This window comes from Barbus barbus (assembly GCF_936440315.1).
Source record: "Barbus barbus genome assembly, chromosome: 37".
In the NCBI taxonomy this organism is placed as follows: domain Eukaryota; kingdom Metazoa; phylum Chordata; class Actinopteri; order Cypriniformes; family Cyprinidae; genus Barbus; species Barbus barbus.
This window is the reverse complement of record NC_136715.1, coordinates 5,233,692-5,305,433: the sequence shown is the minus strand read 5'-3', so window position 1 is coordinate 5,305,433 and position 71,742 is coordinate 5,233,692. Positions and strand designations below refer to the sequence as shown.

The 71,742-nt window shown below is 36.7% G+C and overlaps 5 protein-coding genes across 9 annotated transcripts; 2 read left to right on the top strand and 3 right to left on the bottom strand.

The window, feature by feature from the left end:
- Positions 1–12,308: 12,308 nt before the first annotated feature.
- Positions 12,309–22,622, bottom strand: LOC306856458 (claudin-19-like). The gene is made up of 5 exons (XM_079395756.1): positions 21,893–22,622; positions 17,762–17,926; positions 17,170–17,254; positions 16,083–16,229; positions 12,309–13,194 (listed from the first exon to the last, which is right to left on the bottom strand). The coding sequence occupies exons 1-5, from the start codon at positions 22,113–22,115 to the stop codon at positions 13,146–13,148; spliced, it is 669 nt and encodes a 222-aa protein (XP_079251882.1). The 5' UTR covers positions 22,116–22,622; the 3' UTR covers positions 12,309–13,145.
- Positions 22,623–34,671: 12,049 nt separating this feature from the next.
- On the bottom strand, positions 34,672–44,969 carry LOC306856649 (prolyl 3-hydroxylase 1-like). The gene is made up of 15 exons (XM_079396010.1): positions 44,466–44,969; positions 43,408–43,560; positions 43,058–43,247; positions 42,730–42,861; positions 41,458–41,597; positions 41,256–41,345; positions 41,120–41,172; positions 40,911–41,026; positions 40,672–40,829; positions 40,484–40,576; positions 39,362–39,500; positions 39,171–39,261; positions 39,012–39,087; positions 38,471–38,611; positions 34,672–36,638 (listed from the first exon to the last, which is right to left on the bottom strand). Exons 1-15 carry the CDS (start codon positions 44,919–44,921, stop codon positions 36,156–36,158), a joined length of 2,511 nt encoding a protein of 836 aa, XP_079252136.1. The 5' UTR covers positions 44,922–44,969; the 3' UTR covers positions 34,672–36,155.
- Positions 44,970–45,999: 1,030 nt separating this feature from the next.
- Positions 46,000–48,839, top strand: LOC306856493 (uncharacterized protein C1orf50 homolog). The gene is made up of 5 exons (XM_079395825.1): positions 46,000–46,158; positions 47,159–47,274; positions 47,366–47,452; positions 47,790–47,921; positions 48,153–48,839. The coding sequence occupies exons 1-5, from the start codon at positions 46,110–46,112 to the stop codon at positions 48,330–48,332; spliced, it is 564 nt and encodes a 187-aa protein (XP_079251951.1). The 5' UTR covers positions 46,000–46,109; the 3' UTR covers positions 48,333–48,839.
- Positions 48,648–52,485, bottom strand: LOC306856492 (AP-5 complex subunit beta-1-like). 2 transcript variants are annotated; one of them, XM_079395823.1, is made up of 3 exons: positions 52,379–52,471; positions 52,122–52,277; positions 48,648–51,517 (listed from the first exon to the last, which is right to left on the bottom strand). In XM_079395823.1, exons 2-3 carry the CDS (start codon positions 52,263–52,265, stop codon positions 48,854–48,856), a joined length of 2,808 nt encoding a protein of 935 aa, XP_079251949.1. In that variant the 5' UTR covers positions 52,266–52,277; positions 52,379–52,471; the 3' UTR covers positions 48,648–48,853. The 2 variants fall into 2 exon arrangements, with proteins under 2 accessions (XP_079251949.1, XP_079251950.1); XM_079395824.1 differs by having other exon boundaries at positions 48,664–51,517; positions 52,122–52,266; positions 52,379–52,485.
- Positions 52,486–53,836: 1,351 nt separating this feature from the next.
- On the top strand, positions 53,837–66,912 carry LOC306856464 (cell division control protein 42 homolog). Of its 4 annotated transcripts, none has more exons than XR_013783018.1 (7): positions 53,837–53,911; positions 59,103–59,245; positions 59,440–59,512; positions 59,913–60,022; positions 62,234–62,431; positions 65,562–66,114; positions 66,759–66,912. XR_013783018.1 is itself a non-coding variant. In XM_079395765.1 (6 exons), the coding sequence occupies exons 2-6, from the start codon at positions 59,141–59,143 to the stop codon at positions 65,649–65,651; spliced, it is 576 nt and encodes a 191-aa protein (XP_079251891.1). In that variant the 5' UTR covers positions 53,837–53,911; positions 59,103–59,140; the 3' UTR covers positions 65,652–66,912. The 4 variants fall into 4 exon arrangements, 2 of the variants coding, with proteins under 2 accessions (XP_079251891.1, XP_079251892.1); XR_013783019.1 differs by having other exon boundaries at positions 65,562–66,624; positions 66,750–66,912; XM_079395765.1 differs by having other exon boundaries at positions 65,562–66,912.
- Positions 66,913–71,742: the final 4,830 nt, after the last annotated feature.

Here is a 71,742-nt window from a genome sequence, read left to right as displayed (position 1 = left end):
TGGAGAAATTTTACACTTTTATCCACTAAATGAACTCATCTCAAATTTGAAGCCTGCTACAGGTCTCAAAAAAGTTGGCACGGGGGAAACAAAGGCCTGAAAAAGCAAGACATTTTGAAAAGATTCAGCTGGGAGAACATCTAGCAACTAATTAAGTTAAATGACATCAGATCTGTAACATGATTAGCTATAAAAGGGATGTCTTAGAGAGGCAGAGTCTCTCAGAAGTAAAGATGGGCAGAGGCTCTCCAATCTGTGGAAGAGTGCGGAAAAAGATTGCGGAATACTTTAAAAACAACGTTCCGCAAATGAGCTCATTTTGTGCATAAAATTGTAAAATTTCTCAGTTTAAACATTTGTTATGTTATCTATGTTCTATTGTGAATACAATATTGGCTAATGTGATTTGAAATTCTTTTAGTTTTCATTCTATTCAAATTTTTTAAAAGTCGGGTTTTGTGTGTGTGTGTGTGTGTGTGTGTGTGTGTGTGTGTGTGTATATATATATATATCATTTTTTTTTTATTCAATTTATTTTTTAAATGGAATATATATATGCATCTGTCTACTAGAGCGTTTCAAATTTTACATTTATGAGGTTCCATTTCAGTTAGGATGTAGACAAGGGCAGCTCACTATGTTTTGGTACTAATTCACATCTAAGCACTTGCAGAATATGACACTGGCAATAATTCAATGCCTTAACATGTCACTATGGCCATTTGTTTAACAACAGCAGTGGATTCTGGGTGCATCGTGTCAAAACAATACACAAATGCAAACATAAGAAATCTTAAGTGAGCAATGAAGGCCTTTAGCGATTAATCTCTGCGACAGACACTCGGTGACCCATTTCTGCCTCAGCTGTGTGGCACGCTGCATCTCTTGACTGGCAGCGACTCAAAAGTCTTCCTACCCACTCATGACTCATAAAGGATGAGAGGAAGAGGAGGCAGAAGTCTGACAGCCTCATTTTCAACCTCACCTGCTTTAAAGAGTTAGTACGCTCCCTTTACACTGATGCGAAACCAAGTTCATGACTCCGTCTGTAGTGCCTCAGGTTGCGATTCGCACAGGGGAGGCTCACTCCAGATCAGTGTTAAAGACGCTCTTCACCTGGAGCTTGCTTTTGAAGGAGAAAGTGTGACGAAACGAGCCCCGTGGGCTTTAAACTCCGGGTATCGGGATGTTTGTGGACGCCGTGGGGTCTCATTTTTTAGCGGTTCACACATACAGTTGTCCAAACACAATGTTAATGATGCAAAGTCGGGGTCATGTGGGTGTCACAGACACGCCATCAGCGCTGATCCAAGGACGGCAGCGCTAATAGGATTTCCAGTGCCTTCCGTTTAGCGTATAGATTTTCTGTTTTGAGTGGGTGAGTGTGTGAGGCCAGACACACAGCACTGATTGTTAAAGGATTTTCTGTTGGTTCTGCTGACTTTGAGCCACATTCAAATCAAATTTATGAAAAATACACTCCGTTTCAAAACCTAGTCAGCTGTCTTTCTGTCTACTGCCTACATAGACAGGTATATCTGTCTGTCTGTCTGTCTGTCTGTCTATCTGTCTGTCTAACTGTCTGTCGTTCGTTCTGTCTGTCTGTTGATCTATATCTTTCTATCTGTCTGTCTGTCTGTCGTTCGTTCTGTCTGTCTGTTGATCTATATCTATCTATCTATCTGTCTGTCTGTCTGTCTGTCTGTCTGTCTATCGTTCGTTCGTTCTGTCTGTCTGTCTATATCTATCTATCTATCTATCTATCTATCTATCTATCTATCTATCTATCTATCTATCTATCTATCTATCTATCTATCTATCTGTCTGTCTGTCTGTCTGTCTGTCTGTCTGTCTGTCTGTCTGTCTGTCTGTCTGTCTGTCTGTCTGTCTGTCTGACTGTCTGTCTGTCTATCTGTCTGTCTAACTGTCTGTCTAACTGTCTGTCGTTCATTATGTCTGTCTGTTGATCTATATCTATCTATCTATCTTGTTAATATAGCAAAATATAGCAATGTATTTATTCATTAATATAGCAAAAATGATGGATTAATATTGCATTTATATATTATGCTATATAAATTAATATAGCAAAATAAAGTAACTCACAAACATTTTGAATAGAGCAATATTTAGAACTAAATAAAATTTATTTAGAACTAAATAAAATGTTTACATTTTCTGAAGAGTTACTTTACCACGGGAGTTTGCTACTCAGTTACTATGCAGTTACTAAGGTGCTCTTAGTTGATTTCAAGTTGTGATGAGTTTGCTAGGATGTTTGGGAGGTTGCTAGCCTTGTGATTTGAGGAATAGTTCATGTCTGTAGCACTAACAATGTAAAGTTTACTATTTGGGGTTAGGAATTTGCTCAGATAACCATAAATATAAGGGGAAACAGCCTGATAGAGTCCACCTTACTAAAAGGTTTAATCAGTAATGTGTTCTGAGATATACACATTAGATCATTATGAGCTTGGAATACATCATTTTAAAGAACCATCAGATAGTAATGAATAACTTTCTTCCATCTATTCCTTGTTCTTTCATCTTTTTGATAGCAGACAGCGATTATTGAAACGTCTCTGCATCATCTATAGCCCATATTTCATGAGCATTGTCTGCTTTATGAGAGCAGAGTAATGAAATGCTTAATTAAACACTCGTCTCAAGTCATTTGTCAAAATGAGCATCTGCAGTCTGTCAGACTGACTCCCGCAGTAAAATGGCTGTGACCTGCAGCGTGCTCCTTGTGTTCTCAGCTTTGGGAAATGGGGCATTTTAAAGGTTCACCTCTGCAGACTGTGCAAACTTTCTCAAGTCAACACAAAAATTACTACTGTCATTTTCCAGAGGCAGACTTGAAGTGTTTCTTTCTGTCAGTCTGTAATCAGCTGGTTGTGGTGAAGGATGGTGTAGATGTAGGAAAATGCTGCCCCTCAGAGGCCAGTTCTAGAGACTTGAATTACTTATCTGAGAAACTGCAACCAATCAACCTTTTAATATGTTTTATCAGTAAGTTTTCCCTAGTAAAAAGTAATATATTTAATATTAGAGCTGTCAAACAATTAATCGTGAGTAATCGCATCCAAAATAAAACTTTTTGTTTACATAACATATATGTGTACTGTGTTTGTTTATTATGTATATATATATATACACATATATATATATATATATATATAAATACATACACATTCAGTATATATTTTGAAAATATTTACATGTATATATTTATATATTTATATTATTTATACAAACATACCATATTTTTCTTAAGTATATACATGCATGTGTTTGTATTTATATATACATAATAAATATACACAGTACACACTCATATATTATGTAAACAAAGCTTTTATTTTGGATGCGATTAATCGTTTGACAGCGCTATTTAATATACATTTATTTCATACTAAGTATAGTTCAAATCTATTAACATATTTAATCTATTAACATGTTTCTGACCTATCGCTCGAGACTTATTGATATAAAAATTATAATTAAACTTTATTTGGAGTACTACTTGTGCAAAATCCCCATTTCTTAATATTAAGCCTAAAATGTGTTTTAATGTCACTATTGATGAGGATTGTATGATCTTTGAATAATATCAGTCTTTAAAAGCAAGATATTTAAAGTGTACCTAAAGTATAGTTCCATTTTAGAACAATCAAATATACTTCAATTTATATTTAGTTGGACTTCAGCACTACTGACGCACAATTAAAATGCATTAAGTACACAATTAGTTCCAGTTTAGCAGACTTTAAAGTATACCTGTTTAGTACACCAAAAGTACAGTTGCAGGGTATTTTTATTAAGTACATAAATAAGTAAATATATTTGTAGTATATGTAGCATGAAATAAACGGATTTCAAATACATTTCAGTATTTTTATTTTTCACTAGGGTTATCAAAATATAATGTAATTACTCCAATAACACACATTTATAAATTAAAATCAGTAATGATTTAATGACCTTTTTTGAGTCTGCCATCTTCACAGTCATCAAACATGCACCTGAACGCCTCCTTCAAGGGACTTTGTGAAACTTGAAGGACTCGGGATGTCATTACAGAGAGCTGTGTGAGAATTTGTTGGTCCACATCAACATTGGCGTGGTCTCACAGATCCAGAAGGAGCTTATGTTAAGAGGAAGGCAAAGGAGGAAAGACATGCATTAAAATATAGTCATACAATTAAATAAGGAGGCAATTAACACACTGCTGTACTGAACATGTTGGCCAGTTTGAAACACAAGAACTCGGAGAGAGTCTCCTCTGTGCTATATTTGGACACAAAATTTGTCCGATAGCATTTTATCAGTGCCATCCTTTCTTTGAGGATCTCTACGTTTGGTCTAAACTTCTCTGTTTCTTCCTTCATTACACGCAGATGTTCCCTGATGCTTTGTTAATTTTCTCCAGCATCAACCTATTGGGGTAGTTAAATTGTTAAAAATGGGGGCTGTCAATAAAAAATAAAAATAAACAGTCTTTAGAAAATCTTTAGTCGAGGGCAGCCCTACTAGAAAGAGTCCAGACTTCTAATTATAATTAGGCAAATACAAAAATATGAATGATCAAAAAGTTATGCATGACAATCAATAATCTTAAATATGGAAATGTGGCTTACCCATGTCTGTTACGTGTCCTAAAAATGTTAACAAAGAGCTCTTTTCATCCAACTTTACAATGTACTGATGACTTTATACTCAAACACATTTCTTTATGATTTTTCAGTTATTCCAGCATGAACCATCTGTAACAACATTAGAGGAATTATTTAATCAAAAATGTAATTCCAAACCCCTATAACTCGCTTTTGATGAACACAAAACACATTCTTGTGAGGTGACAAAATCACTTGAATTTTTGTATTTATTTAACTCACTCAATACATAAAGTTTGCGTATACTGAAAAGAGTTATTTCAAATGAATATTCTAAAATAGCACTCAAACCCAGTAAATCGACACATCAAAATAACTCAATGTACAAGCTTCATGATATGATATTTGTTCACGAGACATGCACGAACCAATGACTTATATTACCATTTTAAATTTGGGGAGTTTACAATGGTTTGATTTGCCAATATGATGTTACAAAAAGCATTATAAATGAGGTATAACACTTACTTTAGGTGTCTTGTTGATAATTGTAACCTCTTTGCCTGCTACGCATCGTGAATCAACGCAAATGTCTCTCTGAGAAAAGGAGCGCATATCACATAAATGTAGTTGTAAAACAATATGATGTTATAAATACATATTGTGAATGAGGTAAATCACTCACAAGGTGATTTACACATAATAGGGTCTGAAATTTGAGGAAAAAACAAAAACAAAAAAACGAAAACGTGTGGATAATTCAACACCAGAGCTTTAATTCTAACACAGTCTCATCCCAACTCATCACATATTGACGCTTGGTTTTTGCAAATCACACCTCTACATATAGGCAATAATGGCAACCTTATTATGAAGATAAAATTCCCAATAGCGCGTTAGCATATCGACGCCGAAAAGTGACGCTAAAGGGGTACCTTGAGCGTCAAAAAGCGACGCCAAAACCAAAGCGTCAATATGTGACGACTTGGGATGAGACCGAGTTGTTAATTCTACTGATTTTACTTTTATATGGTATGTGTAAATGAGTTACAGAGACATTTTATTGTGTGTGTGTTCATTAAATTGATCATTCAATTAAAAAAAGATTGTGTGTGTGTGTTAAACGCCTCTAATTAATGTTACTAATGTCACTAATGTGGCTAATGTCATCTATTATTCACATAATGGAATGCTAGCAGGAATTCATTCATTCATTGGGTGGAAATCTTTCTCCTGGAAGTTGACGCTGGAAGTTGGGCCCCACAGCACACTGGCGTAATGAAGCTGCGTTACGCTGCTGACTGGCTGTAGGCGACAGAAAAGCCAAACACTCATTCAGTCATTACTTTTAACAGGAGGGGGTATTCTCTCTGATGGATTGGCAACAACACAAACCAAAGGAAAAGTGGGAAAAAACGGGCAGAGTTCAAGCATGGTTAATGTCTTTGCAGCAAACACTATACTTTCAAGTCAGACTCCCCACTGCTGCCGTAATTTTGAGATCCATTTTCAAGAAACAAGAAAACACTTGAATGTCAAACATACAAAATGGATTATGGACCACTGGTTATCATTTGATTTTGATAAGGCTTTTTGTTTACTGATGGAATAAGTGAAGTGAATTCACATCACCTTGATTTACTGATCTTAAATGGTCTGTTTAAAATCTGTTGACTGACACATTTCAGAGTAAATGGACTGCTTTCATCCAATTCATTGCTTATGGGCGTCTGCTCACAGTGACACTCTTATTATTACACAAGGGCTTTTGGTCAACATACATTTAGGCAGAGCATTTTCAGCTCTGAACTAGTAAGTTGTGACTTAAAATGTGCTGATAGGGTTCACAGTTAACTAAAACTGAAACTAAAATCATTAAAAAAAAAAATGTTTTAGCTACTTGAAATAAAGTCTCAATGTACTAATATACTGAAATATAAATAAAAACTAACAGGATCTCGGTGGCATTAAACTAATGCTGACAGGGTTACAGTCTGCAAAGAAAAAAAATGCTGCATGTAATAAAAAAAATATATATATAATCAAGCATATTTAGAGGGACAGCAAAATTAATGAACTTATCAACTTTAAAAAAGAGGAGAAAATCCAATATATATATTTTTATAGAAATCAAAGGTTTTGCATGCATTAAAGTTTAGTAAATTGGTGCAAATCTATTTATCTAAAAAATGTGTCTACAACTTAAAACCAGTCAAATTAGATCCAAAGCAACTTACAAATGAAAAATAAAATGCAAAATAAAAATGGTTCAGCGAGAAAAGATTCATTGTTAATTTTCCTGTTTAGTCTGTGTCTATATCTAATGCAAATTGCATCTAATGCTATATCTAACCAGATGAGAGCCACTGTCTGAACTTAAATTAGGATGATTAACCTTAGTCAAAAAGTTAAAGAAATTAGTTTAAAAAGTCAAATTTAAAATCCAAATTCATTAGATGCATAATTCATACTTTATTTATAAAACAAAAATTCTAAACTGCAAAATCTAACATGCAACTATGCATTTTTCACCTTCAAAAATAATTCACAATAAACTATGTAATGTGTTAATGACCACTAGGGTGCAGCGCTGCATTTATTAACATAAGTGTTTTCTATATCCTGTCTTAGCAGAGAAAGTTTACTGAAATGACATTACTGAACTGTTCAGAGGAGGTGACCCATATATATATAGGTATAAGATGCTTTGACAACATGCTACATACACATATTACAGGAACAAACCCAAAGACCATGTATACCTACTTGTGTTTCACATGTTGATCAGACACCCCTTATATTTCAGCTAGATTTTCCTAATATCAAGAAATTATTAATAGATGAAACATGAATGGTCTAGTTTAATAGTCTATTTTTTTTATAATCTGGACAGTTAAAATAATATTCACTGGAGCAAAGCAATTAGGTTGAAGTAAAAAATATCTTGATGCATTTGTTTCTAACAAAAATGCAGCTTTTCGCTTCACAAGACATTAATTGATGGATTACTTGTGAATTATCGTGATGTTTTTATTAGCTGTTTGGGCTCTCATTCTGACGGCACCCATTCACTGCAGAGGATCCATTGGTGAGCAAATGATGTAATGCTACATTTCTCCAAATCTGTTCTGATGAAGAAACAAACTCAACAAAATACATCTTGGATTTCCTGCATGTGGGTGAGTACATTTACAGCAAATTTTCATATTTGGGTGAACTGTTCCTGGCAATCGAAACTTTGCAAAGTCAAAAACAAACACATAACTCTTTGGTGCACTCTAGATGTATTTAACCAAAAATTACTCTTAGTTCTTGGCTGTGATTAAATATTAAACACCATCCTTTTGTTTTGACATTTCGTGTTCTGCAATTATTTTTTTTAAATAGAAGAGGATTTTAAGTGCCTGGAGTGTGTAATCTTTCATTCATTTATTTTAATTATTTAATTTGTTTTCAACATTAGTTGTTTCTTTTTATCGTGTGATCATGAAACCAGAATGGTAAACTTTAAATGGTATTTCGGGTTTGAAAATGGAAAATACTTGCTGGAAAACTGTTAGAGAACATTTTGGAATAGCTGAGGTTTCACTGATTTTCTCTTTCGACATCCATCATCATCATGTGCTGAAATTTCCCCCTCCGTACACTGTGCATGTTGACAAATACTCTCAAAATCATCGGATGTAATTAAACGTGATAACAAGTCAGCAATCCACCAAATGCCTCTCAAAACCGTAGGCTGCAATGTGAGTGTTGAATACATAAGAACTAAAAGCTGCTGTTTATGATTCTGGCAGCTTTACAGGCACTTGGGATTCATGCTGCCTTCAGGTTTCAATGAGTTAGGCAAAATTATGATGTAACGTAATTCATTTTGGTCAAAATGAAGTGGTCAGTTTTTTTTTTTTTACACTCTTTTAGCACTAATGCAACAAAACACAGAATAGGTGTGTAATGGATTTTTGCCACTATATAGAAATACCTCAATGTAGCTTTATCACTACTCTTCGTCAGCATACGAAATAAAAAGTCTACATTCACCATTATAACAACAATTAACTTGCATTGTGTTCATTCGTGCTTCATCTCATTAATAAAATGATTGCCATAACTTGAAGGCAGAATCAGACTGTATGTAATGCTGCTTCACTGATAAACAACTGCATGACTCTAACATGACACTATCATAAATGAGACTGGCAAAAGCATAGACCTGTTTCACCCCTCATCCAAAACCAGTCAGAAAGATTACATTAATGACTTTGAAACCAGGCCAAGTCAGTCCAAACAAAACAGACAGTCTATCTTTTGCTCAAATTGAGTGCCATCAGGGGTCCAGACGCTCGGTCAAGCACAGCATTCACGAGGACAAGATCATCCAGGTGTAAAAAACAGGTCTGAATCGTGGTGAGGTACTGAGATGGGGGTGAGATGTACACAGACATTCATTCTCGGGTCTGATTTATCATCTGACTAGACTCCATTAGAGCTAGTCTAATTGTTATCCTGGTTTTACATGCCCCATTTAATTGATGAGGTGAAGTCAGCGAGTCTGACTCTTTTTTTGGGCCTTTTATTAATATGATAATAGAGAATGTACAAGAACTTTTAAGGACAATATTGGAAAATGATGCAAGAACCACTCAAGACATGTATAAAATGTTCAATATGAAACATGCATAAAAATGTAAATGAGTGTTTGTAATAACTAATTTTAAATCCTTCGGAGAGATCAGACTTACAATTTTTGCAGGTTAAAAAATATCCAACAGACTTATATTTGATGGATGGACTCTAAAGTCTATTGATAATAATGAATTAATATATATATATATATATATATATATATATATATATATATATATATAGTGCTGCTTGAAAATTTGTTAACCCTTTAGAATTTTCTATATTTCTGCATTAATATGACCCAAAACATCATCAGATTTTCATATAAGTACTGAAAGTAGACAAAGAGAACCAAATCAAACAAGTGAGAGAACAATATTTTCTTTGTTATTTATTCACTGAGAAAACTGATCCAGTGTTACATATCTGTACAAATCTTTACTTTCAGTATCTGGTGTGACCCCCTTTTGCTGCAGTAACTGAAGGTAAAGTTTCTTGTAAATGCTGATCAGTCCTGCACAATAACATGTAGAAGGAGTTTTAGCCCATTCCTTAGTGCAGAACCACTTATACTCTGTGATGTTGGTGGGTTTCCTCATATGAACTGCTTGCTTAGGTCCTTCCACAACATTTTAATTGGATTAAGGTCTGGACTTTGTCTCAGCCGTTCCAAAACATTAACTTTGTTAACCATTCTTTGGTATAATGACTTGTGTGCTTGGGGCTGTTGTCTTGCTGCATGACCCATGTTCTCTTGAGACTCTGTTCTTAAACAGTTGTCCAGACGTTTTCCTTTAGAATTTGCTGGAATAATTCAGAATTCATTTTTCCACCAATGATGGCAGGCTGTCCTGGCCAAAATGCAACGAAACAGGCCCAAGCCATGATACTACCACCACCATGTTTCACAGATGGGATAAGATTCTTAAGCTGGAATGCAGTGTGTTCTTTTCTCCGAACATAATAGCTTCTCATTTAAACCAATAAGTTCTGTTTTGGTTTCATCCATCCATTAAACCTTTCTCCAATAGTCATCTGGCTTGTCCACGTGATCTTTAGCAAGCAATTTTATTTTTGGAGAACAGTGGCTTTCTTCTTACAACACTGCCATGCACACCATGGTTGTTCTCCTGATGGTGGGCTCATGAACATTAACATTAGCCAATGTGAGAAAGGCCTTTAGTTGCTTAGGAGTTACCCTGGGAACTTTTACAACCTCACAGACTATAGCACATTCTGCTTTGGAGTGATCTATGATGGTTGATCACTTCTCGGGAAGGTAACAGTGGTCTTGAATTTCCTCCATTTGTACACAATCTGTCTGACTGTGGATTTGTGGAGTCCAAACACTTTAGAGATGGTTTTGTAACTTTTTCTAGCCTGATGAGCAACATCAACTCTTCTTCCGAGGTCCTGAATAATCTCCTTTTTTCGTGACATGATTCACTTCCACACACATGATCAGACTTTGATAGATCCCTGGGCCCGTATTCCTAAAGATTCTACGAATCCTTTTAGAGAGCTCCTAATTTATTTTTAGCTTAAAAGTGATTCAGGACCAATCTGAGAGCAACTCTGAGCGAGGAAAAGACAAGAACTTTTATCTTAGTGAGGAGGCGAGGCTGACCCCGTTGCTAGCTATGACACAGTCTTTTGAAGACTGTGATTGGTTTATTGTCCTTGAAGGAAATAAAAGAGTGTTTTTAAGAGTAGGGTTTATTATAAGCCTTCACTTGTAATTTTCCTGTTTTACTGTACTCTCTCTCTCTCTCACTCTCTCACTCACTCTCACTCACTGATTCTCTCTCTCTCACACACACACACACACACACATTATATATGTATATGTATATATGTATATATTCTTTATTTACCATGCTGTCATACTTATCGTATTTTATAGGAAATGAACAGCGACATAATAAGTGCTGTAACAGACCCAAATCATTGCTGCTGCATAGTTGCATTTTTCCAGTTGCCAAATATGTTAATGTAGTGATTACGTCCATTTCCGGCGCTATGGCATTTCTGCGTGGTGTCGGAGATGTTAGAATGTCTTTAATAAGATCGGTCACAATCATGATCCCTGCACGATCTAATGTGTAGCGTCTTATTAACTCACTGTCATGCATTGTGTGCAACATATTTCTTCTCCCTGTTCATGTTTCGTCCATTTATTCCGCTGCTAAAGAAACTCTTAAGCCTCTTAAAAGTCCTCGTCCGTACTCCTAGCAATTTTGGACCTTGAGACCTCTTTTAAGGGTTAAGATGCTTTCTGAATTACTTTTTTCTTTACTAGGATCTTTTCTTTCATTTTAAGAGGAAACACCCACATTTCTAAGAATTTTCTTTGAATTTTGTTACTAGGAGCAACTCTTAGCACTAAGATTTTTCATGAATACGGGCCTTGTTCTTTGAATAAAGCAGGTCACGTACTGACATTTGATAGTCATTGCACTGACTGAAAACACCTCTGCACAGATGGACTCTAATATCACCTTTAAATTAACTGCTAATCCAAGAGATTCACATACTTTTGCCACTCACAGATATGCAATATTGGATAATTTTCCTGAATAAATAAATGACAAAGAAAATATTTTTGTCGTATTTGTTTGATTTGGTTCTCTTTGTCTACTTTCAGGACTTGTGCGAAAATCTGATGATGTTTTGGGTCATATTTATGCAGAAATATAGAAAATTCTAAAGGGTTCACAAACTTTCAAGCAGCACTGTCCAAATCCTATATAATCCTGGTAATAATAATGGATAGCATTTCTCCAGGTGTGTTTGAACTGCTTGTTGCATTTTCTTCCCAGACTTCCAGTTTAGTTTAGAATTATTTAGCTCACCTTATTGTTGTCGAGTTATATAAAATCCTTTAGCTTTGTACTTCTGTTTTTATCAGTGTTTGTGAACAGATAAAAAAATGTGTCAAATCTTTTCATTTTTTGTTTACATTAACAGTCCTGGTCAAAATATCATAAGTCACGTGACAACAGGCAAACAGCACTTTCCCCAACCGACACACACAAAAAGTTATCTTTGTATAGTTTATTTTATTTTAAAACAGATGACCAGAAAGCTTGATACATCATGAGATGATACATACTTGAATATTAGGTAACATAATTGGTGGAATATGAACTAAAAAAAACAACCTACAGACTCCGCGACCACTTCAAAGACATTATTTGTGATAAATAGTGCCTTTCAATGCAGGTTGAATACAATTCACCAAGACAAATCATAAGTGCACTAGAGAGATTTAATTGTATCTGTGTCACATGTGGGTCTCTTTTGAAGCAAAATCAAACGTGACAAACCCCTCAAAGTTTACGTACCATACATTTTATGAACAAAAGAACAGAAGAAGACGACAAAAAAACAATTGATTTTACCATGGGTAAAAGATCCATCTCATATATGCCAAGAAAGAATAGAAACTATTAGCAAACTAAAAGACATTTGTGAGTCTAAACACAGTTATAGTTCAAAGTATATTACACCGCACATATCGAAGATTTGCATAATTATTTAAACGCATTATAATGTACCCTGAATCAATGCGATATCAATGAGTGATATAGTTTTTCGGCAAGTATAACTCCAACTGTAACAAAAAAATGACATATTTGTCGCACACTTTGCGATAATGCTGTTGTGGCTCACTCCTTATCAAATTCATGACATTTGTTTTATACTACAGTACAAAGTCACGTTGTTTGGAAATGCATTGCTTGGCTTTATGAACCTCTGCATTGTCTGTATTACAGGGATCGAAATCTAGAATAAGATTCTACTGGAGTTTTTTTTTTGTTTGTTTGTTTTTACCGAAAGAGAGTGTCTTGTCTGTTGCCAAAATCTAACAGCTTGTGACCCACGAAGTCGCCCTCTCCCAAACTACAAGTACTGCTCCCCTTTCTCTGCTGGAGAACTTTTAACATTTGCTCTGCAATTTAAAAGAAAAACAAAACATGTTTGAGTTACAAAGAAAACGGATGTCAGATCCACCGTTTCAGATGTATTGCAATGCAACAGTTTTCACACACATGCTACAATAATATATATTTACAAATGGTTTTATGCTTTGTTTGTGGTTTTATGGGGTCACAAACAAAGAGGGGTTTTGGGGGCCACGCACACAACAGATACGGGGTGACGATTTTTCAAACACGTTTATTGATCAGATGTTGAAAAAAAGGCACACAGATTTTAAGTATGTAGAGTGTAGATGGGACATTTGTCCAGTCATACAGACAAGCGTCCAAATTTGGATTCTAGGTGGGAGTGAGGGACACAGATACAGAAAGTGGAGCTCGGACAGTCCTCGAATAAAGGCAGGGAGGGTTGGTCAGTCAGGGAAACTAGTCTCACTCAACAACTCATCCCTGAATTAGAGAAGAGAAGAAGACAGTCAGAGAAGAACAGCATTAGAGGAAACTGGGACAGAGACAATTGACGAGAGCCTCTCGGTTCATTGGGTGTTAATACGTTATGTGGCACCACATAGACGTTTGCTGTTTGTTAGCATGGAAATGTTAGGAAAAATGGATGATGGAAAGTGCACAGACAGCTTGTTTGATACGCCAACAACTTCAGATCTCAGAAAGAAAGATGAGTCTCGAGTTACATGACGTTTGCATGCTTTAGAGGTGGTTGTGAAGTTTCTGTTAAGGAGAGTTCACTTTTTACCAGGTCCAAAAACTAGCGCCTCATTGGTTTTGGAGACAGGAGACAAAACTTTTACTGTCCACCAGTTCAAAACGATTTTCACATTACAGATAATCTGAATCTAAAATGATGTGGGAACAAATTCACTAAATGGTTGCGCATGTTATTCCAGCACCGCTTTGCATAATAGTCCGACTTAGTTTTAACATAAGATCAGACCATTTGTACCTTGAATATGTTTCTGTTCAAAACTGCTTAATTGGAAGGATTCTAAACAATACAAAGTGCCAAATAGGTTATTTCGACGTTGTAAAATAAGGTGGATATGTGTTGGTAAAGCGCTGTGCCTTGCATGTTTAACTACTCAGTGGGCCTTATTTAGTTCAAGATGATGAAACACATGCACATACAAACGTGTGTAAATCCATTTTTATGCAAATCATCGCATTTGATTAAAACCAGCCATATAAGAATGGTTTTACAGTGTAAGACTGGTTTACGTACAGTTTGGTGTGATTGTGTTTCATAAATAAACCCCATTGTCATTCATTTTTGGGGCAAACAGGCTTCCTTTCTATGCAAATGAGGTTAAATATGGAATGCACTGGATTCACAGACCACAGCGTTATTTGGCTAATGTTAAATTCAGCTAATAAATGTGATTTATTTATGGTCTGGATATTCTGCTCACTTTGAGCCATTGAATAGGATGCAAATTGTGATCAGCACTAATTTTGTGGGTGCTTTGCCTGATTTCTTTTATTGAGTCCAAGTAAACAGAATTATCAGTCGTGCAGTTAATTCTCTGTGAATTCTAAACTCATTTCTGACACATACTTTGGTCTAAAACCAGTGTTGGACTTTCCTTTGAAAGTGCTTTGTCTAAATAGCATCTTGCGCTGGACGTTTTTGATTCAAATCAGCCAATTCTCAGTTCCCACACTGGAACGCTGAAACGCAATGGTTTTAAATAATGTCCTCTATGGTTCTAGTGGAATTCCTTGTACTTCAGCGGACAGTGGAAGTGTCGTAACTCCTGGTCTCCTCAATGTGGTGTCAGTGTGACCGTAGCTGTCAGGAACACACATAGCTGGCAAACAGAGCTCCCACCATGCAGAACAGACCAGCCAATCAGAACAGCCATGACACGTTTCTACCTACAGGCTACATTCGGATTGAAATACTACTTGCTGAATATTGCGCAGTGTATACTGTATAATGCCTACTAATAATATATAATATAATGCAAAACAGAATGCATTATACATTGTCACATGACTTCATTGTTGGCTATTGTATAATATTGGAAATAATAGATGTTTATTTTGCATTTTTATCAAAAAAAAAATCTGATTGAATAATAAGTCAAAAAAAGATGTTAAAATCCTCTCAATCTCATTGTATTGTGGAACACTGTATTCTGTGCAATGTGCTCTTTTATGCTAGTTATGCCAAATGTAGTAGGTGATCAATGTATTCCATGCACATTTTTAACAGTATACATACTGCATAAATCATAAGAGTAGTATGCTAGTCCGAACATAGCCGCTGTATCCCACATTGAATCCTTTCTCTTTTGACTTTATTTGCCTTTTAGTTTGTTGAAAGGCAAAATAAAGACTGTGAAATCTTCTAAATCAGTTAGACTTTGTTCCCAGATGATATTTCCATTCACTTTACATAAAAGTCGTTAAGTGTACATGGAAGTTCTCCCTGAAACCCATGTAAAATTAATACAAAAAGTGCAGTCTAAATTATAACTTCTTAGGAATTTTAGCTTCAAATTGGTTTGTAAAGTTTCTTTTTTGGTGAAAATAGGATTTCCTTAATTAAAAAGCTTATTGAGGTATGTTGGGAAAACCATACATGTCAATAAAGTACATACATTTCCACATTTTTCATGAAAATGAAAGTATAGCAAAATACATGCTTCTACAGTATCTCTGATAAAAGTGCACAAACCTCCTTGACCGTAGGCCTAGACAATGTATATATTTGTCTGTGTAATAGTTTAGTTTGTGTGTTTTGGACCTGGATAAAACGGTCAGTGCGAGTGAGAAGGTGTGCTCATGGTGGGAAGAGCTCTGTCTCTTGTACCCGCTGCTCTTTACATTTACAGTTTCTCCTTTTCTGCTGTGCTTTTTATTTTTTGGTATTTACACGTACTCCCTGGCTGTAGAGGGTTGAGATTGCCGGTAGAACTGCTGTCCTCTTCTTTCCTCGTTAACGCAGGAGCAGCAGAGGAACGAGCCGCCCAACATCATCAGGATGGCAGCCGCCCACCCTACAAAGAGGGCGGGGCCAAACTCATACCTGAAAGCCAGAGAGGCCACGCCTTCATTTAACAATCACAAGATAATGTAATCAGGTTATTTTTATGTCCAGATAACATCTCCCCCTAAATTCAACAGAAAACAAAGAAATGTACCTTTATCTTATAGGTATTTTTATATATATATATACACCATGGACCACAAAACCACATAATAAGCGTCAATTTTTCGAAACTGAGATTTAATAAATAAATAATAAATAAGCTTTCCATTGATGTATGGTTTGTTAGGATAGGACAATATTTGGCCGAGATACAACTATTTGAAAATCTGGAATCTGAGGGTGCAAAAAAAAAATCACCTTTCAAGTTCTTAGCAATGCATATTACTGAACAAAAATTAAGTTTTGATATATTTACAGTTGTAAATTCACTAAATATCTTCATGGAACATGATCTTTACTTAATATCCTAATGATTTTTGGCATAAAAGAAAAATGAATAATTTTGATCCATACAATGTATTTTTGGCTATTGCTACAAATATACCCCAGCGACTTAAGACTGGTTTTGTGGTCCAGGGTCACATATATAATTTTAATATTTCTATTCAAACATGTCTAATTATGTCTAAAGAGACATTTTTAAGCAGAAATACTGTAATGCTGAAATTTAAATATTACGTTTTATTTATTTTATTATATAAAGAAATGGTGTATATTTACACAATGCATTTGCATTATAAATTATAAAATTATTATTAAATACTAATATAAAAATTGGCATGTGTGTGTTTGATATATATTTGTACATTATACATGTATTTAATATGACTTTTTTGTTTATAGTTGTATTACTTTTTTCCCCCTGTGACATTTTATTGCCTTTCAATATATAATTTGATAATAAAGTGATTAAAATGATTTGTTTAACTGAAAAAAAAGTTTCCATCATAATTTGAAAATGTATTAATGGTCCTACCTGGCGTTAATTGGCGTATTCGGATCAAAGAAATGGTTGGAGACCTGTGTGGCGTACCATGACACAGCCACCAGCGTGCACACACCTAGACATGGTAGAAATCACAGTCTTAGCACTGTCATTGACTACATCTCTGTTTGTTTACTTTCAGGCTTTACAGAATGTGCTAATGTGACCAGACTAGCCAATTCCTGTTTACTTCTGCATGTCAGATGGGTCAGAAGTGATACAGCGACTGAGAACCTGAGGAAGAATGTGGAGGCTAATGGAGGAATGTCGATTTATTTACCAAAACGAATTTACACTGAATGATTTACTGTGCTGAGGTATGTGACATTGACCTTGATAACGTAATTTACTCAATCTTAGCACAGTTACACTCAGTGTAGAGTGTAGTAATGACTTTGTTTACGTTGTCGCTCAAAGTCTGCAGTTTCTTAGTAAGCTTACTGGTATGATCATCTCAAACCAATCCAGTGTATATGAGCATTGCAAAGACAAATGGTCAAGTTTTCATTCCAAAACACAATTTTACATACTCTCACCAAACCTATTAAAATTCAGTGTGTTTAGCGTGGGTTTGGAGACTCACCTGAGAGCAGGAACAGACTCCCGCCAGAGATGGCGATCTTGCTCTTGGTGGATGGGTTGTTGTCACCCACCTTTGTGCATTTCATCCCGACCACACTCACAATGATAGCAATGAATCCCATCAGCACTGAGATCACCATCAGAGCTCGACACGTCTGAATGTGGACTGGAAAACAACAATATAACAGATCCTTTAAGTGGGAACTGAAAATTGAGGAATATTCATTCATAGTCTTAATCCATTTTGTCTTCTTTTTTTTTTTTACTATAGTAAAGACTTATATTGTTATAAAAAAGATTGCTATTTTGAACAAATGCTGCTTTTATTTAACTTTGTATTCATCAACCCTAACCCTAACCCTAACTCATCCCAAAATTTTGAGCAGCATATATATATATATATGTATACATATGGACTTTAAATCAGTTTATAGAATAATCTGTTTTACATTTTATTTTGTCCTGATTTTCTTAACACTTGTTTTTAAGCATAACCATTAAGTATTTAATTTCTTATTTTCCGCCTTTTTTGCATTTGTCTAAATGTGGCACTTGACAGTTATTAGACTATTTAAAATTTATTTTATCAAACCAGTCTGTCAATAACATGTCCTGGTCTTGTTTCAACCCAAAGTCAAAAGAAATAAGAAATTATAATTCCAAACTTTTTTCTATTTTTTTTTTACCTACGCAAAATGTAAATTTGATATTTTTTCTTCTGATTTTAGAGGAAAATTTTATTTGGACATGTTGTGGACACATTAAACTCCCCCAAAACCTACAGAATAAACATTTAGCATCATTTTCCTGGCTATTTTTGAGCATTGTTTGGTAGTGATTTTTATTGCTGTACTACATTAAAATTCCATGAATAACCCACACGGTGTTCGGTTCATGCATAATGCTGTAGGAGTGACATTTTTACATGTTTCGCACAGAAGGCATCACTGTGTCTTTTTGCTACAAAGGGGGATTGTTTTCAATGCCTGTGTCTCCTTTTGTGTGACAGCTACATGCTAACATGCCAGTTCAGCATGGATAATAACCACCAACCCTTTTGAACTGTCCATGCATTGTTATGCACATCTCCTCAAAAGAAGAGTTCAGATGGCCACATGTAATGGGAATCACCTTTGTAGCCCGCCCATTTTCAGTAGAAGCTTTGAAAGTGTTGCATCAAACATGAATCGAAGCCATAAGATAAGTATAACAGCATCTCAAAGAAGTCAAGAACTGAGGAGAGATTATCACACGACTTTTGATGTTTGATTTATGCGCGAAGAGGCTGCCTTTGAAGTGGGATTTTAGCGTTTTATTTTATGGTCTTTCATCTTTGTTTTGCTTCATTTCTTCATTTGTAAGGAGAGCATTTCGCAGAGTAACACCGTGATCTCAAGGTCATGAGGGTAGTTAGACTCCGGGTGAAGGGTGGAGGGTCCTCCCACAATCCCTTGTCCGGTGCCAACGTTGGCAGCGCCTGGCACGGACGAAAGGAAGGCAAGTGCACGTACAATGGCGGAGAACATGCTTCAAGAGAAGCTGCATGTGAGGCTCGGCTATTGTCTATTGTTTGGGCTTGTGGGCTGCGACACACGTCATTGAAAACATCTCTCAATGCGTTCCTCACACAAATCACTTATTTATGATGTCATATTTATTTTTGATGCCCTCAACAAGGATTTCTAAAACGTTGTTCTTACCCATACAGATATAATATTTAGAACAAAGTCTAGTTCAATTTATTATCAGAATAATGTGCATAAATTTAGTTTCCATTTCTTATCATATTTTTTCTGGTTGTCTACTTGCATTATAGTTAATATTTTCTGGGTGGCTCTGCTTACTTCAAAATCAACCTTAACTAATAGGTTTAAATGAACCAACAGTGAAAGTTGAGAGTCTATTAATGTGTTTCCTTAAAACCATTGACAGCAGTAGATCATATTGCACTTACATGTTTAATTTTTTATGTGATTTTTACATTTTCTTTTCTTTTAATGTATTTATTTTTATTTTTACATTTTATATGTATACATAAAATAATGAATGCTTAATATACGTGTATGTTGAAAATGTTCATATATATATATATGTATGTATATAGATATATATTATACATATGCAAGTTTGTGGGAGGCTGTCTGTAGATACAGAAGCCAGAACATTGCAGTTACTATCCAACCAGATGACCTAAGGCTGGGAGGAGGGGGGGGGGGGGGGGGGGGGGGCAGTGGAATCAGATGGTCCTGTCACCCTTTGTGGGCCGAGGGTTACAGATTCCACCACCAGCAGTACAGTACTGAGTGCAGTCTTTGTGTATGAGTGGCAGATGTGTGTGATAGAGATGCTATGAAAGCCAAATGATATTCCACAAAACCTAACAGTAATTAGGCAGAAAGTGTCAGCCGAGACCATGAAAGTTCTTTGGATGAATATTCTATGCATAAATCTGTCAGATCTTATGTGGAATTATATATCAGTATTTTAGACAACATTGCTTTGGTGTTTGCATTGGCAATTCAACAAAGCCTACAGCAATGATGACTACGATTAATGGCACTCTTCAAAGTAATGTGTTTTTCAATGGTTCTCTGTAGCATTTTAGGTTCAGAGGAGGATCTTCTCTTTATAAAGAACCATTTTGGGCTTCATAGGGTTCTTGAGGTTACTAAATGGTTCTTTGGAGATTAAAACAGCTTTTGATGTAGCGTTATACTTTGGTTCTTCTGATCGACAAATTGGTTTCCGGGTTCTTTAAAGCATCAGTAGATGCTCTTCGTGGAACAAAGTTCTCCAATGACATCATGTAAGAACCTTTTTGGTTCCATTTGGAATCTTTACTTTATCAGTCAATAATCTGAAATCTGTAACAACAAATGTAGTTGTCTTAGTTGTCGTCAAATGTTTGTTTGCATATAATCTCCTCTAAACAACGATAAAGACGACCTGTGTGTGATGTGGGGATGTGCATTCTGAACATATCTTTGGTGTTTGCCTAAACACTGGCCTTTTCTTCTCAACACAACTGCCATTCATCACTTCAAGACAATACGCTGTTATTAAAGCAATGATGCAGAATATAAGATGGCTGAATATAATATAACTGTTTTCTCTGAACCATGCCACATTTATATTTCATTTTCATTTTGAAAGTGTCTCATAACTCTTCAGAACCGTTACATTGTGTCACTGCCTGCAATGTTGTAATATTTAACCACAAATCACAAACAGATGGTGATGCTATTTGTCATGAAAAAAAATTATAATAATTCTAAACGCGCAATAATCAGCCCCCATTTATAATTGATTTTTAGAGACGTCGTCTTCCCGGGACGGTCCCAGAAATAAAGAAGAAGTGACTGATTCTGATTAGATGTAACAAGTCCCCACAAAACTGACAATGACAGTGGCGCTAAATGTTGATTAATTGCCATGTAATTGCATTCCACGGCATTTCAACAGTCTGGTAGAGTCAGCGCCTCAGTGAGGTTATAGTGTCACATAAGACTTTCATTATAATAAGTCATAATGCACATATTTTAATTTGATCGATTAAACGAGTTGATTAAATCCATGTGCACACAGCAGCTCTGTTGATTGCACTTTTTTCCACAACTTACTCTAGCCAAAGAATCTTGATTTAATTATTATTTCATATAAAGTTGTTTTTTTTTTTTTTTTTTAGATTTGTGTTATACATAAAACTTAAACATATTTACCATATTCTTAAAAATAAAGGTTCTTTATTGGCATCTATGGTTCCATGAAGAACATTTAAAATTCATGGAACCTCGCCACTGCATAATAGTGGGAAAAGGTTCTTTAGATTATTGAAATGTTCTTCACACTAGAAAAAAAGTGGTTCTTTGGGGAACCCAAATGGTTCTTCTTTGGCATCGCTCTAAAACCCCCCTTTTGGAACCTTAATTTTCATCAAAATTTAACATACTTATGTCATTGTAAACCTATATGCCTGACTTTCTTCTTCTGTGTAACACTTTTGAAGAATATTTTGGTTTGGACATGGAGAGACATCCTTCTAAAGACCTTTTTATGTACTCATACAGGTTTGTAATGACATGAGTTTGAGTAAATTATGGTAGACCATCCCTTTTCTTTGTTTAGTACTTACCATCCAGCGAGAGCAAGGAGTCAAAGATCTTGCACTGCACCTGGCCCGTGCTCTGAGATGCACAGGACATCCACAGGCCTTCGTACAAGCCCACGGCCATAATGATGGCATCCCCTGCATACGAGGACTGCTTCCATTGGGGCAGCACCGTAGTGGAGATGATGCCAATCCATCCACCCAGAGCGAGAAAATAGCCCAGAAGCTGAAACCCAGAGTTGGCCATAATTGTCCTTTTTAGACTTCTGTTTCAGTGTATAATTAGACTGAGTTCAGAGAAGTTCTCCAGTCAGGAAGCCACCTGCAATTACCTCAAGAATGTGTATAGAAATCCACCTAGCTCAGAATGAGTCGAACAAGTCGAGATGAGCAGTCAAAGTCTGTCTGATTCTCGCCAACTCTTCGGTCACTCGCTGTATCCCTTTGTAGCTCTCGTTCACTTCAGTATCTCTCATTTGGAGGCTTCCTGTGGCATCCCTTGATTCTGTTTAAAACTGCGTCCTTCAAGTCTCTTCTCTGAAGGTACCCCACTTCTGAAGGCTGTGGAAAGAGCGTTTGGGGTGTCCAGGATGCCGTCAGGATGTGGTTGAGTGCTGCTTTACAGTCTGCATAGCTGTTCTTGTCACACACCAGTGCGTCTGGATGGTGCTCAGGGGGCAGAGCAGCGGGAATGGGGGAAAAAAAGGACTGAGAATACTTCACAGACAAAAAAAAGCCTTGATGGAGTGAATGCATTGGGGGGGTGGAGTGCCAGGCTGATGATTACTCTCTGATTGGTGGTTTAGTGAAGAGAAACGCCTATTGAAAATAGTGCAGGAGGGACTAATTAAGCCCAGATGTCACTCTTGTGGAGTCAATCCGAGTGGGACGTGCAATACACCACAAAGCCATAATTGCATAAAATTCTCAAAGTGAGCAAGTGTCTTCAAATCATGAGTGGATTAAAGTTATTGCTCCTGTGTCAGAAATGTGGCATCTGTTGGGTAAAGTTGTTTTCCCCATTTGAATGTGTTCCCGCACTAACCCTTGTGAAGCACTACAGAGGCACATAAATCAGCGTTTAAACTGTGCTCGTTTGAAAGGAAGTGTCACCCGTACACAAAAACTCTTGCTTCTGGTAGAGATTTAGGGGTTGGCCTGTGACAGCTCAGAAGATCTCCATGGGAACCCGCTCGGTTTAATCACCGAGCAAGGGAAACACACAGCGGGTCTTACTGCATGGAATGGAGGCGCCTTTTGGGTCTGATCACGGAGCAGTTGAACAGATTGTGAAGAACTTTCAGTGACAAAAGTAGAAACTGATTTCATTTAGTTTTGTGAAGAGAATGCAAGAGACTTGTCAATGCGACTATGTCACCATGATGCCAGGCATTGATCATTCATTCATTCATTCATAAAAAACAATTGCATATTATTTTCAGATACTATTACTTTGATAATATATATATATAAACTCATGAGACCAACAGTATTCCTCCAAATGTTACTCCAGCTACCCAACTACCAACTACAATTTTGCTGTTTTATTACAGGTTAGTATGGAAGCCAGTTTCCACCAATAAAAAAAATATGAAAATGTAATCGCGACATTTTATCTCAGAATTGCGGAATATAAACTTCCATAGGTCAAGCAGGCTTCCATAGGTTAGCATGCATTGCAGCATAAATAAATTATGAGGCTATTGTTTTAGCTTTATTGTTTTGTTATTTGCTGGTTTAATTTATACTGTTCTTATACTGGAGTCCATCAACTAATTATAATTTTCTCTGGAATTGCCGATTTAAAATCAGGATATGGTGTCACACCATAGGACATGGTTTTCAGAGAAGAAATATATAAAGTTCCTATGCTTTCAGAAATAAATGGATGAAAAAAATGATTGCCAAAAAAAAAATATATATATATCTAATAACACTGCAGCTTTTATAACAACAGGTCCATGTAGGACAAAGAAATGTTTAATCATTTACGGCATTTTAAATAACGACTATTAATTATATTCATTTTTATCTTGTGGGACAGTGAAAATGCCATGTCACATCAACAACCCATTTGCGTAAAGTGATAGCTTATATGTAGAAAATCTCAACTGTCTGATTTTTATTTTGTCGAAAAATGTAAATATATTATCACCAAGCTCTTTATCATTTTTGATGAAATCCGAGAGCTTTCTGACCCTGCATAGACAGCAATGCAACTGACACGTTCAAGGCCCAGAAAGGTCGTAAAGACATCGTTAAAATAGTCCATGTGAGATAAGCGGTTCAACTTTGTTTTACCCTTTAAGATAATGAACATTAGCATCATGATTTTCTGTAAATCTGCTTTGAAACAATGTGAATTATGAAAAGATTTTTACAGATTACTGACTGGCCCAACTGAAGAGTCCACTGCTAAGTCTTGGATCCATATAACCAAATACTTCTCCTCAGCAAGTCACCTGATTTGAGGTATCTTTCATCTCTATAGGATGATAAATGGTGTGGGAGGAGTTACGCCCCAAAGTTTAATACTTAAGGTTAGTGGTTTCTTTCAAATTCCTAGCACTGCAATAGCAATAGTAATGCTTGCCCTATCAACGACCACAAATAGCTACAACAACAAAAACATCATAAAAAAATCTCCAGACCTCAAACTGCAATCAACTTTTGGACCATTTTAAATTAAATATTAATTAATCTGGCATCTAAGAACTTGTAGATGGCCATTACACAAGAGCTGTGAACAAGGACTTATGAAAAACAAGTCATTATTTCATTGACCTCGAAGAGGTGGGGCAGTTCTGTGTTTTCCAAAATGTCTCATTAGGTTTTTCTTTGAAGCATCCTCTCGAAACAGGATTAGCCTCCACGGTCCACCCCGACACAGAGTTAGGGGTCGAATACGCACTCGTGGTATTAGTTTTATTACAGGGAGAGGAGTTAATTATCTAGATAGCAATGAACCTTCTTTTTTTCCAGAAACCACAAGACTATCCATTCCTTCTTTCCATTCATCCACAACCCCATCCCTCAATACAAGTCACACACATGCACAAAGATGAATTCATAATCCCAGCCCCCATCCCATGCACCGATCACCCCAGGGTTGCTGTTTACATTCGAGTGGGTCTCACTGAACTATGTAGCTCAGACAAACCCTTTTACAAACAGCTCATCAGCCCATCTCTCTGCATGGATTAAAATACCATGTAACCATGCTTGTATGCGCCTGCACAAAACCCACCGGGGGTAACAAGACTGATCCAATGTTCACGGCGATCAGCATGGGAGACGAATTGACTGACAGATGGAGTAAATTAACTTGAACAGCATACTTCCTTCATATTTGAAACAATCTCTTTCAGACACTGGAAATGTCAAATGTGTGTGAAATGGTGTTGTGATCTATTTCATTTTAATTATTTATTTTATTTTATTTCATTTTTTTGCCCTCTTAGTCCTGGTCTATTTCACAAATGTATGAACAAATCCTGATTTCCCAGACAGTTGCCACTGTTTATTTTTCTATGCAAAGAAAATTAAGAGAAGTTTCCAAAAGATTTGGGCATTTTTAGAAAAAAAAAGCCTAAAAATTTAGTTGTGTGTGTGTAAAGTAGGCTTTATTTTGTGGACTTAATTACAAGGAAAATAAATAAGTTAATTTATTCTGATTGCAGTGCTTCTCTAAACAGAAATGAAGTGTTGTTGACTCTTAAAACATAAAAAGGTGTAACTCGTCATCCTTCTCTCAGCCATCGTAGCACAAGCAAAGTTATACATGGCTTGAGTTTTTTTTTTTTTTTTTTTGCCCTGTAAAATGTTTTTGTAATGCTGGAATATAACTGTCTCTATGGATTTCCAGACTGAATGTTTACAAGATGTTCGAAGAGCTCCAGCCATTGTGGCAGTTTTTGAAGAATATTTCACTCTTTATGATTGGAGTACAACACCTCATGCAATCTACAGTATAACAGTGCTGTTCTGTTGCTTGTCTTCTCCAAAGATCATTCTGATTCCAGATTCAGACACAATCAACAAGGTATAGTATGAATAATACAAATAGTAAGTTGAGCAATTTGAGGTTTTGTAAATTGAGAAAAGTGTAGCTATAATTCAACATTTACATGCTAAGATAAGGGAAAAAGCAGTTACACTTTATTTTGATAGTCCACTTTAGACATTCTACTAACTATAAGTAACTTTGTAACTACATGTCAACTTAATATCAACTAATTCTCATTAATTTGCAACTACATATCTACTAACTCTCAGAGTAGACTCTTAGGTTAGGTTTAGGGTTAGTAGAATACGTTGACATATACTTGCAAAGTTTCTCATAGTCAGTATGTTGTATGTTTTAAAGAAGTTTTTAAGCAGATGGTCAACTAATACTCTAATGACTGCTAGTTGACATGTAGTTGCAAAGTTATTTACTTTTAGTAGAATGTCTAAAGTGGACTATCAAAATAAAGTGTTACCAAAACGACTTTATTCAACAATTCGTCTCCTCTGTGTCAGTGTAGCGTCATTTTGGAGAGTATCCGCTGAACACAAACTGCATACGCTGTTCTGTGTCAGCCGCACATCACAGATACGTCTTTTAAATTTGTTTATGCTTTGATTTAAACAAAAACACTGCATCCTTGTGGCGCGGCTGACAAAGTAATCAACTGCCAAGCTACTCTATTGCCAGTATTGGGAAATTTACACTGCTACTGCCTTTAGTACAGTGTCCAAATTAGCCTTCATTTTGACTTGTCAATATGTTGGAAAATGTTATTTCTTTGTGGGAACTGAAGAAATAAATGTACCATAGATACTCAAGTTACCCAACATGCTTTGTGGCTGGGGTAAATTTGATCTACATACCCATTTGGACTGTAAAAGTGTATTCAGAATGTAATGCAATACATATAATTGTTTCTATGATGTGTTTTTAAATATGTCCCGAAACTAATTTTTAACAGTAAAAGCTGGAATACACTACATTATTTTTTTAAATATGAACAGATCTGAAAACCCTAGGCACAGACTTTTGTAAATGTTACAGAGAAATATTGGATATCATACACTAAACAACTAAACGAATACAGCAAACTCACACAGAAACATAGAAGTAGTAGATGCTAGTAGACGCATGACAAATGAAAACAATATGTGTTCTAAAATCAGCTTAATTTCAGATATGTTTGATATCCTCCAACTGGATGGAATCACAGTCTCAATCTAAAAAAAAAACTCAAAAAGTGTCATTGGCTCCAGACTGTTCAAAAATCTGTGCAAAAGTAGCAAAATTGTAAACTATTCAATCTAAAAAAAGACACAAAAAATAGTGAATATAACAGAAAGGTTGTTTCATTTTGTACAAAGAGTCTGTAAATCACATGACTAATGAGATTGATGAACTAAACAAATTAGGGAGTAATCAAATTGTAAAGTGTACTCAGCCGCTGTTATGTTCATGTGGTTAGAAGGGTGGGAATGTTGCGATGCAATCTAATATGAAAATCTAATTTAATATTGCACAAAGAGGAACACAGTATGCCAGGCATCCTAAATGTGTTGAGCTGAAACAATACATTTTGGCTGTCAGTATATTTCAAGACAAACGTGGTACTGAGAGTATTTCCTATTCCAAAAAAGCAAGGTGTCAAGCCAGTCTGTAAATATCTGAAGTTGTCAGTTTGATTAAAGGTAGTAAAATTGCCCAAAATCAAAAGCGGGGAAAAAATGGGTAAATGGAAACTGCTGTACTGGAAACAATTGTCAATGAAGCTTTAACAGTGTTATTGAAAAGAGGAAATAGATTTTCGAACATGATCAAAGAGTCCGTCTCATGTGACAATGCCTTTTCTCATCAATCATTCTGAAATCCATATGTGGCTGTATGACCCCGTTCCAAATTTGCTGTTGCCGTACACTGAGCACGAAATACGTCTTTGCATTAAGGAAGGTGGTCAGATCCTGTCCGTTTTTCCACTCCTCTTTTTCCAGGCCCTTAAGCTGAGCTTAAAAATCAGCTGACATGATCAAAGATACCAAGTCATATTCCAGCTAACGAGACTCGAGTGTTCCCGATGCATGGAGGAGACCTCCCAGAGGACGGGGACCTGCGCCATGCGTTCCGACATGGGAAAGGACTGACTTTTGTGGCCCGAGCCCCATTACCTTTCCCATAATTGCTTTTTCCATTGTTGTCGCCCACTCTTCCTTCTTTTGCATTTATTGTACACATACAGCTAAGGGAAGCCTCTTGCATTCATCCCACTTGGGCAGAGGGATCTTTTCTTTCACCCCTCTTCCATAATGTACATTTGAAGGGTTCGTGTTGAGCGTGCTTCTCAGGACATCAGAATGCACTCAACGGCAACAACGTCTAAAAAGGAACGAGAACAACAGGGGTCCCTCTTATTTGGCTATGCATTTATCTAAGTCCAGATGGGCTCTTTGTTGCCAACGGCCCCTGAATTGCCTCTTCCACCCCACCGACAGAAAAACATCAGGCTGGAGTGGTGCCTATAGAAAGTTCTGCTCGAGAGTTTCCACCTGGGCTGGAGGGAGGGAGAGAGTAGCCAACATCAACATGCCCTCGAAGGGGGCCAAGCCCCGGGGCAGAGCAGCTGAATTGGACGCGGGGGCTTGAAAATGGGGGATTAGAAGGGGAATGTGTTGGGCTAATCCACCATTATGCGGTGGCCCTCAGGTCTTTAGTGACCTCAAAGAGTATAAGAGCATTCTGCCGCCCAGAGAAAACCAGAAAACTATCCGAGCAATATCTAATGCGGTGGCAGAATTTAATTTCTGCCCCTAAATCAGGACAAGTGATGCCAGACCTTGCTGTGGCCTGTTGCATCCATGACAACTCAACATCTTTATTTGACAGATCTCCAACCAGCAAAGACGACCCACAAGTAGTTGCTAATTCTGCCTACATACTCGTAATGGTTCCATTAACTCTTTCCCCGTCATTGTGGGAATTTTCCAGCTTTCTGTGTTTACAATACAACCTCACGTTGTGTTAATCACGTTTACACACTGCCTCCAAAACGTTCGTTTGTCATAAAAAAATCGGATCAGGTTCAATTTTCTGCGTTTTCGCACCCGTAGCAAGCATTTTGATAGGAAAGGATGACGAATACGGAAAAAAATGGAAAAACGCATATGAAAACTTCGGACTCAGTGTGTTATGACCTTTATAGCAGAAGCTGAAACAAATGATCACATATGTAAGTACTGTAGATATAAATAACGTGATTAACAAACATTCAACAGCATCATCAAAATATCAAAATAAAATAAAATCAAAACTGCCTAACATTACCAAATGAAATGATGATCCAGGAACTGGTTTAGGACTGTGCAAGCTTTGGAGGGGCTCCATCTGGTTTTTATCATCATTCTAAATCCAAACTGGATGTAGTTTTCGACAAAAAGTAGATTTTCTCAGGTTTTTGTTCAAAATGTTGCTCTTTTCATTAAACATACTTTCTTTTGACCAGGAGTGTTTCCTCTGAAGAAGGCAAGGGAGGCAATGCCTCCCCAAAATCTTGGATGAGAAAAAAATCTGTAGTACAAAAATAGAACAACAACAGTATTATAAAATATATAAATCGCTTGTTTTTCTAAAGAAATATTGTTCAACAGCGACACCAGCAGGTAAATTTACAGCGGGAGTCGGCATCTCTCTCACCTCCCCTGAGCCCATTGAGTTTTAACAGACCCCCTAAAGCATGCGGTGGGTTTGGTGGGGGGTAATTAAGAATGAATGGGGGAAAGTCACGTGAGATGACTCCATCGCAATATGATTGGATATGACTGGTTATGATCAGTCTGAATGAATAATGTCTTTAAAGGGAAGACTAATAAAAAAGTAAGTAAACAACTCACACACTTAGATATAACCCACTTTGTCACATAAAAATAAGACTTAAAATGGCTTGAAAACATGATCTGTGGGAGTTTTTAAGTGAGTAATCAGTTATCTCTTTGTCTTTGACCAATATTTCCACAATCGCACTGACTTGGAGCCTGTCCCAGCCCGGCACCGGAATGATCCAAGTCTTAGGGGAAATAAGACGACAGTTCATTGCAGTAACCACTGAAGTCATCATTCAGGCATCCATCAAAATATACCAACAATGCCACCCTCTGTCTCCATTTAGACAAGATTTGGTTAAGATTTTAAATAACTTGATTAATGAAATGGGAATACTTTTATGTGCATTTATGACTCCAGTGGACGTGAGCTGGCAGGGTTTAGGGCTTTTGCAGATGACTATTTCAGCTATTGTTTACTCTATCTGTATTTTACAGAAGCCCTATAGGCCTTTTTTGACTTGTTTTGTAGTGAACTTAACTTAATTTTCTTGTGGTTACTACAAAACAACAGTTGTGTTTGCGATCTTGATTTTCTCTTGATGGCAACATAAAGATGTTTATTTAACGTTTTCTCTTTTTCCTTGGTCTGAAGATCACAAAAGGCATTAAATACTGCTGCAAATTGTTTGCCAATTAAATGGTTTGTGAGAAACAGTGAGAAATCTGTCAAGATTACAATAAGAATTGTATTAAAAAATTAATGCACTGTAGTTATTTTTTATTATTAATATTTTTTTCTGTAGCAGGTACTGAGTTACATACTATGTTATTCCACAACATTACTTCAACATTAGTGTTTGTGCAGTTTATAAAATGAAAAAACAAAAGCACTTATCCTATATTTATATTGCACATTCACATTTATATTCATGTAGAATTGAATTAATCCCAATAATAACCAACAGTTTATCTAGTCAGATTCATGAACTGCGTCTAGTTTACAATTTGACCTTAAAATGTCAATCTTTTTGTGTTTAACTTGACTGTTAGTCTGATAAAGAAAACCTACAGATTGTGTGGAAGTACATAGTCTGATATGAATGGACACCGTCAGCATGTATATTTACTCAGATGGCTTTATTTTCAGAACTTGAATTATTTTATTTCATTGCATGATTATTAGCAACTCCCTGAAATTTAACTCAATCAGGATATGGTTAAATATCTGACAATTATCATATTCATTGGCTCAAATAACTCATTAAAGCTTGCCAATGTGTTTAGATTCACTTAGAAAAGTGTTGTGATTATAATGAAAAGGATCAAATTCGTGTCTGACATTTGTCCTGTTGCTCTTGCCTCATGGAAACTTTGGCTGATTCCATGTCAGGTCCTGTTAGCCTGCTGTTTTTCAGCCACCTTTTCAAGCTGTAGAGTTGGAATTCATTTCGTCAGGATGCGTCCTGCTGCGTCCGGCTAAATCCTGCCCTGGGAGAGACGTGCTGAGTCTGTCTCTGTGGAAACCACTAATGGATACTTTCAACCTCCTCACTTTCATCTAACGTTACTTCAGTGAACAGAGAAAACAACTGACACTTCTTTCAAAGGGCACATCATTGACTTCTGGGAATTGGTCGTGTTTCTTGCACTTTTTCTCCTGTCTTTACAGGAAGGAGCTGTTCTCAGCAGAATACTTTATCACGAGACCTAGTTTTGACATTTACAGCAGTGCCCTATCTCACCTTACTGTAAAAATGTAAGATGTTAATAAGCTTTTTTATTGACAAGAGGTCCCTGTAATTTCACTGAATCTGAAGTCATTGCCTGTTGAATTCAAATATATTTATTTGCATGTGCTCTTTGCATCTGATTCATATTGTGCATAAGCAAATGAGATGCGAAAGGAAAACTGACTTTTGTGTGTAAGGTGCAATCATTAATAAGTCTTATTTACATTTAAAAATATATCTATATTTAAATTAAATGCTATTCCTGCTCAGTAAGCACTTGGTTTTTGCCCATTTATTATTATTATTATTATTATTATTATATATGTCTAAATATTTTTTTTTATTTTAGGTTATTTTGGTAAATAAATTTAAAATAAATGAAACTGAGAAGCCTTGGCAACTAGCTTAAATAAATAAATAATTTCAAGTAATGAAAGTTTTATCATTTTAGTTTTCATTTTCATTAACTATAATAACACTTTCTTGCTGTGAACAATTATCCATGTTTTTAATTTTTTAATTTTTGCTTTGACTTCATAATAGCATGCAGAGCTTCTACTTTCATTTAGTCTGAATAAATCCTTCCTATCTCTCTCTCTCTCTATATATATGTATATGCACACACACACACACATAAAAAAAATAATAATAATTTTCCTAAAGACCAGGGCTGCATTTCCCAAAAGCATCGTAAGCCTAAGTTGATTGTAGTTCCATTGTCACCAATAGAGCTATGATCAACTTAGGCTTACAATGCTTTTGGGAAACGCAGCCCAGATTGTTCAGGCAACACAACACATATTTGATGCTAAAAATATGTAGTCCCACACATTCCTGTTAGTGAATAAGAAACAGGTTGTTTAGTGGATTTGCCCCTCTGTGTCCCGTAAGGCTCAGGGGTGAATGCCATTGTAAATGTCTGATAATGGAGTAAGACAAAAGATCTAGTATGGACACAACAGAGCATGTATCATACCGCTTGGTACTGAGCACAGATTACTTCTGAGTGAAAAGGCATATATACATGTAATACTGTATTGTATGCCAGTCACAGTGTTAAGGCTTTGCTTTTCTTTTCTGTCCGAACAATAGCCAGCCACATACACCACAATCCCTAAATCAGACAATGTGGTCTGTGTCTCCAAGAGTTTGTATGACACGGCGGGCAGCCCCACACAAAGACGGCATACAGCGGAGACACACGCCCAAGAACTGTAAATGTGCTCGGGTAGCCATCAAACATATCTGAATGCAAGCAAACTTCATGTGATAGTTTCTTCATGAGTGTCTCTACATAAATATATCATGCATTTCAGTGGAAAGTGATTTGCGTCACAGATTGAACTGACCAGCAGCGATGCTAATTAACCCCGGCCCTTATGCACACAAGTCAGTGTCCTCATGTAAGGGGTCAGATGGACACGCGTGGAGTGTGCAGATGACAAAAGAAAACATCCAACACTACAGAAAGAGCTTCTAAAGCCATTAACATGGAAGTCTGAATTATTTTGCATTTGTTTTACATCTCATCAGCTCAAACAAAAGACAATGGATGTGTGGTAACAGTAAAGGACTGAACCAAGTATCCACACACCAGCAATCACAACACTTTAAACTCATAAAGTATGTAAGATATGTTTCATAACGTATATGCATGAAGTCTGAAGTGTTTGGTCATTGCTAATGGCTTTTTGCCACTTTCAGGGCAAACAAACCTACCAAGAATACCATCTCTGAGGTATATTTCTTTCCTTCAAGCATACTAAATAGTGTATATTTCATGTGCATACACTGCTTCCAGCTTCCAGTGACACATATACACACATTATATACATATATATATATACACACACACACACACACACACACATATTATTATTATTTTGTTTTTTGTGATAGTTCATGAGTTCCTTCAGGTCCCACAAATTCTTTTTTTTTTCTCTCTCTCTCTCAGCATCTTTTGCGTATTTGAATCCTTTCCAGCAATAACTGTAGGATTTTGAGACCATCTTGTGTTGGGATGTGTTGAAACCATTTTTTACTCAAATATTCAAAATTTTCAAAATGACACTAACTGCTACTCCAAATAGTTAGCTGAGATAGCTTAAACAGCCAACTAAACTAAAGGTAACTAAAGATTATTTTAAGTCAAACACGAACACTTACTTTTTAAAGCTGAAAGAATACATTGTTTTTATTCTAATGTTGAATCTTAAGTAGTGACAATCGCAGCAATCATTTTTTAAAGTGTATTTACAAAGAAACAAGACATTGCATTTTGAAGTAGAAAGACTGAAATGGTATTTTCTTTCTCGAACAGTCATTTTATTAACTACGAAAAATCATGTCTGGTGTTACTGGCTTCTAAAAGGAAATTCACCAGTTTTTTGTTGATTATTTATTTCTAGAACACCCTTGGTTAATGTTAGAATAAAAAAACTCAAGGGGTGATTGATACTGTGCTTAAATATTCTTTCCACCCAGTGTAACGAGGCCTGTTGAGTAACATTTTGACTATAAGAGTCATTGTCCCCATCAGTCCCTGGCATTCTGCTCATGGCTAGTTCTGCCCACTCCTCAGCAGTGGGAGGTACACAAGAGAAACTGTTTGTGCCGCTAACAAGGGGAGGTAAAGACACACGAGGGGTCTCATTGCAGCTGCCACAGGTCACCTTTCACGTTCACCTCCACAATTCAACTGCCAGCACGCTCCAGGTGGACTATTCAATGCCTCTTTGAAAGCTGTGGCCTAATAAGTAAGAGCAAAACACGTCAGAATGAATTGAAACAGTTGCTCTTATGCCGTAAAACTGTGCATTGTGTATTATATAAACTCTTTAGATGCAAATGATAAGATGTCAACAAATAACCCAGAGAAGCTTGGAAGATGGTGTAAAAGCTTATAATTTCCTCAAAAGATTGAGTAAACCAACAAAACAATGGGGTTTGGTTTGCTAGCCAATTCCTTACCACAAAATGTGGATATTGTTTACTGGTTAGCATGGGAATGCTAAGTGTGCAAAACAGCCATTGCAATATGTGCAAAAAAATAAGTGCAAAATATCTTAGAATTTTTGTCACTATTAGCTATATTGCTAATAGCAATTAATAATTTACATAAGCGACATCATTCTAGAAAGTATTGTTCATCAATATTTTGAATGTTTTCCCCAAAGAGAAAGGCTGTCAATTTAAAATGATAAAAGCTCATTTAATTTTAACCTCAAAATTACCAGACTTTGACGATGGACTCACTGGATTCATGTTTGTTTATTTATTGCCATAATACATAGTTGTTTATTACTGTATCGCTAATAGCTGTTTACAGTGATCTTGGTGGTCATTTTTGTCAACTCTCTAGCAGCAGGTGTCAATATAACATTACAGTAGTGATGTTTTTAATTTAGACTTTATTAGATATAAAAGTTTGTCTTTTTGATGGCTTGTTTAATGATGTATGATCATATTGCAGTTAAATCGCTAGCCTGATGATGTTTGAATAAGAGAAAAATCCACAGCATGATTACTGCAGTGACTCTGATGCCCTTCCAAGATTTTTACCCCAGTCACTGCATAAAAGGAATCAGAATAAACTATTTTCAGCAGCAATTGACATTATCAAGCAGATGGAAGAAAAGACTCTTTAAGGAGTAATTGTAGGTGTCCTAAAGACTGCCTTGAATATAATTGGCAATGCAGCTGTCCAGAAAATTGCACTGGGTGGACCAGACATGAAGAAGAACAAACAAAATACTTAAAATAGAGGACAAAATGAAAGAAACAACCACTGTGAAATAGCCATTGTGGCATTTCAGAATGACTATTTTATATAAGAATGCCTCAAACAACTACAGCGGGTGTTGCTGGAAACAACGTACTTGGAGAGTCATTTCAGAAAAAGCATGAAACGGGTGCTCATCTCCATGCTACCACCTAGTGCGAGTGTTACGGTAGTGCATATTCATGAACTCACTTGAGTTTGCTAAATCACTTTAATATCCTATGTAGAAAACGGAATTTATGGATGAGTAAGCCAACGGTGAACGTGATTTCACTAAGTACAAATGTTCCTGGATCAACATCCTTGTTGATCCTGGAACAACATTCCAATCAACCAATTAGAATTGAGAGATCATTTTCAGGAAATATCTGTTGTAGGCTTACGATCAGGTTTTCCCACTGATTTTATGAATAAATTATGGGTTGGGTTAGGTTTATGGATAGGGATTGGGTTAAGTCTATATTTTTGGACAGTAATGTTGATCCAGGAACATGTCATGCTTGGCAAAATCACCATGGCATCCCACAACATCTCAGCATTGTGCCTATGAGTTTTTAACCACTCACTAAAAATGTACTGCACTGTTATAATTTAAAAAGATGTCACTTTTATTCAGTAACTATTGTGGGAATGCAAAGTGGCAAATGCAATCTCTGAAAGCTGCCATAGTCTTTCAAGGAGTATGAAATGTTTTACTACTCTATTTTGGTTCCTGAGACAAGCAAATCTTTAATTATAATTCAGGTAAAACAGAAAACACAACACTCAACTCTCAACTTGACAACCTAACTTGTCAACTCAACACACAACAGTCAACTTGATTGTCAAATTCATGAGTCTTTAAAAACGATGTACAAAAGCACAAACCCATCAGTACTCCTCTTTCAATGATTAAAAAAATAATAAAAAAAAATAAAAACTCAGAATCAAACACAAAACCTCTTCTGCATGAGGCTCATAACTCATCCTTGTGGTTTTCAGCTGTAGAGTCTTTAGGTTCTGTGCTCTTTGGCTTTGCAGTATTTTTAACAGTTGCTTTGCCTGTTTTCTTCTTTTCATCTGATGTTACAGGTTTTGTCTTGTTAGCTGTTTTTGATTTCTTTTTCTGTGCTGTAGTGGTTTTTGTTTTGGCTGACACTTTGCTCTTTGTTTTGTCTGCTTTAGCTTTTGTTTGGGATTCTGTTTTCTTTTTAGATGCTTTGGCCTTTGGTTTTCCACTTTTTTTCACCACTTTGCTGTCAGTTTTGTTATCCTCAGTCACTTTGCTGTGTTGTTCTGTAGATGTGCTTGTCTTTACTGTTTCATTTTCTGTTGTTTTAGCCAAAACTGTTCCTTCATGTTCAGAGGGTTTCGTGTTACTGTCCATTTCTGTTTTCTGGACATCAGCTTCAACTGGGCTGGAAAGCTTTTTCAGAAGTTCTTCAACATTTAAACGCTCCTGTGGACACAACACAATGCAACAAGGTTAGACAAACGAGGGAACTATTAACAATTACGTCTTAAGACAAAACAGGCCAGTGTTATTTTAATATTATTTATATGGTAATGTGGATCTTGGACATTACCATATAACTCCTCCAAACTCATTTTAAACACTGGTGTTCCACAGGGCTGTGTGCTAAGCCCAATCCTGTACTCCCTCTTCACCCACAACAGCATACCTGTACTTGGCTCTAACATTATAATCAAGTTTGCAGATGACACCACGGTGGTAGGCCTTATCAGTGGTGATGATGAGACAACCTACAGGGAAGAGTTCAGCACCTGGTAGGGTGGTGTGCCAACAACAATCTGGCACTCAACACCCAGAGGACCAAGGAACTGATTAGGCAGTCTAGGACAGATGACACACACTCTCATCTACATTGATGGAGCCAAAGTGGAACATGTGACTAGCTTTAAGTTCCTTGGTCTCCATATCTCTGAAGATCCTTCTTGGACACCTCCACTCTCATCAAAAAGGCATAACAGCACTTTTATTTCTTTAGGACTATAAGGAAAGCTCACTTGTCCCCTCACATTGAACTTTTACCCCTGCACTATTGAGAGCATCCTAACAAACTGCATCACTGTGTGGTACAGCAACTGCACTGTCTCAGATCGGAAAGCCCTCCAGGGGGTGGTGAAAACAGATCAATACATCACTGGTGTTCAGCTACCCTCCATCAAATACATTCACTACAAACTCTGGACAATAACCTGCCCCCACTGCATGTTTACAATGTTTATTATTATGCATCCTGCTTTTGCACATTTCTTTGTACTTCCACCTCATAGTGCCATTTGCATTGTATACCACACATCTGTGGTCCTATATATATATATATACACACACACACACATTCAGTATTTCTATATTTATTCTGTATAGTGCATTTCTGTGTTTATACCTCTTCATTTGCACCTTGTATTTACAAATACTTGTACAGCTGGTGTCTGCTTCTGTACCTCAAACTTTGCACTCCATAAACATCTTATTGTATATACATACTTTTCTGTATATTACATTATATCTATATACATATTGCTATTACTAAGTAATATTAATAAGTAATATTGTTGTATATTACTTATTACTTCTGGTTAGACGCTGACTGCATTTCATTGGCTCTGTACTTGTACTCTGCACAATGACAATAAAGTTGAATCTAATAGTATTTTTTTAGTTTTGAGTTTTAGTCATTTGTTATGTGCTTTTGTCATTTTTATTAATTTTTAATATTTCTATTTAGCTTTTATTATTCCTTTAGTTGGTAACACTATTTTAGGGTCACTTAACTAGTTGCTTATTAGGATGCATATTACTAGCATATTAGCCCTTTATTAGCAGCAATTAAGCACATATTAATGCCTTATTCTACATGACTTTATTCTACATCCCTAATCCTACCCAATACCTAAAATTAACAACTACCTTACTCACTATTAATAAGCAGCAAATTAAGAATTTATTGAGGAAAAGGTCGTAGTTAATAGTGAATAAGTGTTCCCTATTCTAAAGTGTTACCACTTAGTTTTAATATATCTGTACTTCAACTTATTCTATTTCAGTTAGTTGCAAAGGCCACATTTCTAATTTTCATTTAAGATGTAAAGTTTCAGTTTGTTTTATTCAGTATTTATTCATTTATTTATTCTTTATTTCAATTAATAGTTTGAGTTAACAATAACAACACCACAACACACCCCATGAAAGTTCGAATCTACAGTAATTCCTATTTTATCGCTTTATTTTACCATTCACAGAACAGCACTGAAAGTCATACTTGCCTTCTCATTGTGATGAGGATCCAGAGTAAACTGAAGCACTACAGCACACCTCTGGCCTTTGGTTACTGCGGTCACTCCATGAAGGTTCTCCTGTCCAGCTCTGAATCCCACGACTCTACCACACTGAGGCTTCACCACTGCCTGAAGAGACGGTAGAGGGAAATAATATCCGTCTTAGAAAATTCATGCCACAAAAACACATTTTAACAACACAATTAAAATGTCTAACATGAATCTACTTTTAAACTAGTTTTTCAACCTACAATACTCATTACTCGTAATAACGCTTAATAAATTAAATGTGACTCTACATACAGGAAACAAAAACAAAGTGATAAACAGCAGTATTTTACAACATAATTATTTAGTTTGAAATTGAATCGGTTGAATTGGTTCATAGAAATGAACTGTTTGAACAAACTGATTTTCTAAAATTAATCAGACTTCCCAATGACAGATTAAGATTCCAAGTCATGTTAATAGCCTCCCTTATTTTACTTAGTTACTAGTAAAAATAATGTGAAACATTTCAAAATCTCACAGAGACAGTTTTGGCATCCGAGTCAGTGAAGATAAAATCTCCCCCTTCAAAGTCGTCATTGAGGTACAAAATGGCACTACAAAGCAAAACAGAATGCATTAGTGAAAACACTATAAACTAAATAACCATGATGCTTCACTGGTTCCTCAAAAAGCAAACCTGTAGCCTTGATCGTTGTATGCTGACAGCTCTTTGATACAGCTGTTGAGCTCTGAGATAAGCAGACAGTCTGTGCGCTCTTCTTGTTTCTCTGGTATGAAAGAGACCAACACATGCTTGCTTAAGAACTAACACGGTCTGTGTTCAAGATGCAAAAATTAACATGCATTTCTCTAACAAAATCAGTTTACCGATGGCAGATCGGCAGACCAGGTTTGAGCTGGAGAAATATAGGGGCGATTCCAGACCAAAGTAGGATTCCAGAACCTTACGAATCTTCTCACTGAGGTCAGAAAACAATCGTGCACTCTTCAACGGAACCAGACCCTCCTGGCCAAGATATGAGAAAAAAAAATTAAACTGATGAATTATACAATGTACATGTAAGAAAGTCTAAGAACAAATAGTATCACTTTTGTATGTGCAATACAGAGTCTTCAAAATCTAAATCAGCCTAATACCTCAAGCATAAATGATTTTACTTCATAAACTTAAAAAAAAGAAAGGTTTCAAAAGGTTGTTTTCAGCAATGCCATAGAAGAATCATTTTTGGTTACCCAAAGAAACTTTCAGTAAACAGTTCTTGAAAGAACCTTTTTTTCTAAGTGTGAAGAACATTTAAAAAATTTAAAGGGCATTTTTTTACTATAAATAATTTTTTGTAGAACAGAAAGACTCTTCATGGAACCACAGATGCCAATAAATAACCTTTATTTTTAAGTGTATATTTGCCTTTTTGTTTTTTTTTCCAAACACATCCTACTGTTCAGAGGTTTGGGGTCAGTAAGATTAAAAAAAATAATAATTGTATACAGCAATGATGCATTCAATTGATTTAAAGTAACAGAAAAGACATGTTACAACAATTTACAACAATTCAATTTCAAATAAATGCTGATCTTTTGAACTGAAAAAATTCAAAAGATCAGAATCCTGAAAAAATGTATCACAGTTTCCACAAAAATATTAATTCTAACAAATCACGTGACACTGAAAACTGGAGTAATGGTACAGAAAATTCAGCATTGCATCACAGGAATAAATTACATTTTAAAATGTATTCAAATAGAAAACAGCTATTTTAAACTGTAAAATTATTTGACAATATTACAGTTTTTTTCTGTATTTTTGATCAAATAAATTCAGCCTTGGTGAGCATAAGAGGATTATGAACAGTAGTGTAGCTACCAAGCCCAACAAAAACAAACTAAACGACTGATAAAGTGTTGCATGTTGCTTTAACTGGTTAGAACATGGTGCAAATATTAGTTTCATGAATTCATAGAATTCAAGAGGATTTAAGTAGGTCTCACCTGCAGAGCTTTGAGAACCATTATATCCTGAAACATCTCACTCGCTGAATGAGGGGAGGGTGTTGCTTTAAAACCATCTTGAATAGCTGCTGCCTGCGAGTTTCAAATAATAAAAGAGAGAAATCTTTAGTTGACTGCAGAAAATACCTTGTTGTACTCTCTTTTGGGAAATGAAATGAGAAACATACACTGGAGAGGCGATGAAGTTCCTGACACTCATCGGATGTGGTTACGCCATCCAGCACGACCCTCTGTGAACCGTTCAGGGCTGAGGATGTCAAGGTTATCGCAATGTCATCAAACGGACGTTTGTTGGCAGTTTCTGGAGTAGAGGCTGGATTGATATCTGAAAAACACCAATTGGATGACCCAGTCATGTGCCTTGTCTATGCCTACACATGTGTTGAATTCTAATTTTAAATCTTACCGTCAGGTAATCTGGCCAGGTCTGATTCTTTACTCTTTTCTTCCACAAGTGTCTCGATCTCCTTCATCAGGTTACTGATCTCCTCTGTAATCCTCGCGGCTGTTTCTTTGTCCGCCCTGCATGCACAAGAGGAAACCAACGTCAGGTCAGTTGCATCTGATATATTATCCATGTTACTATATCAGATGCAACAACAAAGGTGTACTTACTTTTGTTTGTCTCTTAGTTTCTTGGGCATGATGTCCTCAGGGGTCCATGTGTCCTGAGACAGAATGAGGTAAAGATTTTATTATAAATTGTAATTGATCACAAATATGAGAAGCCCAAGTGTGGGTGCACACTTACTGGATCAACAAAAGTTTTACCAAACATCTCATAGCCAAAGTAAAGAAGCTCTTTTTCCAACAAAGACCTCTTAATATGCTGCTTAACAACCTGCAACAAGATAAAAGAAAAAAAGTTCAAAATGAATCTGAAGTTGTTCTACAAATCTAGTTGCTGAAGATCAAAAGCATGCTTGTGCATCAGTGGCATGTGCAGACGGAACCTCTCTGGCTGTAATGTTGACGGCTTTGTTTTCTCCCAGAACAGCGGAGTAGTATGCCAGGTTCTGAGCCATGACTGCATCCTCAGGGTGGAAGAGCAGGTATGTTTTAGTACACTCAATGGCCTGCTCGTATTTCTCACCTAGGAGAGAAATAGATTAAAGCTTTAAAAATGAACTCAGATGTAAATAATACATGATGTATTTAAAACATTCTGCAATGCACAAAAAATCAAACTTTATTAGCAACACTCCAGTGAATCAAACTGCTGCGCAAACTATATACAGCTCTTCAGTTAGGTATATATACTCGCATACAATGCATTAATGATTAATGCTAAATTATTTTAACATTATTTATATACTACGAGTGTATTTATTAATTATTAGTCCCTCCAGAGTCGTGGAGTTTGGCTTTGTGGGAAGTCGTGGCCTAATGGTTAGAGAGTCGGACTTGTAATCCGAAGGTTGCGGGTTCGAGTCTCCGGCCGGCAGGGATTGTAGGTGGGGGGAGTGAATGTCCAGCGCTCTCTCCACCCTCAATACCACGACTGAGGTGCCCTTGAGCAAGGCACCGAACCCACAACTGCTCCCCGGGCGCCGCAGCATAAATGGCTGCCCACTGCTCCGGGTGTGTGTTCACGGTGTGTGTGTGTGTGTGTGTGTGTATTTGTTCACTACTCACTGCTGTGTGTGTGCACTTGGATGGGTTAAACGCAGAGCACCAATTTCGAGTATGGGTCACCATACTTGACAATACGTCACGACTTTAACTTTAACTTTAATATTCTGAATGAACTTTTTATACTTATTTTTTTATATTTTTCAGTGTTATTAATTCTTTACTTTTAGTGCTTCAGCTCATTTTTGTTAGCTGCAAAGGCAAGACTTCTAATTTCATTTTTTTTTTCAAGTTTATGCTTTTTATCTAAAATGTTATTTGATTACAGATTTAGTTCAGTTACTGAAAGTAAAAAAACTTTTAATTTGCTGCTTATTAATAGTTAGTAAGGTAGTTGTTAAGTTTATGTATTGGGTAGGATTAGGGATGTAGAATATGGTCATGCAGAATATGTGCTTTATAAGCACTAATAAACAGCTAATATGCTAGTAATATGCATACTAATAAGCAACTAGTTAGTGAGAATTGGTCCCTGTACTAAAGTGTTACAGAAAAAAACTATATAGACATAAAACAATATTGGTTTTAGTTAACAATAACAACACTGAAATCTGGTACTGAATATGATTATGCTGATGAAGAGCATATCGTACTGTTATAATATGAGAACTGAAGGTAGTTAAAATGCGTTGGGAGGAAATCTTCAAAAGGCTTCTCTCTTCCAGCGGTGGATGCCAGATCCACAGCACAGTTCTGTTTGCAGTTCAGAGCATGAAGGTAATGATCTGTGATCAAAGCAAATATAGACATGACTACCTCAGAAAATCCGTATTTATGAAATGTTTAGAGTAACAAGAAAAAGAGAATTCAAATGAGACATCAAACGCCACGAGATTTAAAAATGTAATCAAATTAAATTAAAAGATTACAGAGAATCTGCTGTTGTTAAGTCAAAATCAAAAGCATTGGAATACCACATGCCTGTCATAGACTGGAAGAGATCGGCGTTGTACTCCATGTAGTTGTAACCGTCGTAATTAAACGATCCCTCGCAGAGAACTCTGCATTCTTCATAAGCGGTGAAATATTCTTCGACAGCAGCCTCAAAGTGCTCGATGGCTGGGGCAAAATCTTCTGCGCTGTAATGAATCTTGCCCTCTAAAAATTCAGCCTGAAAATCAGCAATCATTTTTCAGCATTTTATAAGGCAGTAAGGTTGTCTATCTATCTATCTATCTATCTATCTATCTATCTATCTATCTATCTATCTATCTATCTATCTATCTATCTATCTATCTAGGGATACTCAAATTAATAAACATAGCTCGTACCATGTGCGGTCTCTGCTCCAGGTCCTTGAAATCCGTCGCTTGCACCCCAGCCATCATCCCGTAGTACTCTAAATTCTGTTTCATCTCTACATGGTCAGGGTTTGCCATGAAAAATGTATTTGCTGCTGCCACTGCCTTGTCAAGCTTGTTTATCTGTAAGCACAAAGAGAAACAAAAATATTCAGATGTTGGTTAGAAAACACTCATGCTTTCCAAGCTATGCTTCAGAGACAAAACTGTTCCTGGAATATAGCTAAACTTAAAAACAACAACAACAACAATACTAATAATAAAAGTCGTATGCAAGACATACGCAGCACAATTGTTTTCAACATTAATAATATATATTTATTTATTTATAGCATGTTAGAATGATTTCTGAAGGATCATGTGACACTGAAGACTGGAGTAATGATGCTGAAATTTCAGCTTTGCATCACAGGAATAAATTATATTTTAAAATATATTCAGATAGAAAATTAATATTGCACATTTTTTCCTGTTTTACTGTATTTTTGATCAAATTAATGTCTTGGCAAGCATAAGAAACTTATTTTATTTTATTTTTTTACATATATTTTATTTATGTATATATTACATAATGGTGCATTAAAGTATAGTGCTGATGTAATTCACGATGAGGCTCATGTATCCAACTATATATCTCATTTAAATCACTATTTTAAAAGTTTGTGGTATTTTAGAGCCCTTCGTTGCAGTTCTGGAAGCATCTAAAACTCTGCAAGGCTCCACCTAAAGACGTGGCACAGTGATGTGAGTTTGGGGGGGTTGGGGAAACGTGGAAGAACTTCTCAAACTTAACCATTCAATGACATCTATATAACGTTAAATGTTGTGTACAAAATGCACTTCTGCTCGGATGCACAGTTATGCACTGATATAATGTATCTGATAACAAGAAAGTCTTTGTTTACAAAAAGCTTCTTCTAAATAGCATTCTAATAATGAGATGCACGGATTTGTCCCCATTTCGGGTTACTCTTTAAAAAAAATGCGTTTCATAAGTTTTTCATGCATTTTGCAAGCCTCTTTTTTACCTTAAAGTAAGCCACTTGCAGGTAATTGTAAGGCGTCCTTGTCTTGAACTCCAGCTCTATAGCTTGACTAACTTTATGAAGTGTCGGTGGTCCCAGTTTCTCGCTTTCACATGCATTCACACAATCGGCCCGTTTGAGGATCCTCTGGAAAAACGCTAAATCCTCCACGGCCCCGGATCCTGGGATCGGGACAGCCACACCTGGGAAAGGATCCCCGAAAGCGGTGTGATTCGCGCAGGATAAGCGGCAGTGCGTCTGGATTTTACGCAGCGCTGCTTTATTCCGCAAAGCTCTCTCCATGTTCAGGATCACAGCCAGCCAGTCCTGCTTATAATACGCCTCCACCGCATTATCAAAAAGCAGATCGTATGGCTCAAATATCCCATTGCTTTGAGTGTCACACAAGGTGAAATGAGCAGTGAAGAGGATTGAGATCAGGGACAGGGTGATCCACATCTTGGAGACTGTAGGCCTGTGAGGTAGAACTCGGTTTTGGAGAATCTCCCAAAGGCTTTGGAGAGGGTGGAGCTCCAGGGCTGTGTTTAAGAACTGAGAAATTTAGGGCAACTGTGTGAACATGGACCTAGTCACAAATTGCAAAGATTGAACCGATGCATTCTGAACTGAAATTACAAAGAATGTATACATAAAATATATAATCTGGGAGAACTGAGTTTGCATGCTTATACTCACACTTAAAATGTTTATTTTAGAAATTTTATTTTAATGATAACTGAGTCAAGTAATTGAATGTAGGCCTAAGTGATGGCTATTTGTATTTTTCAGCTCACACTTTTATTAAGCATAGTGACACATCAGCATTTATTCTCACATGAATAGTCTACATAAAATGCAGTATTCTTGATAGTGACCTGGTAAGCATAATTTAATATAATAGTCTTTATTTTAACGAGTTATTTTTACATTTTAATGTTCAATTTCACATAAATAAAATCTAATTGTAGTCACAGACCACCTGGGATTCTTTAAACCCTCATAAAAATGGCACATATTTACAATGTTATTTTAAAGTTTACTAAAAAATTTAATTTCACGTTTTTTTTTTTCCGGTTAGAAATATGTATATACTAAACATGGCCCTTTCCCCCTTAGTGTTACGGGAAAAACCTACAACTCATTGTTTAGATAAAAATAGATAAATATATAAAAACAGAGAAACATCTTGCATAATTCAGGTAATATGAAGGAAACGTCCAAAACAAGTGATAAACGTGTACAGACTTGCTGACTTTTATCATTTCAAACTTAGATCTTTCATAACTGCAGAAAAGTCACGTTGCAACATTATCTGCAGTCTACATAACACGACATAACCATTAACGCGAAGGCGTTCGCTAAATATGCACTGTTGCTTTGCATTTTAATTATCGATATATTAAATATAAATTTGCCGTGTAATATTCAAAAATATTATTATAGAAACACGTGCTATAGTTGGACCGCCATTAAATATGTGTAGAAATTATTAGGTTAAAAAAATATAGGTATTTTTACACGGGCAAATATCACGGCTACTACTCGGTGCAGGAAACACAGTAGGACCCCAGAAACGCCTCCTTCGTTTTACACTTTTGTGACACCGGTGAAAAGTCTCGTGTTAATTACGGCATCTTTACATACAAAATGGATAAAACTATCAGTCTACCACAACAACCCAACAAAACCACCACGGGTAAGACTAACGCTTTCAGTGGCAAAGCCACTAATTATAAGAACAAGCTAGTGTTTTCAGTTTAGGCTGTTTATCACGGATTGAATTGGTCGAGTTCATCATTCCGTCGTTTTAAACAGCAGCGGTTGGATATTTTAAGTGTAAAGTATTATCAATGACAAACAAAATATATGCTCGTGATAAGTTGACAGATCTTTCGTAATGTTATGAAATGTCATCTAACTGGATTGGTTCATACGTCATGCCATAAGCTACCAGTTACTCACGTGCTTCACATTTTCTCAGAAGCTTAAGATTATTATTATTATTTTTTTTTCATTTCAGCATCATGAATATGTCCTGTGCACCTCCAAAGTCGCTTACTTTCAATCTTGAGAGCTTATCCAACCTGTTACTTAACGCTTATAAAATGCACATAGCAGCCTTCTTGATGAATTGCTGTGGATAGGTTCAGTGTAGAAAGCAGTAAAAGCCCATTTGTAATTTCCCTTTAATGGCAGTGGCGCTTAAATGTACTGTTAGTTATTATAATAATACATATTGTAAGATGACGAGGACGTTGAAGATCTCAAAGATGTTTAATGCAGCCTTAGTGACTCTAGTGCATGTAGTGCCTTGGGATCAACGGAGTCAGAATGAACCCCTCACATCATAAACTCAAACCTTTCATACATACACGATTTAAACCATTAAATGTATTTGCTCCTGTCTTACCCGCTGTGGTCTGTATGTCTGAGATAGTTCTCTATGTCCCACAACCGTTCCTATTTTTCAATTGATGACCATTTGCTCAGGGTGTGATCATCCCAAATGGTGCAGAAAGAACACAACCATTGACTTTCTTCTTCTCTATAATAAAAAATACATTTTGGGAAGGGATCATGGTTTAATATGTATTTTGGAGTGGAATCTAGGTCGGAGCACTAGTTTCTTACAATATGAAAAATCATCTCTGTGCTGTGCAACAGGATTTTACATGTCAACACTGTTAATATTATAGTGACCTTGGTGGAGACCAGCAGTAACCCGAGTGGAATGGCACTGGTGAGTCCCTACCAGACTAACCGGGTTGGAGATCCCATGGATCTAGTTGCTCTGGCACAGCAAGTACAGAAGGTAAGTGATACTTTAGCTCTTTATCACTTTTGTGATATAGACATCATTTTTTATAAATCAATCATTCATTTAGTTTTTTTGTGTTTTTTAGGGAGATGAATTCATCAGAGCCAATGCTTGCAACAAACTTACAGTGATTGCTGACCAGATAAGATACCTTCAGGAGCAAGCAAGAAAGGTACAATTGAACTGCAAATCAAAATGACTATTTTGTTATACAGCAGTACTGGACATAAGGTAAAATTGTTTACCATTAAATGTTGTTTTTTTTTCTTCTTTGAAAATGTACTCACCCTCAGGTCATCCAAGATGTAGATAAATTTGTTTGTTCATCAGAACAGATTAGGAGAAATTGCATTACATCACTTGCTCACCAATGGATCCTCTGTAGTGAATGGGTGCCGTCAGAATGAGTCCACACTGCAAACTATTCCTTTAATGTTTAAATATCTGAGCCAGTAATCTGATATGTGACAAATAAATAATGGTTCAATTATTTCCTGTCTACACTTCAGGTTTTAGAAGATGCCAAGAAAGATGCTGAGCTTCACCATGCTGCCTGCAATGTTGTGAAGAAACCAGGAAACATGTATTATCTCTACATGCGTGAATCCGGACAGCGGTACTTCTCTATTCTGTCTCCACAGGTCAGTGGATTGCCTCATTATGAGTGTCTGGGTTTTATCAGTTGACATGAGTGAGAAGAGAGGTCAATCTGAATTGGTTGGTGCCAACTAGTAGTGATTAGTGAAACAAAATGTTTACTAGGTGTAATTGCAATATAAACTCAAAAGTCACCAGAAAACAAATAATTGTGCTAATATAATGCACAGTATCTAACAGCTAATTTAATATGATATGGTTTCAATCTCTTACAGGAATGGGGTTGTAGTTGTCCTCACAAGTTCCTTGGCGGATACAAACTCCAACATGACATGTCTTGGACACCACAAGAGGAAGTTGAAAAGCGGGATGCTGAAATTGGCATCATGGACAAACTGTTGAACAGACAAACTGCTCTTCCAGCCTGTACAGAGCCCAACTTTGAAAGTCTTTGACAGTGAAAGGTCACAGCTCGCTCACTCACGGACTGTCTTATCTGGTCATGGAGGCCACATGGTCTTAAAAGCTACTAATAGTTTTTTTAATATAAAGAGGGAATTGAATTAAAATCAGTTTGGCAGACTGGAAACTTTCCTTTGTCACTTCTACTGGACCTGTAAATGTATCATTCAATCATGCATTTAATGTATCTTTATGGTCAGATTTTCTGTTACATTTATTTGAAATGTTGCGGTCTAATTTATCTTAATTTCAGGGCTACTGATGTTTTTGGGCATCTCGTTTACATTAAATCAGTTTTTCAGTGCCTTCGTTGATTTTTCTTTTAATAAAAAAAGCAGTAGAAAAGCACTACTTACTCTACATGAAACAGCATAACATATGTGCTCATCATATATATACATTTTATTAAACATGCAAGTCTGAGATTTTATATACAAAAATGAATGGTGTTACATCAAGAAAGGAATTAATAAAAATGAATTGGTTAAAATTAACTCTGCAAATTAACACCCGTTTAGCCATCTGTTACTGTTGAGCTACAATTATCAGTAATGTTTTGGAGGTAAGAGTTCACAAAAGGTAACAGCTCCCAGTTGTCCGTTGCAATGCTGACCCGAGCGGCGTCCTCAGCCTGTGTAATTTTCAAAAGGATATGGCACTTGGGTGGAAGAAAGAACAAGACTTTCCATGATCTTTCGCTTTGCTGATCTGTAATGAGGTAACCTTGAAAATGTGTCTTGATCAGATCAACAAGACCTTTATCTTCAGGTTTAAAACAGAACAGACTAATGGCAGATTTGTCAGGATTTCCAGAAGCTGCGGCCTTCCAGAGGTGTTCAAACACTTGCTCTTTGCATTCACAGGGTGAGTTTGGTGGTAAAGGCAGAGGAAGGAATATCTCAGGGAATGAAACGCTCACATCAGGCAGTCTGCTGTGCCAAGAGCGTCCGTCTTGTGTGCTAAACATGGCACTGACGCATAAACTAGTAGGGTAGGGTTGAAAGGGCTTGAGCTGGACTTTGACCTCAGGTGGCTTTCTATCTCTGAACACACATGGTACGTGTATGTCACTTACCTTTGCATAGTTTGAGTCTTTCAGCTCAAAATGCAGACAGATTGTAAAGACTCTATCGAATAAAGGATCTGTTTCTTCTGCATGAGTCAGATTGTACCTCAAGGTGACCTCGGAGCCAAATCCAGGTGTCTGAAACTGCCCTTGATAAACCTCCAACCAATTCTTAACCTCTCCTGTTGCCTCCAACGACTCTGAAGAGCTTTCAGAAGAGCTTTGTGAGGCTTTTTCTTGCACCTTGATGAGTTGTAAAACGTGCCGGTTAGTTTTGTGCACAGTCAGGTTACTGGCGATGCCCTCGCTCTCGGACATAATTGCAGAATGTGACCGCTCTTTGGCACGTCCTCCAAGTCCTTTGGCGAGAACCCCCGTAAGCTTTTCCCACGAAAGGTTGGTTAGCAATCTGTAGTAGAAGCGAGCGTGATCCTTAATGTCCGTATCGTCGTAATGTATTGATATGTATTGCAAAAGATCAGCCAACTCGATAAACACTTGATCGATGGAGGGGTGCTCCAAAAGATTGCGACAAACAGCGAGAACTGCGTCTCCAACCTGCCAGTTGCCTCTTTCACACAAGTTGGAGTTGATGAGGACATTGAGAAGAAGGTAAATGGTGTTTCTCTGGGTAATCTGACCCTCTTTAGCCACTCTTTTCAAGACTTTCAAGTGCCAACTCAAATTATGAATCGTCAAGTGTAATGGAGGCATTTCCATAATGCATTTTTGAAGCCCTCTTAGCAACTTGACCGACCAGACTGGGTCATCCAGATGCTCCTGGATGCGATTCGCGAGGCCAATCAAATTGGGAGCGAGTCGCGAATGTCTGGAATACATTTCGCATAATTTGTCGATCAGCTTCTCTGAGAGTTCTTCCATGCCATTGAAGTGCATGAGAAAAATAAACAACGCTCTGAAAGAGGTCACCACCACTTCTCTGCTACCGTCATTGTCTATGATATTCAAAAGGGCCATTATGTGATCAAACAGGTAGCTGATTCCTTTGTCCGCTTCGCCCTCATCGGCGACCTCAAGGTGCACTAAACAAAGAAGGTTTAGCCTGCAGAGCATAGTTGCACTATCATTGAAAACCGTTGGATGAAGAGACGCTGCCAGACGTGGCGTAACCAGAACGGGTAGACTCTCTTCTCCGCTGCTGGATATGGGCCGGTTCTCAGGGAAGTGCAGGATGCACTCCATGTAGAAGAGCTTTTCTGGAATTCTTAGGAGCGGATGCTGGGCTGTGCCCACGAGACGCTTGAGTAGGAAGTTCTCGTCCTCTGCGGTGAAAAGGCTATCTGTGAATGTGTCCTTCATAAAGAGCGTGGCATGCATGAGCGAAACATCTGCCGTTCCGAAGAGTCGCAGAAGCTGGGATTTGAATAACGTTGGAGAGAGTCCTGGGACCATGGCGACAACTTCTACAAGCTCCCCAAGTAGTGCAGACTGGGAAACAGGTGTTAGCAGGTAAGACTCCTCCAAGAGTGAAGACATTATAGATTTGAGTTCTTTACAATCCAGTCCTAGTGGCAAACGTGGGACTTGCACCAACATGTTTATTGGCATCCAGGTCAATCCTAACTGACTGCTTTTCCATGCAAACCCTTCATTTCCTCCTAAGACACTCTTAAACTCTAGGTCAGTAACATCTTTTTGGTTCGTCAAGATCCTTATGGCATTCTTCAGCCCGAGTGTGTAAAGCAAACAGTAGGACTGATGCAGAACTGTGGTTTCTTGCTGTTTTAGAAGATACAGGGCCTCTAACTTTTGAGAAAGAAGACCAGGGCTACAGGTTTCTATTTCTCGTAGGCAATCACAAGCGGTGGCCCTTATTGGCTGCTGGGCTAGACCACCTCTGTAGTCATTGGTGTCCTGGATCGTCTGAAATAGCAGGTCAAGCCAGTCTTCAGCCGTCTTTGTGTGGGTAGCCAGGCAGGGTGTACATATTATCACATTGGTGATGGCCAGCATGATATTGCACTTGAGCGTGATGGATTTCTGTGGCATGTGAGAGAAGACTGACAGGAGTTCAAGAGCCGTTTCCTCTCCCACAGAGGCAGAAGGGCAGAGAACGGTTGGATGCTCCAGTAGCACAGACACAAGGAGTATCTTATAATAAAGAAAAATAAAAACACAATATTACACAAAAACAAGTATTTCAACAAAGCTTTATGGTAATTAACAGGTCTAGTTACTGCAAAAGCTGCAAACATTGTGGAGCAGGGTTTTTATAATTAATTAAAACTAACACCATTAAACACTTTCATTACTTTATTTCAGCTAAGACAATATTTCTAAGTTTTATTTAACTTGATGTACTAAAATAACAAAGTGAAATAAAGTTAGTAAAAAACTATATACATATTGAAAAAAAATATATATAAAATACACAATGTTCAAGACTTTAAAAATAAAATGAAAGCAGAAACTATAAAAATTAAAACATAATTAAAAAACTATAACAGTATCTTAATTAAACTGAACTGACCCTGTTGTGAAAAAATACAAGAATGTATTATAATGAAAGCATATTTGTTTATTTGAAAAATAGTGTGTACACCTCTGGCTGATAAACAAATATTCCATATAAAATTTGTAATAATATTTTATATATATGTAGAATATTTTTCTACTATTTCAACGTCTGCACTCAAGCACAAACAGTATTTTATAAATTACAGTGCCATAAATATGAAGTACGTGCGTTAGTTACCTTGAGTTGATCATTGGCCTTATCTTTCCGCAGTTCGTGCAGGAGTTCAGCCAAGAAACTCTCAGTGGTGGTGCTGGCCAAAAACTGCGATGGACTCAGTAGAAATGCAGATATTCTCTGATCCCAGAGATCCGCAATAGTCATTCTGTAAATAAACTGTGACTTGCGATTAGAAAGGATGAATGTATTCTACATTGATTTAATAATGCACCCGAACATTAACATAAAAAGCGCATTCTTTAAATTCAATAACTTACCTATCAGATCACACTTAAAAACATAAATAAAGCAATTTACTATGTAACGTCCAACTATAGACGTCTCTGGAAATCATGTGCTCCGAAGCTGTCACATGATCAACCGCATAGTGACACACGCTTCAAAATTAAAGTCCAGGTCGTCGATATTTAAACATCCCACAATAATTTATTTTGTTTTCATTATTTGATTTTATAGTGAATATTTGTAGATTCTTAAAATATATATATATATTTTTTATTACACTCATAAACTCACATTTCTGAGCTGAAACAGTGTGCTTTTATTTTGAAACGGCGATTGTCTCGTTTTTGACGAGCATTTTACTGCCATTAAATATTTTGAGAAGTAGGTCAAAAAGCAACCTAAATTAGAAAATTTAATAAATAATTAGAAATAATAAAATCATTACCTCTACAATGAATAATCAGCTCCTGGCTTGTAAGGTAATGTGATGCACATCTTATCTTGACAGATATCAGAGTGTATTGCTGTTATTACATATCAACACTGCTGCTGTTGCAAAGAATTGCAAAACAATATATAAATTATATCAACATATACGTAATTAAAATAATATATGTATTAAACATATTAAAAGGGAAATATTTTAAGAAATCATTTCACATATTAAGCCTAATTTATTATAAATATTAATATTTTATTTACATGATATAATCATTAATTAGCTTGTAAATGGCAAATTACTTTTTTGATTTGACAAAATCCTGCTTTATCTTTTCTCCCTCCTTGTTAATGAAATATTGATTTGCATTTTGCACAAATCCTTGAAGTTTTTTTTTTAAAGACATTTTTATTTTAATTTGTGTTGGTACAGAGATATGGTGACTTTAATTTAAACTAATTATTAGAGTTTGACAATTGACAGAATTTTCTCATGTCGCTCAGTTACGTGCTGCATTTATTTATTTATTTTTATTAGAACTACACCAAAGATATATACAATTATTTATAGATATATAACAAGATATATACAAATTTACAATTATATCAAGACATCCAAATAAAAAAAATTAAATTTAAATAAACGTGGGTTTACAGTCTACATTACAGATATAAATATACAAATATACATTTTGACAAGAATACAGAGGGAAAACAGCAACTAAATGCCAATAATCCAAAAAAACTGCATATATGAGATACCTTTTTTCAATTAAATTCAGCTCTTTAGCAAATGCAATTTCATCTTTAATTTTTTACTATCAATAAACTGAAGAGAATCCATATATGAATGTACATCAACCATAAAAACCTTCAAACAAGGTTTAGAATTATTTATTTTAATTTTATGGATATGAAACTTACCAAATACAATCATAAGATTCAGCATAAAGTTAACAGATATACTTTTTGATTCAAAATAAAGTAAAAAATCCTTGAAGTTCTGTCTGTAATGAAGTGTGATGGAGTGACGCAGCGTCGCTCGCGCCCCTGTTCTTCAGTTCTGGAAACCCCGCGCGCGCGGACCTGCCAACGCCCGGCGCAGAGAAACAAACAGAAAGGATACGGTGAGTGCCAATGACGCTCTAAATATTAACTAGATTTTTCTTCTTATAATCAACATCAGCGATTGACTTGGTGTAACATCGAGTTATGAATGTGTACTGTATGAATATATATACATACTGAATGGGTATTTAACGAATTAAACGTGTTATATGGCACCGGACGGCAGTTAGCACAGGCGGCTAACGTTAGCTAAGGCTGAGTAGAACCGGTCAGATTTTACCATAAGCGCTTTTACAATTATTATCTTGTTATTGTGTCATATATACATGTAAAGTCTGTGTTAATACAATAATTAATTATATTTTTGTCGGTGTTAAATGAAAAGCCATTCCTGGCTTTCAATATGTCATCCTTTGCAGTCGCCTGTTGACGACGGATAACTGTCATTTATTTATTTTTCATGTTAGCACATTACAGCTAATTAGTTTTAAATGCAGATTGAATTATTGCGATTGCTATAAAGGGATTGTTTATTGCTTATTAAAAATGTTGTTTTGGGCCTTCAGTGGTATAGCATCAGTGGAATTTCAGAAATGCTGCATATGTATTTATATATATATATATATATATATATAATTGTGTCATTGAATCTGAGTTTGTATTGTTTAGTATGGATGACACTGGCAGACCTGTTATTGATCTCAAATATAAAAAAAAAAAAAAAATATATATATATATGTATATGTGTGTGAAATCAGTGCAGTATCATGACCCTATATGTATAAAAGTTCATGTTATTGCACTAATTTGGGAAATAATTTAAGTGGTTCTACTGGGTTGGAAGGTACTAGTTGACCATTGTACTAATGGATATTTGCATCCAAGGTACTGCTTTTGATTTCTTCTTGTAGACTGAATGGTGTACCGGTGAATTAAGTACCAAAGCATTACTCCCTCTCAGTCTCACATAAATTTGTTTGGTAGAGGAGGACACAGCATAATTTGTACTTGCATCATTATGTATTTTGCAACAAGTTCTCTTTTACTTCTGGTCATTGAGGAAATGCTTTTCCTGCCACAAATGAATCGTTAAACTATCACAGGAAGAAGGCAGGACTTGCATGAGAAGAATGGACGAATCCAGCTAGAACTAATCTAGCCCTCTGTTTTATATGTGATATTCAAATTATTTTTTACTCTAATTCTTACTGTAAAGGTTCATTTAGCACTATTTGGTGGGTCTCTAAAGAATAGCAACCAGCAACAGCTTTCAAAGTAATCTATTTAATATGTAGGGTGGATTATTACTTATGTTTTTCCATAACAGCCGTTCATTCTCAAGTGCAAAATATGTAGTTCGAATTAGACATGATAGCAAAACAGTTTGGCTCACATTTACATTATTAATGTTGCTAACAACGAAATAGTTATAGTGCATTTTTATTGCATTGCCAGATGCTGAAATAAAATTATTTCTCATTATTTCAATGTTTTATCATGCTGTTCATGCATAATGTATACATATAATATAAGCTCATCACCCATCAACGTCTATGGAAACCTCATTCTCATTTTTTTTGTAAACATTTTTTAAAGGCTTTTTACTCACAATTCTGACTTTTTTCTTAATTCTGAGAAGGAGAACTCCGAAACAAACAAACTTAGAATTCTGAGCCAGAATTGTGAGATGTAAACTCAGAATTGAGCGGGAAAATATTTATAATTTTGAGTTTATATTTTGCAGTTCTGTGTTCATATTGAATTGCGAGAAACAAAGTCCAAATTGTGAGATTAAAAAGTTGCAATTACCTTTTTATTTTTTATTCTATGGTGAAAACTGGCTTTCATACATGTCAGACTAATTAAAGGAAATTATTACTGTGTAAATGTCTTTTTCTGTCTTAAACAAGCATTACTGGTCATTCAATCCCATATGCCTGCACTGATTTTATTAATTTTATGTGTCTATCATCATATCAATGGCTGATGATGCATGGTCAAATATTTTCCACCCCAAAAATCAGGGTGGATTTGGGGAAAAAGAAGAATTAGAGGTGAGACTGATTCAAATAGGCTTGTCCAATGTACCCTGGTTTTAAAGAGCACGGATTTACTGTCTAGGTTTGCACATGAATCAGGATTATATTGCTTTACACAGTCTAGAGCTTGAAGGAAATTGAAGTTTGGCCTTAATACAGTTATTTCCAGTACACCACTTTTTGTTTGTGGGTTTTTCACTGACTGTAGAATGAGGTCAGGCCTTGCATCCGCAGATTGCAGTGTGCGAGGGGAAGGAAACAGCCGGGATGGGCTTCCATCTCCTCGTCCTGACCATCTGTGAGCTTGAAGGCTCACCCGCTTACTGCTGCATAGCTCTGCAGAGGCTTAGCTGCTGCTCAGGCGCAGTGCAAACAGCAGGAAATGGTTCTTTCAGTCTCGCTCTTCGGTCCCCTGCTTCCCCTCCGCACACCACAGGGAAAGGCTGCTGCTCTACTATTATTTCTGCCCCCGTGTGTCCTCTCCACACGCTTGGGGTCTGTGTGGTGTGGATAGTGGTTTAGCATACTGACCCGCTGTACAATGTGCAGAAACTGGTGACATTATGCTTGAGTTTATAGCCGCAGTGACCCACAATCAGATCAGAGGGGGGCAATTTTGAATATCTTAAATGTGAACTGTATAAGAAATTAACGCTTGTTTTTCCTTCATTCTTTGTGTTTGCTATTGGTTGTGATGTAATTTTATTGCATTGTATTGAAAAACTCTTCACAGTGTGTATCTAATATTCCCATTAACATAATTGCAGACTGTCGTACTAGCTTGTATAACTGACTTATTTTGTCCAATTTTATGTTTGTTTTAGAGGCCAATTTGTCAATTTAGACCCATACAATTTAAGAATTTTCTTTACATGGTTATATAAGTGTTGTTTACACAGCACACATTTTATTGCCAAATTTATATTCTCAAATTTTAGTGAAGATGCCATTTGTGGCACATTCACAATTTTATTTCCAAATTTCCACTGCATGGCCATTGCAAAAAATAAAATAAATGAATAAAAAATTGAACAAAAAAGACATCTTAATATTTTATGGATTACATTTTCTGTTCATCAACTACTGGGTGCACAATGTGCAGATTGTGCATGTGTGTTATCTTAGAACATGGTCAAACTTTCACACTAACATGTTAGAGACCGAGTTATGAGAGAATATGAATAGTTGTGCACTTGAGGTAGGATTTAGGTTGTCCTTAGTGTAGTTTTGCATGAGCAAAATATGAGTGTTTAATCACATTATGTGAAATTTGGAGTATCACTTCAAAGATGAGGCTGTTTGTCAAATCACAGTGTGTCTTTTGCTGATGCTCTTCTAGTATGTGTACTTCAGATTAGGGCTGAGCGATTAATTGCATTTGCGATAATATCGCGATATATGAAAACGCGATTTTTCAACCGCAGAGGCTGCGATTACACTGTCACGTGACACGCGAGAGTAAAGAGGTGTGTTCGACTTGAAGAGCAATCGGTGTATGAGATCAAAGTATGACGAGAGAAAGCATAAGCATACGTCCGTTCTTATAGCTCTCGCAGTATTTGATGACAGCGATCGGTCTAGCTGCGCTGCTTCAAGTCGAACACAGCTAAGCAGTCTTCAGAGGAAGCATCAAGTTGGCACGCTATGTTGACAAGTCCGCGGTTTGCGGTCTTACATAGCATGCAGAATCGACGTGCTACATGTGAATTATATCCTGTGTTGTATTTTCCTGTCAAAATAATGGGAGTTCCTTTGGAATTCTTCAGCTTTTAAGAACTGCCGGGTTTTCTGGTAGTGGGCGGGACTAATACGCAAACGACAATCTCATTGGCTGGCGCTCACCTATTATCGTCCCAGTTTTGATTTCAGCGAATCAGTTCGAGTGAACGCTGACAACCTGATTAATATTCATGAATCCAAAAAGTGTGTGTAAAAATGACAGCAAGCGCTTCGTCCGTGTTAAAAAGAGTGAACTCTGCTGATCTGTGTTAGTGTAAGAATATATTGTTGGTATTGTAACAGTCTGAGTGGAGAATGATCTTGTAATTGATGCACCTAGTCTGCAGTCAGAACATAACAGAAGACAAAACGCTGTTAACCTTTTAAATATGGGCGATTTTCAGTCTAGTGGTATGCATTTCGCTTAAATCTGACAAGTTTCAGGCTTCAGTTGTTTCCATCAGCTCGGGGTAGGTCGGTAATAGAAAAGCCATAATGTATTTAAATGAAACCATTTCTCAGTAATTGCACATACCATTTCTAGGATGAAGCCAATCACATGCCAGACTAATTAAAGGACATTTATTACTGCACAAATGTAACTATCTGTGAGACATTGAAGGGTGTGAAATTGATTTGAATGTGACTTATTCTCGCTTATGCAACAGTTATGGGGACTGATTAATTTTGCACATTTTGTGTTGATAGCAGCTAAGCTTGTTACAGTTTCTAATATGGGTGTTTCATGCTTGCAGACCAACAACACATTTAGTTTCTAACAGTGAAAATCAGTGTGAGAAACTTCACTCAGAGAGATTAGGTCTTAAAGTCTGTTTTGGTATTATACTGACAAATTGAGATGTGGTTACTGATCATAAAGTATTTCTACACTGCTTAAAGTCAACTCAAAGTCATTTGAATTAAAATATAGTTCTGTTACAAAAACAGCTCTTGTGTTTTTGAATCTTTCACTACATTTTGTCATATGAACAACTGTAAGTGAGTCTGGTGTTAGTTTAGTAACCAGTTTGATGGATTTAGTGAATAACTTGTAACTAGCAGTTCGTTCAAAGCCATTTGATCATGAATCTTTCAACACTGTTTGTGCTGTATATTTCTTTTGTGATGCAGGAAACACTGATTTAAATCATATGGTCCATTCAGATCATACAGTAAAGGAGAATTTAGCCCTGCTAGATACAGTTCCCGCTCTGAATATTGCTATCATGAATGATCCCATTTCCTCTTTCTGCTCTCCCTCTATGTTATAGAATGCAATAATGATTTGCTAAAAATAATTTGGCTGTTTCTGTGGTTCTATCTGTATTTTACTCTGCACATGTGATAGTAGTGGGCATAGAGATGTTGTGTAATACACATGTGCTTAAGTGTCTCTCTTTACACCTTCTAAACTTGAGACTGACACACTAGTGGTGAGTCAGCTATTATTGAATAAAGTGTCTCATGTGAATGCTTTTGTTTTTCATTGCAGATCTTGAATGAGAACAGTGGATTTGTAAAAGCACAGCTATGCAGACGATCAAGTGCGTCGTTGTTGGTGATGGTGCAGTGGGTAAAACCTGTCTATTAATCTCCTATACAACTAATAAATTCCCCTCCGAATATGTACCAACGGTGAGTATCATTTTCCGGTTCCTTTCATGTTCCCTTGTGTTATTGAAGTCTCATGTCTTGACCTGTCATGTTTATGATTTATTTTTCTTTTTTTTCTCTGCTGTATTTCAGTGGCTGTAATCCTTTTATTGTATGAAAACAAAGAAAAATGTTTCCTGAATGTACAAAGAACTCTTTCTTTGCTCTGCTTACAGGTCTTTGATAACTATGCAGTTACGGTTATGATTGGTGGTGAGCCATACACCCTTGGGCTGTTTGACACTGCAGGTACAGTAGAAATTACTTGGTTGAACCTCTTCACTTTAATTTATAGCTTATTAACGTGCATCATCATTAAGCTTTAATAAAACCTGTTTGACAGTAGGAATTTCTCTGGATTTTAGAGTGTCTGTGATGGTGGAGCTCATAGGCTAATGGGGAAAAAAACATTCATGATGATCATTATTATAGAAATTAGACCTCAGGAGCTTTGGATCATTCCACACATTCCTGTGGAGGGTGGTTGAGCTTGAAACTGCTTTTTCTGGAGGATTGTGGGATCAGTTTTTTGCTCTGCGTATGTTCAAATGCACCATGGGCAGCATGACTGAATGACGTCCATTGGCTACTCAGGATTGCAAATACACTCTTGGTTTTAATTTATCATTTCATTTCCATCTCTTTGCAGGTCAGGAAGATTACGATAGATTACGACCCCTGAGCTACCCTCAGACAGATGTCTTCTTAGTCTGTTTCTCAGTTGTTTCACCTTCTTCGTTTGAAAACGTCAAAGAAAAGGTGAGCTTGAATCATTTGAACCTCCTAGGACAATACTTTTTTTTTTTTTTTTTATTCACTGGCCTTTATTTTTGATGTGACATGCTGTTTGTCTCTGCCTGTAGTCCAAACTGATCACCTGCAGTGTTTCCCTACAAGATTTGGTGAAACTATTAGGACCTTGGTCCTTCTAGAGGGATTCAGGGACATGCAACATTCTGTACATTCAAATCGGTAGAGATGCTAAACAAATCGCGATTCAGTTAGGGGTAGGAGTTTATATGAATGTATGTCTGAGGGGAACTTACTGTCTTTAGAAAAGTTTAGATGTGTTTTTTTTTTTTTACTTGCCTCTGTATAATGCATATTATAGTTCATAAGTGCAACGCTGCTTTGTTTACAGCGAAAACCAAGGCTTTAAGCACCACCTGTTGACAGAGAGTGAATCTGTGTCTCATTCAGCTCGTCTGCGGTTTCATTTCATGCAGATATTTTTTAGGTATAGTTTCACAAAACTGAAGTCAAACCATTCTGTTTTTGCTTCAAATTTAGAAATTATACAATCTTATTTAGATTAAAAACTGCTCATGTTGCATGTATGCAGCGTCTCTGTTTGAATCATGATTAAAATGCAGTGGTTGCCTCTCATTTTAAATGGAAGGAGCACAGGCAAAGCCTTATTTTGTTTATATGAAGAGATTTCTTTTATTTGTGTTATTTGATTTGGGGCTTGTTTTAAAATTTCAATTTAGTTTTGTTACATTTACATTATATTTAAATTGTGTTATTTAGCAGATGCTTTGTATCCAAACTGACTTAGAAATGAGGACAATAGTTGTCGCCAATAGCCTCGTGGTTAGTGCGCCGACATATAGCGCAACTGTACTCACGTTGACCTGAGTTCGTCCTTGGCCAATCCCGCCCCCTCTCTCCACCCAATGCTTTCCTGTCTGCTCTCTACTACTGTCCTATCCAATAAAGGCATAAAAAACCCAAAAATATAACTTATAACTAGGAATGAGGACAATAGACGCAATTAAAACCAACAAAAGAGCAATAATATGCAAGTGCTATATTAGTATATTATTATTATAGTGTTATTTCAATTTCACAAAGAAATGTGCAACATTTTGTCCAAGCAATAATAAAAGGACACATTTAATTTATAATGTGTCTTAAATCTCATTTTGTGTGAATCGAATCGTGAAATCAAAATCGTGAATCGAATCATGAGTTGAGTGAATCGTTACATCCCTACAGACAATTACAATATAATAATTATTTTACTTTTAAATTATTAGTAGCAGTAATTAGGGGTGACCCCGAATAGTCGACGGTTCAATGCTTCGATAGGAGGAGCCTTATTTGACTCCAATCTCACAGTCAAATATTCGCGGGGTGTTAGGATCATGCCATTTTGGCTATATGGGGGTTCTCAAATGTCTCACATAGACTGTTTCACATAGAGCTACCGGTTTTCTCCCAATAAGTTAATATACAGCCTATTAAGGTAATGCTGCAAAAAAGAATCTGAAACGAAAGAACCTTTTAATAAATATTTTAACTTGTGTGAATAAAATCAACCGCCCCTATAGATTTAAGTTTCACTTTCCATAATCCATGACTGACAGAGGAACATTTTGGCGGCAGGGATTTAAATCTTTAACAAGACTCAGATTGACACAGGCAGAGTGAAACACTGCATTTTTTTTCGATCAGGTAGGATACAAGTGATTTCAAAACATTTCAGCTGGTTTATATATATATATATATATATATATATATGTGTATTATTTATGTATAAGATGCATTTTTTGTGTTACGCTGCAGTAAAGCGCTTCATTGTAGTACGGTGATTACAATACAGAATATTAATAACTATGACTGGGACTGTCATATACATGACATTATAATGAGAACACTATTATAATAAAACACTGTATTTTTAGAGTTTAGTTGCTGTGTTTCTGCACGTTTCTGCACACACAGCAGTGAACACACACACACCGTGAACACACACCCGGAGCAGTGGGCAGCCATTTATGCTGCGGCGCCCGGGGAGCAGTTGGGGGTTCTGTGCCTTGCTCAAGGGCACCTCAGTCGTGGTATTGAGGGTGGAGAGAGCCCTGGACATTCACTCCCCCCACCTACAATCCCTGCCGGCCCGAGACTCGAACCCACAACCTTTGGATTACGAGTCCGACTCTCTAACCATTAGCCTTTGTCCTACAGTGGGTACCTGAGATCACCCACCACTGTCCAAAGACCCCCTTCCTGCTGGTGGGGACGCAGATTGATCTGAGAGATGATCCTTCTACCATCGAGAAGCTTGCCAAGAACAAACAGAAACCCATCACTCCGGAGACAGCAGAGAAGCTGGCCCGTGATCTGAAGGCTGTCAAATATGTGGAGTGCTCCGCTCTGACGCAGGTGAGTTAGGTCTCACGCACAGCACACAATTGTAATATGTTCATGAATGTATATCATCTACTTTATAAACAGAAACTGCCTCTTTAGTTGGTCATTTGACATGCAAAAATATCCTCAGTAAGATTATTCTCTTAGATTTCAACATCTAAAAATGTTTTCAAGTCATTCTCAATGGTTAGAAGAAGTGTCTTGATGATATAGGATTAAGATTTGACATTGGATTTTTGAAACAAAGTCTTCCAGGTGTGTTTTGTATTTATTTATATATTTATTTCAATTTTATGTATTGTTTATGTTAACAAGAAAGTGGAAGCGTCATAGCATTTGGTCAAAGGCTCAGAGACTTGGTGACTTGTTTGAATTTTTATGTTTTTAAACATTTCCTTTGGTTTGTCATCAGAGGTTGATCTGTCATTGACCAGCAATTCTTCTTGATGCTTGCTAAAATATAATGTTATGCAACTGCATAGGTGATTATTTTTATTTTTTTCCCCATAATAAGACCAAGAGTGTATTTTAAAGTAGCTATTATGGTTTTATTTTGTTTATGTTTGGCACTTTGTTTTTGTTTTGTTTTTTTAAGTCTGCCACACTAATTTATCCATTTTCATAATTTGTTAGTATCATCCATTAGCCTGTGTGGCATCTGCACCTGTAGAGTTACTGCTTAGTGGTCCTTTCTGTGCAACAAGCTCTTCTACAAGCAGCTTCTCTTCCTCACTAGCTGCTTTTCTCTGTTGAAATTTGCTAGTTCCTCTCTTTATATCTCACCTCTTCTCTCTCTTTCTCATCTGTTTTCTGTAACTGCTAACATTGGTGCTTTATTCTGTTTCCCTTCCCTTCTGTCTTCATAGCGAGGTCTGAAGAATGTATTTGATGAAGCTATCCTAGCTGCCCTCGAACCTCCTGAAACGCAGCGAAAACGGAAGTGCTGTATATTTTAAACCTCTCTCTTTCTAACGTCCCCACTCTTCCCCAGATGTTTGCTGCTTCCTTTAGTTACCTCTTGCTCCACAGAAATGACAAGTTTCCCAATCTCTTAAGTGACGTCAAAAATATGTATCTTGTTTCACCAATACTAAAGGATTTGCTCTTGCTATTTTCTTTTTTCTACTTTTTTTTGTTGGCTTTGGAGACTGCTAACGTTAGACCCATCTATTGAGAGTGACATTTGTCTCCTTTCTACAGATTTATATTGTTGTTATCATTATTTGCACTTTGGGTTTGAAAATAAACATGTGAAGTATACAATGAAGGGTTGAATATATAGTTTTTTTGCTTCAAGTACTCATATGTTGCTTTAGACATGAAGGTTCATAGTCTTTATTTCATTGTTAGTGTTAAGAGCAGACAAAGGTAAAATAGTTAATTATTTTGCTGCTCAGTTTATTTGCAAGAATCATTATTCCTTATGTCAGTGTATTTATTTTGTACTGCAACAATTGTATCATATAAAGTTAATTCTAAACTTAACGTATGGCTACAATTTGCAATTTGGTGCCATTCTTATCCTTACAGCGTCTTGAGAGTTTAAATGGCTTAATATATTCCTGTGAACTGATTTGTGCCATTAATAAAGGACAGCTGCAATTGCCATTACTTAATGCGTCTCTCTCTCATCAATTAATGCATAATGCTGTTTAAAGAGTAAATGTGTTTTAAAGAGTTGTTTTGTTTTTTTAAATGGCCTCGATCAACTTTGATGCCAACACTAACACAAGACTGTTATACATTACCCAGTGTCTTTTTGCACAAAGCGTAATCCACATCTACCTTCCACCAGTTGTTTGTGAATAAATCCTTTTCACTATGGCTCAGACAGTGGGGCCTTGTCACAGAATTCATTTGAGACATTCTAACAGAGCTCAACTGGACAATAACTTCTCAGATTACTCTTCTGAGGACAGTTTTCTCAAACAATGTCATACTTATTGTTACCAAGTGCCCAGCAGTTCCTCCTTGGCTCCAATCTGGGCATGTGCACAGAAGTGTATTGTACATGTTCTCTCTTGCTTCGGCTGTTACTTGAGGTGTTTTGTCAACAAACAAAAATAATGTGAAATTCTCATGACCAAGTGTTGGTCTTGCTCAGTTCGCCCAGATGAGGGCAGTATTGTAGCAGTTCCACAGTGCAGGTTGCATTCTCCTGCAGATCATTTGTCCCTGTGAATGTTTGTTATTTCATCCAGAAGCCTGAGTTTCTGTTTGACCAGCCCTTCGCCTCACCAACCCTTCGGTCTCTGAGCCTGTGTTTGCTTGCACTTCCACTTTCTTGTTTGACACCTTGTGTTGTGTCAGAATGACTGCACAGCATGGCTAATTCAGTTGGTTTTTCAGTTGACTGGGTTTCAGAGGAAGTATTAAAAATTGTTTACATTTTATGAAATTGGCCAGCCATCTGAAATTTTTATTTTTAGGTCGTTAGCGGGCCCACATGGAATGTGTTTGCAGAATTGGTCATTAATAAAATTTGACACATCCCCCACATGGCTAGTCCACCCAAAAATGAAAATTGTTATCATTTACTCACCCTAGTGCCATTCCAAACCTGTATGACTTTCATTATTCTGCAGAACAAAGAAGATATTTTGAAGAGTGTTGGTAACCAGTTTCATTTCCCATTGACTTCCATTATATGTAAAAAATTAAATGGAAATCAATTGGAACTGAAACTGGTTACCAACATTCTTCAAAATATCTTCCAAGTTTTCAAGTATCTTCCAGTTTTGGGAGGACTATCCTCCTTGATTTTAGATACTAGTAGGAGTACAACACTCTTTTGCACAGTTTGAAAATATATATTTTTTTCAAAATAAACAAAACTCATCCCGATTGATTATTTTCCTTTTTTTGGCTTTTTCCCAATTGCAGTTCTTAGTTGCTTGGTTCGCTGTAAATATTACTTTGTGTTATAGGCATTTCCTACACATTTAAATTTAGTTTATGCTGCTTATCCATTATTTTTATGATGCTGTTCTTATATTTTGCATTTTCAAATGTCCAAAATCATTGAATCATGTTGCGTCTGGCAGAAGTGATTTTGTTCCCAACCCACCCATTGATTTTCTTTTCTTTGTCTGTGCGTTGACCCATGTTGAGTGTCCATCTCTCCCTTGCTTTGTGTTCACAGAAAGGCCTAAAGAACGTATTTGATGAGGCGATTTTGGCAGCCCTGGAGCCCCCAGAGCCCAAGAAGAAGCGTAAATGTGTGCTGCTATGAGCGCCCTGTTACACATCTCTCCCCTCCCTTCTTTGCTCTGCTAAGGCTGGTCCACAGCTTTACACTCTAAAAAGCAATGTGTAAAAGAAGTGAGTTTCAATATTTGCTCTGCAATAAAGATATAAAGAGTACCCACCATACACATGCACATACACACACAACAAAAACCACACACGACCCACATGCCCATTAATATAAAAACCTAGAGGGCCTTTTCTAGTTTTGATTCCAGGGGTCTGTCTTCTGTACTTCATGGTGAGATTTATTAGAGATGCTGCCTTGGTTTACCAGGCATGTTTTGACATTTAAGTGGGTTAACGTAACATACAGTAGTAGCGTTACACAGGCACTCTCAGTCGCTAAAGTCTTAAGTAGGTTCAGGTTGTATTTATTTCCATTGTGCTGTGCAAACATCGTACGGTGTTCAAAATGGCAACCAAATCTCTGTTACCTGATCAGAAATGTCACTAGCCCAAGAAATAAAATAATAATTATTTTTGGAGATGCGTTCACGAGTCTGCCGTAATCCCTCTCCCAAACAACAACACCTGAAGTGCTTAGAAATAGCTCCTTATTCTTTGCCAATATTGCCATTTAATAGGCATTCAAGACAGTAGTCTTGTAAATGGTTCAGTTGCTTTCCATGTATAATTTTGACTCCTCATAAAAAAAATTGGTCTATCTCAAGCAGGGAAATTTCTAACAGTGTTAGCAGAACAAGTGGCGTGTTCTAATGCGTTGCTAGGGACCATGGAAGCGTTTTTCTTGTGATGCATGTAGGTAAGCCTCCAGGTTCCTTCGGCTAGGTTAACATTAATAATAATGTAAGCTGACAAAAGTTGTTGTAGGCTCCAGTTGTTTTTATTTTACCAAATGATGTTTTTTTTTTGTTTTGTGATTTATTATTGATTTTTGTTGTTGTTTTATCTTAATTTTGTTCTCCTCAAAAGTTAATTTCACTCCTTGTTTAGGGGCTGGATCCACAACAGTTCTCTGATCCACCTGTGGTTTTTAAGAAAGAAATCATGCAACAGTTGAATGTTTATGTGGTAGTGCAAGATAACCTCTCTCAGAACCAAGTTTAATAGTGCAGCACAGGTGGATCAGAGTTAGTGTGATTTCCAGTCTGTTTCCCCTCCCTAGTTATGTTTGTTTTTGTTTTTTGGTGTAAACCAAATGATCTGTATGAAGTCTCTCCTTTGTACTGTATATGCATTCTTTTGAGAAAAAAAATATTAAACTTATACCTTAATTGCCTTTATCATGTTCCAATCCTTTTCTTAAGGTGCTGCATGCATTGTAAAATGAACACTGAACTGAATCTTAACTTAAAGGAATGCATCTTTTCTGTGTACTTTTTTTAATTGATAAGCAAACTTGTTCTGTGCAGTTTTAGTTGTTGGTAGTGTGATCATTTCTGCCAGCAGGGTATGCTGTATGTCCAGATAGGTAAAGGATAGCCTCTTCATCAGTAATCTGTAGCAGTAAAGGCTTAGTGAGTATCTTTCAAAATGCATTCACGTGGGAATATTACATTAGTCATTTTTTCACACAAATGTAAGTGCATAATTTAAACGTAAAACTTTACCCCGTTTCAGTCTTATTACTGCCAAAGGCTGGTTTCACACATCTTGTGTTAACATTTACATTTTGGCACAGTTGCAGTACACACAGCCATTGTTTGATGCAAGATTTTTATGTTTTTCAGTATGACTGAATGCAGTTTGGAATGACCATTTCGATTTTATATTTTCACTTTGTGTGATTTTAGTTTTTATGTATCTTCAGTGACCTACTCCTGACAAATGCGAAATTCACAATATGGTGAACACTGAAATCTTTTGTTTTCTGCAAATAGCTGCAGCTCTGTTACTAGGTTTTACCTGTAAGACTTGTTTTATTAATATTTTATGTTCTTACATTCCTGGCTGTAAATTATCATTAAATATCCCATTTTAGCTCAATCTATTGTTTTTAGCACACAGTCTACTCAAGATTTATAGATTACGCTGGGGTGGATGGGTTAACACGTTCCTTGAGTGTTTTACATGATGGCTGTCAGTGTGCACTTGTGTTAAACAACCACAGAAATCCATTAATTATGAACTGTGTAATGGCAGGCATTACTTTGTTTGGTTGGTGGGGGTGTCCACCTGCATGACTTTACTCATTATCAGCATCATTGTCAGTGTGCAGGTTCAACAGACTGACAACTTTGCCATTACACCGATGCAGATGAAGACTGTTATGAAAACCACCAGCTGTGCTGCCGTCATCGGGTGAGTCTCACGAGAAGCTGTCAAGAAGCTGCCCGGGTCGTGTTTCACTCCACAAAACAAAAGGAGGAATTAAGACCTATTATTGTTACATGGAGTTTGTTTCAGTCTATTTTAGGTCAGTTAAGATTTTTTTTTTTTTTTGACATTTGGTTAGAGAGTCGGACTCGTAATCGAAAGGTTGCGGGTTCGAGTCCCCGGCCGGCAGGGATTGTAGGTGGGGGGAGTGAATGTCCAGCGCTCTCTCCACCCTCAATACCACGACTGAGGTGCCCTTGAGCAAGGCACCGAACCCCCAATTGCTCCCCGGGCGCCGCAGCATGGCTGCCCACTGCTCCGGGTGTGTGTGTGTGTGCATGCATTTAGATGGGTTAAACGCAGAGCACCAATTTCGAGTATGGGTCACCATACTTGACAATAGGTCACGACTTTACTTTTTTTACTTTACTTAATATAATAAATTCACCATATGAGTACAAACTATGTAGTAATGTACAATAGCACAGTTTTTGTTGAACTTCCCATGGGTCAAAGATGAAAAGGGCTTTTCAAGCATCATAATACATATTTAATAGAGATTTTACACAGAAATCACAGAAGACACCCACTAAATTGTCATTCAGTATACCAAACAGTTCATATACCGTCAGTGTATTATTGTATTAGATCATATTTTGAATAAGAATCATTAGATGACTTTAAAAGACTATTTAAGGATCTCAGTGCAGCTCCCAAAAACTAATTCACTGTCATTTTAAATCTCTACCCATCTTTGCTACCACCCTTCAAATCATAAGGTTTCACCCATTTGTCGGCCAGAAGTTTCAGTAATTTAAAACAAAATTAGTATGATCACTTATTCTTTTATGCATCTTAATAAGTACATGTCAGAATAGATGTCGGTTCATTTTACATAAACGCATCCATTACACTGAATGACTAAACATTAGACACTTTACTTGCAATTAATATGCTTTCTATTAATGTAAAATCACTTGTAAATTTAATTTGATATGGACCTCAAAATAGGATGTATGTATAGTGAGAGAGAGCAAGAGATGGTTAGGTATATTGTGCCAATCCAATTTTTATAGGTCTATTCTTTCATAATTTATTTACTTGGACACTTGGTTTTAGTGGCCTTGTGCCTTAAAAGAAGGCAAGCTTTTTTCCCCTCTCAAGACATGTCTCTGTGTTTCCTGAGGGTGAGCGTTTGTACTCAATGATTTGTACACATGTATCCTCAGAGGTGTGATTTGAGGTCAGTGTGATACTATGCAGGTCTTCCCCATCACTTCATGCTTTGAACATGCAGTTTCCAGGTGGATGATTTTGAAATGTTAAACTTTTATCCGAGAATAGGGGTGATTTGTCATCTGGGCAAGGATTAAACAGATTGTCCAAGCTGTCCACTGCTTTTGGATCTCTCCTGTCCTAAGTGGGAGAGCTGCAAAGCTGATTCCCATCCAAAGAAAACATTAGGTTTGACGTTAGTTTCATTGCCCTGCCATGCTCTTCTTGGAGAGTGTTGTGATGTCTCCCGCAGGATGGCATTTCTCTTCATCATGCCTGAAGGGCCAATTAGAGCCAAAGGCTAAACCTAGAAGGCGGCAAGAATCGCATAAGCCTCAAAAGACCCATAAATGTTAGCGGTAGAGGTGACAAACCCAACTCTGTCTTTCAGGGATGGTGTTGTTAAGCTTAAGTCTGCACAGCGAGAGATCAAGCCGCAGATAAGCCAGAAGAGGGCTGGGTTAAAGCTTCAGATGTGCCAGTCAGTGTGGGATGTGTTGAAAGGTTAGGCCGTGGACTGCGACTGCTATGAGCGTTGAAATACTACAGAGTGTTAAATCAAAAACCCACATCCCCTTCTCCCCGCCACCCTTTGGCCATCTGTAACGTGGCAACAAGCAGAGCTTAAACTCAGAGTCTTGCATACATACCGCGACTGCACTGTAAGAACACGCAGGCTGTCTTTATGTTGGATCGGCTTTGGGAACATCTTAGTCTCTCACACTTTCTTTTTCCCTAGTCTTTTTTTGGGACATGAAATACAACTAATGCTACTTTTTTGGTTCCTTTTGATTTGGATGGTCAGGTTTTAGGCTGTATGTGAATAATATGATTTTAGTGTTTATTTTTACTCTCACCTTAAACTGCACTCAAAATATTTTGGCCTAAATTTAAGATTTACACGCATGAATTGCATATGAAATTTCCATCTGTTTGGATTACACAATTTTAACAAACATAATGTCATTTGGCAGTGATACTTAAATGAAACGGGAAAGGTTTCTGTAATTGTAATAATAAATGGAAAGTTTAAAATATTTATTAATCCATATTTTGTGTGTATGTTTTATATCTTCTTTTGTTTATCATCTCACCACATTTGGAAGTGCACTGCTTTTAAAATATACATTTTATCAGTATGTTTTCCCTGGGGGAATACATACTTTGCTACACTAAGGAGAAATTCTGCAAGCCAGATTTTATTTTTATTTCATGAACATGGCAAAAGCTATTAAGCTGTATATTAAATTTGGTTAGAATTGGTTGCTAATAACTCTGGAATCATCATTGTTACAATTAAAATGTTTCTTCTGATTCCTTCAATGCTGATCTTATGCATATCCATATCTGCGAAGCATTATGAAGAGAATTGATGGCCTCTATTCATTTTTTTTTTTTTCTGAAAAATCATTCAAAACTGCTTGTTTCTTATGATCTTTTTTCACTTGTATTATTCGGCATTTGTTTTGTTCTCTCTCCGCGCTCATCACTAATCACGCAACGCTGACGTCCTACGTCATCCGCCGGAAGGGCTTCCGTTTATGACAGATTAAGTGAGAGAGATGTTTATTAAGTTTGAAATATGGATATTTTTCTTACAAAAATGCATGGATTCGCAACAGGAGGCCTTTATTCAGGTTTTTTTTTTTAAATGGATTAGCACACTTTATTTCACGTGTTTTGGACTGTGTAACAGAAACACCCGCTGACTGCAACGATAGAGCTGAGAAGAGCCAGCTCTATCGTTGCAGTCAGCGGGTGTTTCTGTTACACAGTCCAAAACACGTGAAATAAACTATTTTTAATTTAACTCTGATTGGATTCGTCTGAAAGACGAAAGTCATAAACATTTAGGATGACTTGAGTGTGAGTAACTAACAGGATAATTTTTGGGAGAACCAACCCTTTAAACCAGTCATGGAGATGCATCTTCTCTAGATTGATCCTCTGCTGTGGATCAGACTGCAGACATGCAGAAATCATCTGGCAGCATTCTGTGATCAAAGACGAAAGACGTTTGATTGATTAGCTTATTCTTTACACCTGCTCTTCTTCAAGCTATAGGTTTTTATTGTCTGATTTAGAATACACATTTCCCTTCTTTCTTCTTTCATGAAGATCTTACCTTGTGACAGGGCAGGTCTGTTCCAGCTCCCCTTACTGATCAGATCCAGGTCATATTCAGTTGGATAATATCCGCATGCCATCATGAATAGGAGGATCCCTAGAGACCACACCGTCTTTGGCTTTGCGTGGTATTTGCCGTTAACTGTGACCTCTGGTGGACAGTACGTTTTGTGCCTTGAGGAAAGAGAGTTTGTCCATTTGATTCTTTTCCACATCATGTTGACTACATAGGATGCAATTCTGTGAGATAATTAACAAAGCAGTTCATAACACGTACCACTGAAGACTTCGTAGCCAAATTTCTTCGTTAGCGCACCGCACCCATAGTCCATCAGTTTCACCTCCATGGTGTCCTGGTTCACCTGCAGGTTCACCATTTTGATGTCCCGATGGAA

Bases quoted from the DNA above. Each gene is read 5' to 3' on its own strand.
- LOC306856492 (XM_079395824.1), bottom strand. From the start codon at position 52,265: ATGACTATTGCGGATCTCTGGGATCAGAGAATATCTGCATTTCTACTG. The intron at 51,518-52,121 runs GTAACTAACGCA...CTTTATTATAAG, and splicing joins AGGCCAATGATCAACTCAAG to ATACTCCTTGTGTCTGTGCT.
- LOC306856458 (XM_079395756.1), bottom strand. From the start codon at position 22,115: ATGGCCAACTCTGGGTTTCAGCTTCTGGGCTATTTTCTCGCTCTGGGT. The intron at 17,927-21,892 runs GTAAGTACTAAA...GTTGTTTTCCAG, and splicing joins CTCCTTGCTCTCGCTGGATG to TCCACATTCAGACGTGTCGA. The intron at 16,230-17,169 runs GTAGGACCATTA...TCTGGCTTTCAG, and splicing joins AATACGCCAATTAACGCCAG to GTATGAGTTTGGCCCCGCCC.
- LOC306856493 (XM_079395825.1), top strand. From the start codon at position 46,110: ATGGATAAAACTATCAGTCTACCACAACAACCCAACAAAACCACCACG. The intron at 47,275-47,365 runs GTAAGTGATACT...TGTGTTTTTTAG, and splicing joins TGGCACAGCAAGTACAGAAG to GGAGATGAATTCATCAGAGC. The intron at 47,922-48,152 runs GTCAGTGGATTG...AATCTCTTACAG, and splicing joins TCTCTATTCTGTCTCCACAG to GAATGGGGTTGTAGTTGTCC.
- LOC306856649 (XM_079396010.1), bottom strand. From the start codon at position 44,921: ATGTGGATCACCCTGTCCCTGATCTCAATCCTCTTCACTGCTCATTTC. The intron at 41,598-42,729 runs GTACGATATGCT...TTTCTCTCCTAG, and splicing joins TCAGTTCTCATATTATAACA to GTGAGAAATACGAGCAGGCC. The intron at 39,088-39,170 runs GTTTGCTTTTTG...TTTGCTTTGTAG, and splicing joins TACAACGATCAAGGCTACAG to TGCCATTTTGTACCTCAATG.
- LOC306856464 (XM_079395765.1), top strand. From the start codon at position 59,141: ATGCAGACGATCAAGTGCGTCGTTGTTGGTGATGGTGCAGTGGGTAAA. The intron at 59,513-59,912 runs GTACAGTAGAAA...ATCTCTTTGCAG, and splicing joins TGGGCTGTTTGACACTGCAG to GTCAGGAAGATTACGATAGA. The intron at 62,432-65,561 runs GTGAGTTAGGTC...TTGTGTTCACAG, and splicing joins AGTGCTCCGCTCTGACGCAG to AAAGGCCTAAAGAACGTATT.